This window comes from Nipponia nippon, unplaced genomic scaffold (genome assembly GCF_047370975.1).
Source record: "Nipponia nippon isolate SJK-2023a ecotype South Korea unplaced genomic scaffold, ASM4737097v1 scaffold_1, whole genome shotgun sequence".
NCBI classification, from domain to species: domain Eukaryota; kingdom Metazoa; phylum Chordata; class Aves; order Pelecaniformes; family Threskiornithidae; genus Nipponia; species Nipponia nippon.
Genome location: NW_028262290.1, coordinates 161,346,523 through 161,413,434, shown reverse-complemented (window position 1 = coordinate 161,413,434; position 66,912 = coordinate 161,346,523). Strand labels below are relative to the sequence as shown.

General features: G+C 37.5%; 1 protein-coding gene across 1 annotated transcript; it reads left to right on the top strand.

Moving 5' to 3' along the window:
* Positions 1-8,839: 8,839 nt before the first annotated feature.
* Positions 8,840-64,772, top strand: LOC104014897 (sodium channel protein type 5 subunit alpha-like). Its single transcript, XM_087764049.1, has 28 exons — positions 8,840-8,896; positions 8,991-9,033; positions 10,055-10,194; positions 17,544-17,844; positions 19,284-19,402; positions 21,337-21,426; positions 22,345-22,473; positions 26,672-26,763; positions 28,477-28,719; positions 29,304-29,367; positions 30,002-30,146; positions 31,467-31,661; positions 33,167-33,358; positions 38,115-38,217; positions 39,928-40,166; positions 40,289-40,441; positions 41,605-41,958; positions 42,729-43,181; positions 47,586-47,697; positions 48,805-48,959; positions 51,021-51,228; positions 52,736-52,824; positions 55,841-56,095; positions 57,009-57,062; positions 58,024-58,165; positions 60,639-60,739; positions 61,529-61,793; positions 63,158-64,772. The coding sequence occupies exons 3-28, from the start codon at positions 10,181-10,183 to the stop codon at positions 64,306-64,308; spliced, it is 5,418 nt and encodes a 1,805-aa protein (XP_087620175.1). The 5' UTR covers positions 8,840-8,896; positions 8,991-9,033; positions 10,055-10,180; the 3' UTR covers positions 64,309-64,772.
* The last annotated feature ends 2,140 nt before the right edge of the window (positions 64,773-66,912 follow it).

Genomic DNA, 66,912 nt, shown 5'->3' with positions numbered 1-66,912 from the left:
GCTGAGTGGATAGCAAAGGCTCAACTATCTTCCCCAGAGGACCAGGGAAGATTGTGTTATTTTGTCTAATGAAAAAGGATTCCTGAAAATTATTGTATTGTATTGTATGACATTATATACATTTAATGTATGACATTATGACATTGTATTGTATTGTATTGTATTGTATTGTATTGTATTGTATGACAATACTGTTTTTCAGAGGTGGTCCCCCCACAACTCCCAAATATCTCTTCGGTACTTTAACTACTAATGCAAAAAGCGTTCAGCTCCAGCAGTGACCATGTTCTGGGTGAGGATCTGTGTGAAGTTGTGTACAGGACTGTCTTCTTGGGACAGCTTTTTTTTATACTTGTTACTTCATTATGGTAGAACAGTAAAGATGCTAATAGTTAATTGGTGAAGAAAAATTACTGCGAGATAAATAAATGTGTAAAGATAAGGAAAAGAAGATACATTCAGGTATTCACATTCTTGTTGAATGCTGGTTGCAACCGTAAGTAGAAGACATAATGGCCATTTACTTCTGCTAATTTAAACTTTGCTTATTTCGATACAGATCACATTTTCTAGCATTGCTGAGTGCACAGTGTCCTCATCACAATTGCAAATGGAGGGTATGATTCTTAAAAGAGGTCTGCCTTGACTGAAGTCCTTCCTTAACTGCAATATTTCTACTATTTTATCTTGTTACAGCAGTGGTATGCATATAATTTAAGGCATCTGCTAAGAACTGTGAAATGCATCTGTTGTTTAATAAATGTCATTTTTTTCAAAGATAAAATTAAGGCTTTTTTTCTTCAGAGTTTAGTTGTGTACTGGCCTCAGGCTAATGGTAATTGTCAAAGTGTTTCAGATGCTGTCAAGCATAAAGTATGTAATTTTATTGGATTCTGGACTGGAGAAGAATGAGGCAGCGTGTAGTTTTCTCTGTAAGTAAATACTGAGCAAAGTGCCTTACTACATTTCAGTATGCATTAGTCCATTAAGGGGCTGATGACTTCTTTTCATAACACAGTAATTTTCATGCATACTTTAAAGTCATTTTTTGTTTTCTCTTAAAGATATTGGAATTCTGGTATTATTTTTATGTTATTCTCTCATAAAATGAAATAATAATTTCATTCATAAATCCTAATAATCATTTCATCAACCATAATCACCAATGGATTATTCATTTAGTAAAGTTAATGTTTTGTCTTTAAGGGCAGTCCTCATCTTTTGTACATTTGATTTAAAACAGATTTTTTTTAATAGACAGAGAACCTTTTTTTTTTACATTAATGTGCAATTTAAAAATTGCTTTTCCTCTTTTTTTGTGCATCAAAGAACTTTTTGTGGATAGTTGCTCCTATTAGTGTATATAATACAGTGTTTCTTCAACCTTTCAGATCAACAATTCATTACTTGAAAGAGAAAAAAAGTACAGTGATCCCTTTGTATCACAGAATCATTGCGGTTGCAAGGGATCTCTGGAGATCACCTAGTCCAACAAAGATCATATTTACTGAGGGCTGCTAAAAATCTGAGTATTATAGTAGTGATGATTTTCTGTTTTCTGTGTGTGTGTTTATCAAGCCTGAACTAAAGACAATATTATGCAAAAAATATTGTAGGTAAGATTTTCATTGTTATGCAGTAAATCTTTCAGCCTTTCATCATGTTTGTGTTGTTTTAGGAAAGTGGTAAGATCATCATCTAGTTTATAATGTTAGTTGTTTGGTTTTGGAAGAGAAAGAACATGGTATATGTATGAGTCCAGGGATTATTTTTCAAAATCTGATCATCTTTGGCTAAATTGTGAATTTCTGAGAACACTAGACTGAGCAAACAGCTGTTGAGCCAAAAAGGAAGTGCTGGAGAACCGAACAGGTCTCAGGAGTGAAGCCAGGATGTAGAGATAAGGGGAGAAGTAAGCATGGAAATGCTTGGAATGTAAGTGTTTGTTGGGTGAATAATCATGTAATAAGTAAGAGTGTAAAGGTGGTATTTCCTTAATAGTAGTAAGTTCAAGAATGCTATAGAATTTCCCAGCTTCTTCTGTCTGCTGCTCCATTCCCTCTCTGTGAGGTTTGACAGTCACAGCATTCAAAGTAAATGTTAGAAGGATTTAGAAATAGGCTGTAAGAATGATTTGGAGGCTGAGAAGTACGAGTTACAACGTAAAGTTCAGATGGATTTTGTCTACAGAAGAGAAGATGAAAGGAGACATGATAGCAGTTTTCAAATAATTAAGAAGAAATGTGGAATAAACTCATCTTCCTGTCCGTGATGAGTGAAAGAAGAAGTAACAGGCTGAGAGAATAATGAAGCACTAGAATACGTTGCATATGAAGGTTTTGGAATCTGTTGTAACAAGAGACTAAACAAATATCCCCAGGAGTTACATCAGTAGAGTTGATGCTGTTTTGGGCTAAAGCATGAACTAGTTGGCTTTAGAACATCACTTCCAACCCCATTTTTTAAAATATAATTATACAACTACCAGTAGAAAATGTTTTTCATAAACAAAGGCCTCTCTAATCCTCCAGGAAAAGCTGTAATAGGTTCTGTAGTTGGGATAAGAGCCACATAAATTCAAGATATGAAGAAGACATGCATTTTAAGACCAGCTAATCACTGAAAAATTCCCCAAAGGACATGGTAGAGTCTACATAGCTTGAAACCATAAGTGCTGTAGCCTATATATAGTTTATGGGCATGACTCAGATGCAACTGTTTGAAATGACTGTATTTAGTCTGTATTTTATGGGATGTGAAACTTGGTGATCTTAAATCCTATTTAATTCTGTTGTGCGACTAAATTTTCCTGGGATACCATATTCTATGTGTCTGCATAAGCAAGACGTTCAAGTAATACAACCCACTGTTTTAGACTCCTTCATGTCCAAAATCTGCTGTAAAACCCACAAAAATACGTTCACGGAACAATGGACAATGAGCACAGTCTTTGCTGTGGTTCTCTGGAATTGGTGCGTGTGTAACTGCCTCGTGCTGCTGGATTAAGCCCTGAAAAGTTGCAGAATATCATCTGGAATAAAGTTGTGATTTTAGATGACAGTCAGGCAGATCCCCAGACTTTCTGTATTATTTTTCTTGCACTGTTTACGATGAGGGAATATTTGTAGAAATCTAATGAAAAATACTGTAAATGAGTTTACAGTCGCTCTGTTTTTGACTGCTGGATGAGGAGTTAGTTTCTCCACTGGCACCGAGGAGTGAGAGAGGGTTCCTTGAGTCACTAAGGCAGTTGGCGTGTCTGAGCGTCTGTTGCAGCTGGGCCACATATGAGCAAAGGGCTCTGCAGATACAGCAGATAAACGGTGACTACATACATGTTTTTAATCACTGCCAATTATTGTAAGTAGGAGATATGGAAACGGTATGATGGCAACTGCGAACAAAGAAACTAAAATTTTCAAGCCGTTTTGATAAATTAGGTACCCCAGCTAGCTAGAGAAGAACAGACAGAGCTGAAATCAAGGAGGCTTTGGAGAAAGGAGATAGATAAATTCTTGCTTCAGCATTAACTTTGTTTTAAATTTGCTTTCTCGCATTAATCTCAGAACTAAAGGCCAATGGCATCCTGGCTTGTATCAGGACTAGTGTGGCCAGCAGGACCAGGGAGGTGACAGTGCCCCTGTACTCGGCACTGGTGAGGCCGCACCTCGAGTGCTGTGTTCAGTTTTGGGCCCCTCACTACAAGAAGGACATCGAGGCGCTGGAGCGTGGCCAGAGAAGGGCAACGAAGCTGGTGAAGGGTCTGGAGCACAAGGCTTATGGGGAGCGGCTGAGGGAGCTGGGGTTGTTCAGCCTGGAGAAGAGGAGGCTGAGGGGAGACCTTATTGCTCTCTACAGCTGCCTGAAAGGAGGCTGTAGCGAGGTGGGGGTCGGTCTCTTCTCCCCAGTAACAAGTGATAGGACGAGAGGAAATGGCCTCAAGCTGCGCCAGGGGAGGTTTAGGTTGGATATTAGGAAAAACTTCTTCACCGAAAGGGCAGCCAGGCACTGGCACAGGCTGCCCAGGGAAGTGGTTGAGTCCCCATCCCTGGAGGTATTTAAAAGACGGGCAGACGTGGTGCTTAGGGACATGGTTTAGTGGTGGGCTTGGCAGTGACAGGTTAACGGTTGGACTCAATGATCTTAAGGGTCTTTTCCAACCTTAACGATTCTATGATTCTAAATACTGTATTCTAGTTCACTAGCATATATGGTTGGTTTGTTTTTAATTTGTAAAGCTGTTTGTTTGGTGTTACATAATTTTTACAAGTTGTGTTCTTGACATGGTGAAGTTTAGACTTTAATCTTACAGGGAGCTACAGTAAGAAATAGGTTTGAAACCAAATGGCTCAATCTTGGCTGGTGCTCTCGCATTTGTCATTTCAAGGTTGTGTTTGGAGCCATGTAAAAAAAGGCAAGACCTCAAGAATTAACTGTTAGCAAGATTGCATCAGAAATGCCGGAAATCTTTCCGAGATTGTAGTAGCAATATTTTGCATGCTCTTAGCATCTTACTTTTGAGAAATATAAAATGCTTCAAAAATACTGATACTGTTTTTCAGAATACTAAGAAGAAACAGATGGAATAACTTGAACTTCGGGCACTGAGCGAATTTTCAGACTTATTCAGTGTACATTAGGTCATTAGGCAGAAAGCTACTTTGCGTAACAATGTGTTTAATGTGTACTTACCATAAAAGCTATTTCCTGTTATTCTGTAAAATCAATTAGCTATTTACCAAATACCAAATTTCATGTCCATGTGATTTCCTTCTTTCATCGTGCAGCATGAAAAAAGGGAAATGACAATCATATAAATTGCTGTCTTGATAAATACATCATGTACTTTACACTATTAGCTTCTTTTCTAAGAGGGGTTGGGGCACGCCTTGTTTCTCTCGAGATATTTATTAGCCAGGCCCCTCATTTTTTCTGTGACAGACTCATGCCTTTAGATATTTTGTATAATATAATAGTTTCTCTGTGTGTGGATTGGCTTTATTGTATACATGATATTTAGTTATTCTGCATTCCAAGTAAATTAGGCAAAGAAGATGTATTTCCCCATTACTTTTCTTTTTGCCTGCTGTCCCATATTACTCTTGTTCTGGGGATATAATACTTTGTAAGAGACATTCCTGGAATCTCATCTAGGTCTTCAAATTAAGGAGAATCCTGAAGCTTCTGGCCAGCAGCTGAATTAATTCAGCCCATGATGGATGCATTTGCGTTCGCATCGTAATAAATGTGTGTGCATTATGTAGACGTAGCTCTTAATGTGGTATGCCAGAGGTTATAGTGTTTCGCAGGTGATGGGCATGCCTCTCTCCCTGTCTGCCAGTTTAGGTTACAGACAGGAGGGAGGATCACAAATTCTCTGAAGTTGCAGCTGTAGTAAACAGAAATCTCTGCAAATACACTTGTAATGAAAATTTTCTGATGCAAATGCTTGAGTTACCAGGGAGTATGAAATTCTATTGCTGAGCAGTGAACTGCCTCTATTACATAAACTTGTAAGAAATATCATTTATGAGCTGTAAGCATCAGGGTTAATAACTGTTATATTCCTCCAAATACGTGTTATAAAGAAATACTGTCCTATGAAAATCTGCTGTCAGTTCTCACACTGTGTACGCGTGTATATAGAGCTAGGTGGGGATTAGAAAACCAAGGTCTAATGTCATAGACTCATAGAATCATAGAATTGTTTAGGTTGGAAAGGACCTCTGAGATCATCGAGTCCAACCATTAACCTAGCTGCCTGGTCCACCTCTGAACCATGTCCCTAAGCACCACATCCACGCATTTTTTGAATACTTCCAGGGACTGTGATTGCACCACTGCCCTTGGCAGGCTGTTCCAATGCCTGACCACTCTCTCCATGAAGAAGTTTTTCCTAATATCCAACCTAAACCTCCCCTGGCACAACTTGAGGCCATTTCCTCTCGTCCTATCACTTGTTACTGGGGAGAAGAGACCGACCCCCACCTCGCTACAGCCTCCTTTCAGGCAGTTGCAGAGAGCAATAAGGTCTCCCCTCAGCCTCCTCTTCTCCAGACTAAACAACCCCAGCTCCCTCAGCCGCTCCCCATAAGCCTTGTGCTCCAGACCCTTCACCAGCTTCGTTGCCCTTCTCTGGCCACGCTCCAGCACCTCGATGTCCTTCTTGTAGTGAGGGGCCCAACACTGAACACAGCACTGGAGGTGCGGCCTCACCAGTGCCGAGTACAGGGGCACTGTCACCTCCCTGGTCCTGCTGGCCACACTATTCCTGATACAAGCCAGGATGCCATTGGCCTTCTTGGCCACCTGAGCACACTGCTGGCTCATGTTCAGGCGGCTGTCAACCAACACCCCCAGGTCCTTTTCTGCCAGGCAGCTCTCCAGCCACTCCTCCCCCAGCCTGTAGCGTTGCATGGGGTTGTTGTGACCCAAGTGCAGGACCCAGCACTGAGCCTTGTTGAATCTCATGCAGTTGGCCCCAGCCCATCGGTCCAGCCTGTCCAGGTCCCTCTGTAGGGCCTTCCTACCCTCCAGCAGATCGACACTTCCACCCAACTTGGTGTCATCTGCAAACTTACTGAGGGTGCACTCGATCCCCTCATCCAGATCATCGATAAAGATGTTAAACAGAACCGGCCTCAATACTGAGCCCTGGGGAACGGTATTTGAGAAGGCCACAAGAGTTCACAAGGTGTTTCGGTACTTAATTGTCCATCCTGTTAAATACGTGTGCCCTTTTTTTGGTCCACATTTGACTAGTTTCAGCTTTTGCCGGGTTGAAGAGCCATCCATGATTAAAGCTGTCATTCATCTAAGTCCTTATGATGTGATCAAGTGAGGTCTCTGCTTCTTATTTGAATGATTGAGTACAATGGAAACCATCGCTGAATTTGCTGACTGTTTTATCCTGTATCACGTTTGTTCACACTCTGAAAATTTGTTTATAGCCCTGTTGCTCCAGGGCAGTGTACAAATTTGAGGGCTTAAGAGAAAATCAGATTCTGAATGTAGAAAAAGTAGGATTTTCTATTGAGAATTTCTATCTGTCATGATGTGACTTATGTAGGTTTACCAAATTTCACAAGGTTGCATTAATGAGGAAGAACTGTTTATTTTTAACTCTGAAGTTAATTGGAAAACTTTTTTCATTGCATGTGGTAGGGAGGCAAAAATAACAGCTGATCCCTGTTAATATCAGCTTTTTGCTATGATTATGATTTGTGTTTATTTTTATTATGCCCAAAAGAGACATACTGCATTCCTGTGGTGTCACTGTCTTTAAAGAAACTAAAAATATGCCATACCTGTGCTCCATCTGACATGAGTTCCACTCCCTGTCCCCCAGAGATTAAGATTTTTGTCTTCAGGAGAGTATTTTGATGTCTGTGTTCATACCTATTTGCTGTTATGTGCACAGGTGAATTTTCTGTGTTTTGTGGGGTTTTCTGTGTGCAACAGTGGTTTGCATTTGCTGATGCTAATGGAGGGTGATCAGCATCACTGTATTTGTCTCAGAAGCACTTGTGGTCAGTGTTGACTAATGGGCAATGAACCATAACCAGAAGGTGCAGTAAGCTCCATAATTAGCAGCTGTGATTTGTCTCTGTGAGAATCTTAACCTAAATTAAAACAATCAAAAGGTATTTTATATAAAATTCAATAGAGTTCTTCATCAGTGGATGCCACAATCTAGTTATGTATTGTATGACTTTGTTTTGCAGGATCCATTTCTTGAAAATAAGAATATATAGATTTACAGATACATCAGCTGATGATAGTGATTGATTTGTTTGAAATTTAAGTTTGATTCCCTCTTGTATCCATCTGGTATCTTGTATCCATCTTGTAGTTTTAGCCAATTATAGACATAGTACCTTAAAGATACAGATGTATCTTAAAGGGGGATGTAGTGAGAAGGATCAGGTTTTCAATATGATCTGAATTTCAGACTTCTCACGTATAGTAGGGGGTCCCTGGTCAGTGAGCTATTGGCGGAAGGACCCCATCAGATAGGAGAAGGAGGGAAATTGTGCCAAATTTGTTAGGAACTTAAATAGCAGTCTCATTCCTATAAATGGGAAAAATAGGAAGAGAAGCCTTGTACGAACCCTTCTCCCTCTAAGACAGAGGCACGCACTGTGTGTCTATTATCCCACTGAATATAGGAGACCCAGATTTCTAGGATTATACCTCAGAGTATTTCTCAGTAGATAGAAGCTAGCAGATGCGGCGATTAGATAGAATTTGAGGATAAGAGGGTCACGCAGTGTGCACGAACTGTCAAGAGCCGTGATATCTTTAATGGCCATATTTATCTGATCAGTCACTTAAAGCAGCATCTAGTGTTTAGAGTTACAGCACAGTCATAAGGGGCATTTAATTATGCAAAAATCTGTTTTTTCAGGTCTTGACATCTGCACATTCTTAGTCATTAGACTAATGGTGGTGTACTAATGCTACCAAGGAAAATATATTTTTCTTGTGCTCTGGCAATAAAAAGGAAAAAGAAGAGTGCTAGACTTTGCAGTTAATGGAAGAGACAGATCCATGTCAAGAACATGGTGACTAAATTAACAGAGTGAGTCATTTCTGTAATGAACATTATCTTTTTGTGGTTAAGCTTCAGCTTTTTTTTTTTTCTTATTTTCATTATACTGAGGATAAAGAATGAAACTCGGAAGAAAACAGTGTTCTCACTATGAAGCTAGTTTTCTGCCCCCTCCTCCGGGCTTTAAGACACTGCCTTCCTAATAGGAGAAAGGAAATTTCACATAGTAACACAAGAAAAGTTACTTGTTTAAATGTTTTGCTCTTAGCTGCAAGTCCTAAGGCTTTCTTTTAACAGCTACAGATAAAAATCTTGTTGTTTTCCGTGCCTTCCTCTTTTCCAATTGTAGGTATTACACCGTGCAAAAAGGGCAGAGGGAGTGCAACTCTTTTCGCTCCTTTGAATTCTGTCTTTACTCCCTCTGCCTCATTTTTCACAGGGACAGGTTGGTGAAGAAGATACAGCAGAAAAAATACGTCCAGGTAAGGATCTTTTTTGTGTTTAGTGATACTAGCTGGTACGGCATTACAGATGTGGCTGCTTTGGACTGTAGCAGATGTAGTGCCATTATAGAATGATGCTTTACTGGTCTTTAAAATTCTGCTCTCTTAATTGAACTCGTCTCAAGAACGTACTATTGCTTTCTGGGAGAGTAATTTACACTGGAACTTAAAATGGCTTATTGTTGTTTGCATCACAGAACACTTAGTGTCTTTATTTCTTTAAAACCATCTTTAGTTATTTCCTTTGCTGATGATACCTATCAAGGAAAGTGTTTGATCACAACTGTTTTTCTGTTTGCATGCATTAGGGCTGCCTGGCTTTTAAGGACAGCTTAGTTCCTTCAGTAGAATTCTTCCAGCAAAACCCATAGTGTAACTCTTATCGTCAGGAAATATGATAAGAAAGATTTAGAATCTACCCAATAAAGAGTAAAAAAATTTTTGGACAGTAATGGGCTCTGTTGATGTAACTGTAAGAGAAATAACTGTACGTAGCAATAGGGCTTGCCATTAATTTATACCTGTTACTATCCAATACCTGTTGCTAGGAGGCTTTATACATAACTTTTATTTAAATAGATAAAAGCGATTTCAGATATGAGGATAATTGTTGTGGGTTTTATTTTGTTCAAACAAGGTTTGTATGTTTTAACAGAAGTTATGGCATAACGTAATACTGAATGTATTTTGGGGTCTGATCTTGTATATACGAGATAGTATATTCTAACCAAAGGCTTTTAATGGAGGGCAAAATTTGTGCCAATATTTACTGTATCCTGGAAATTCATCTGGTTAAAACCTCAGAATGAAATGTGTAGCAGGACAGCTTTTACTTTCACAGGTTTTTACATATTATATTTACGATTGAACAAAAAAACCTCTTTGCTTTTAATAAATGTAACTATGATTTCAGCAGAAAGAAAATAATTGATTAATATTTAGGTGATTATTCTTCAGTGGTATCACCCACACACTTTTTCCTTTTTTACTGTGTTTGCAGCGAGGTGACGAAATTTCATTTATTGCTGTCAGAAGAGCAACCACGCTCCTCCCTCCATCCCTCCCCCAGGCATACCAATACAAAAGAAAACTTTCTTCAAGGGAGCTGGCTAGGATGTTCTTTTGAATGGAATGGGGAAGGTGAGAAAATGAAGACTTTCTGTCTCTTTGAAGGTACAAGCTAGCCGAAATTAGCTTAAGGAATCAGCGTGAAGGTTTTTTATTCTGAAAGGGATGTTGTAAGTATTTTGGTTTTGCTAAATATTTGTATACTATGAGAAATTTCAATTGCTAATTTTCTTAATTTAAATCTATGTATGTTTGATCAAAATATTCAGGGATATATGTATACATGTGTGTGTATATATATATGTAAAAATATGTGCACACATGCTTTTGAGTCTTAGATGTGGTTTTATTTTAGGTACAGGTAGCACGTACATAAAAAAATGTCCCTTTAATGTAGAATTACTGTATTGCTGTAAACATGCAGCTCTTTCTTTAGTTTACATGTGGCAGTATAACATTTTGCTAAATATTAATGTATTTCTCATATTAATTACTGACTACTTTTTGTCTTGTTAGTTTGTTATATTGGCTTATGCACAGTAGTCCTCAAATTAGCTTTAGTACTATCTAATCTGAGCTGTTCTTTCCTTGAGATAGTGGAATTTCCTTACGTACACAAATCTGGAATGTTTTTCTCACAAAAATGCTTATGAGTGTTTTTTTCAGGATGTTTAAGTAATGCACAATCTAGCCTGTTGCATACATTTCTGATTTTGGAGGCAGTGAGTAAATAAATTTTATTATATTATATTGATATTGTTAATAGTTTTTTATATTACATCTGATTTAAAAAAAAAAAAAAAAAAAACAAAACACACTGGTAGATATTTATCCAAACACAACGGGTTTTTTTGGCAGGGGTGGCAGGGAGTGGGGAACAAAGTGCTAGGTGGAAGAAATGGCCGTGTATTTTATAAACAGGAGTAGTCCAATAAAATTTCCAAGTTTGATTTTAGAAAGGACTAAAATAATAAATCTGTTAAATCTGTTGGTTATTATTGGTAGTTAAACAGAAGAAAATGGTGATCAGAGAGCAGAATTATTTTCTCTTTATTGAAACTGAGTAGGTGATAGCAATAGCTTTTTACAAGGTATTGTACAACACAGAAAAGAGGGAATTCCTAGCCTATTTCATAAGGTCTTGCTGTGAGCTGCTTTCTCATTTTTTTTCCCAGATGAACATCTTTTTCCAGATGAACAGTGGTTTATCTGTTTCAAAAATATTTAAGCTACACATAAAAGATACTGTTATGATTCCTTTTTTAATCATCTTTTTTGTGGAATATAAGTTATTATTTTTAATAATGGGCATTCATTATATGTCTAGTGCATCCATGGTGCTGATGAACTTGGAGATGCTTATAATAGAGAGTTTTCAGATTGGTGTTTCCTGTTGTATATGGTGAACTGATTGAATGTAAAGTTTGAAATCTGAAATAGCTAATGCAGACCATTGTTTTTGCTGGCACCTGGTTCTGCTCTTGTGGGTCGTATAGGAAGGTGACTCCAGAGTGTTAGAGGTCTGCTTAACAGCAAGGAAAGTTTTGGCAGCTATGGAATGATTGAGTGCAGGATTGATACCTATATTTAGGTGTCTAAATGCAGCTGTTTGTCTGTGATCTAGGTGTTTAATCTCCCATTACAGTCAGTGGAGATGTAGTTAATGTTGTCACTGGAGTTTTAGATGATTTTAAAGTAGCTGTCTCCCTTTGATCATTTAAATATCTCTACAGCCTTGATTGATGACACGTACAACTGGATATCCACTGACTGTAATGGCAGTTAGGATGCCTTGTTCACATGCAGGACCTCAACGAAGATGGCTTTATCTACAGATTGTATCTATCCATAACATCTTTGTGTTTCTGTATATCTGGCCTATGTGTTAATACAAATTTGTATATTTTTAAGGTACTAAAAAGGCTACTGATTTTGTTGATATAGCTGAAAAGGCCATCTTGTTCTGTGAACCAAAATTGAATGTGATGTATGCACTTAAGTGTGGTTAAGTACTCCTTCATGAACTACTAGGAAATATCTGGTTCTGGATGTTTTGTTATTATCATTGTCTGAACTGTGTATAAGATTTATTAAAATTTCATTTTGCAAAGGCCCACTTAAAATGAGTTTTGACAAATACACAGATTGGTCAAAACAAGCTTTTTGGAAATACTGTGGATAAGTACTGAAAAAGGAACAGGGCTCTGACTAGAGCATAGATTTTAATAATTCCAGTCCTATGGTGGTGAATCTCATGGTAAGTATTACTACATGTTTTATTCTTTTATGTATTCATTTAAGATACTTCTTGACCTATGTAAAGCAGATAGTTATTAGATTTTGTGCTTTGAAACAAAATGCTACCACAGGGACACATTTTCATTCTTTATTCCCATGTGAAAGAATCTACTAAATGCATACTAAAAACAAGCTAAACAGATAGTTTACCCTTTATTTTTTCAGATCCAGGTGCTCACAGGAAATATTCAGTGGGTAGCTATTGACAAGGGAGTGAATAGAAATAATTTGAGACTCAGAATTGGTTATAATACATGCTAGAACTAGATTGAAACACAAATAAGGACATTTTTCTATTTGTGTTCCTACTAGTTTTCCTATCTTGTACTTGGGAAACTCCTCCTCAAAAAACTGCCTTACTGACTTTGGTAGTGTTTTACTGGGCAGTTCTATTAGCTTAAATTCCTCTTATGGACTGTTGAATATCTTATGGTCAATAATTTGATTGCTGCTACCTTGCTGCATATAAAAGGAACTCTACACGCTTTTAAGGAGCTGAAAGGAATTCTGAAATTCACATAAATGGAACCAAATTACGGAGTAATAAGTGTATAGGTGTTGAATTTGTATTTTGTTTTTAATTTTAAAAGTCTAACTCTGTTAGTTATCAACTCTAGTGATTAGTCATTACGCCGGAGAGCATTTTGTAATTTCTGTCTGTGAAACATTGTATTAATAGACTCATTTTTTGGCAGTACTTTGCTATTCTAAAGAAAATTATCCTAAAGGACAGCTTTTATCTTAAGAATTTTTTATAGATAATTATACTATAGTAGTGCCCATGTGTCCATTCCATTTAATGACTTGTTGTTCATCTCTTTCTAATACTTTGCAGATCATTTGTTCAGTAAATTGTATCAACATATCTGGAATTCCTTGGGTTTTGACATAAAAAGATTCTGTGTCATTTCCACAGTACCCAAAGTCAGCCTTAAGCCAGTTAGACTAACCTAAAACCGTGGCTAGCTATGTACACTGAATTCAGTTAATCTCAAAATGAGAAAAATAAGTAGTTTCCATTTTAATTTAAAAAAAAGGTGAATTTGAAGACATATTTTTGTATCCCTGATCCTGTAGAGAGCGGTTGTTTAGTAATTAAAGGTCCCACCAGTGCATTTGTATCTGTTACTGATGGACCACTTTCTACTATAGGACCAGAGATATCAAAAGCTATCACAGGATTTGCAATTCTTAATTTAAATGGAAATTTCTTACATATTCTGTACTGGAAATTAACAGATCTGGACTCTAGCCTTGTATTTGCCTTCAGCAGCATACTGAAGTGTATTGATTTCCCCAGGATTTCCCTGGACTTACTTGTGTTTACACACCCAAGTTTGTTCTCCCAGGTTCTAGAAGAAATTCCATTCAGTAGTGCTTTAGCTTACTTCTGAGAACACTTGTTCTGTAGCTTCCCTCCCAGGATCGTTTACTAGGAAGACTTTTCTATCCAACGCAAAGACTGAAATTATTTCTAAGGGTAACACTTTGCCTCAGTGTCTTGACATAAAAATTCATCTAGTTCAGCAGCATATGATGAGGTGGCTGAATTTAGCTGAGCTTCAGGAATTTCGAATAGTCACTCCATCTTTTCAAAATTTTTTAGTCATCTGCATCGCAAGAATTTTTTCAGTCACATCTTCTTAACTTGCTTTTTCCTAACCTAAGTCACAGTCTAAAAATGCTTGGCAGTTGATGAAGGGCCAAAAAGCCCGTTGTTCCATGTGAGCACAAGCACATTCTTCTGAAGAAATCCTCTCACATTGTCCCTGGATGCTTGTCCAGTTATGATTTGTAGTCACTGCTGCTGAAGGGAATGTGTCGGGTTTTTTGCTCTTGATCACTGCTTTGGACAGATTCAGCCTTCATTTTTTTGAAAATTCAGCTCCCAAATCCTTAATACTAAAACAATGTTTGTATTACAGAAAGCAATTTTCTTTGCTTCATTCATTACAGTCAATGTAGTTACCTAAAAGCTCAGTCTCTCTGTTGTCCTTAAAACTGTTTTGAAGATACAATTAATCTTCTTAGAATTATTAAAAATTGAAAAAAAAGAGAGCATGTTGATTTTCACTTTATCTTTTGAGCTTTCGATTGGAAATGGGTCTGTGGGGTGTTGCAAAGTAACAGTTCTTTGATTATATACTTTCAATTTGTTACCATGGTATATTTTGATCTCTGAGTTGTGGTCCCTGATCAGATCTGAATTTGCTTGTGAAGTTCCAGAGGAGGGAAAAAAAAACCAAACCAACCAAAATCCCCTAAACCAAAACAAAATCATTGCACAATCATTCTGGCTCCAGGCAGCTGCGTATTCTTTTTAAAGAAATATATCTATGCATTTAAAGAAGAGAGCTATAATTACCAGAGAATATTGATTCTCTGTCATGGTCCACATGTGAGCTCACAAAACTGAAGTAGCACAGCTGGACTTCAGGCAATCAAAAATGCAGAGTGTTTAAAAGACTTGGTGACCAAAAGTGTTTATTAGATGGGAGAAGCTGGTTTAGACATGAGTCACAAAGGGCAAGTCATCCTGTAATGGGTCAAAATTTTCTTCACCTTCTGTGGATGAGAACTGCAGACATGTAAATTGCTGTCATCTGCAAGTAATGTGGTAAATTTGGGCCAGAAGTCATTAGTAACTGAATACTTAAGGTGATTTGCCTTAAGTCACTGCTGTGCTTCTCATTACCTTGCCATCCTTCCCCTTTGTCAGTAATTTAAACTCAAGCAGAATAACTGAAAATAAATTTTTGAAGGTACTCTGCTAATCCCCAGAAGGATTTCAGTATTTGTGAATATACCAGAAAGTGAAGTTGCTTCACCATATTTACTTTTTCCCAGGCTGGTATGGGAGGCAGAACTGACCCATACCTGTCAGCATGAATAAACAAGTCAATGACTTGAATCAAAATCGAGTGGTTACTAATAATTAAATTTGTTTCCTCTGATGTGTGGCAAAGAGTAGTTATTAAACAAACAGATGTAACCAAGATGTCCAGAAAGAGCAGACACTCTAGTGCAGAGCCACAAAGCATCAAGGCACCTGCAAAATTCTAGGAGAGACTGATCTTCCTATTGACATGCAGTTGTGAGAAGGGCAATACCAGATTTACTTGATTATTTGGTTTGTAGTAGTCCTTTATGGTGTCTTTAGATTGTTTAAATTCTGCATAACAGTCAGTGGGTCTGGAGCTTCATGAGGGTTGATCAGGGGTCAAATCACCTCCTAGTGAAGTTTGTTTTGAGGAAGTGCAGGTCCCTGGCTTTTCTAAGCAGGTAGAACAGGGGTGGTCACGAGCAGAATAAAGCATAGCAGCTATCCCAGTTCTGTCACTGGTGTTACTGTAGTTTTTTGAGAACTGTGTACTAAATGATTCTTAATTACCAAGTCTTGGTGTGACAGTATGCAGGACTCATTGTCAGCAAAGTCAGTGAAACAATATCATGCTTTGTAGTGTGATGCATCATACCTTTTGTATGCTTGTGATAAGTCATGTCAAGGTAAGTTCATTTCAACAGATGTCTTATAAAAACTTCAGGAAATCTGGAGGTATATTTGAAACTCAGGTGTTTCCCAGGCACTGCATCTTGGTTTTGGCCTAGGTTTATAAAAGTTTGTAATACAGTTTATTATTTAATGTAATACAGTTTGTTATTTAATGTCAATGCAAATGTTCTTTCATCAAAACACATATGGTAAAGCCTTAGTTGTGGCCACATTCTCACTTTGCTACTCAACAAAATTAGAAAAAAGCCTCATGAGCCATATGGCCTTTTCAGCCATAACTAAATGGCACGAGGGCAAGAATTAAGAGTCTGAAGAGCAGGAAGAGCAAAGCACAAACACGACTAACAAATGGGCAGAATCAGAGGAGAGCAAAGCTCAAGACCTGTGAGGTAAAACCTGCCGTTCCTTGTGTTGTTTTTACTACAATCTCCTTGGATGTACTCAAAATGCAACTGGACAAAGCCTTGAGCCAAATTCAGTGTTGGCCTTGCCTTGAGCAGGGGATGGATTTGATGAGCCTCAGGGTCCTTTCCAATTAGACCATTTTGTGATCCTATGTAAGCAGCAGGGGTGGTAGATATGGAAGTAACTTCTGTTTGCAGGAAGAACAGGGGAACAGTAACTAAGGTGCAAGGCTGCTGATACTATAAGCTGCTACAGACAGAAACAATTAGGTGATCGTCAGAGTTCTGACAGAGACGTGATTTTGTCGCTTCCTAGCTGGAAAGGCAAAGGAAAAAAATATCTCATCTGCAACGTGAATTATACAGGGCAGATCCAGAATGAACTGTTGATCTCTGTGAGTTTTGTTTTACATTACCCTTTCTTCTAAATGAATGTGCTTCTAGTTGGTTTTGCTTTATATCTTGGGGTGCACCAAACACAGCATAGCCAGCCGTCAAAAGAGGGGATTATCCTGCTGTACTCAGCGCTGGTGCGGCCTCACCTGGCGTGCTGGGTGCAGTTCTGGGCCCCACCGCTTAAGGATGCGAAGGTCCTTGAATGCCTCCAGAGGAGGGCAACAAAGCTGGTGAAAGGGCTGGAAGGAATGTCCCGTGAGGAGCGCCTGAGGGCTGTGGGCTTGTCTGGTTTGGAGAAAAGGAGGCTGAGGGGCGGCCTCATCGCTCCCTGCAGCTTCCTGAGGAGGGGACGTGGAGAGGGAGGTGCTGAGCTCTTCTCCCTGGGATCCAGAGATAGGATGCATGGGAATGGTTCAAAGCTGTGCCGGGGGAGGTTCAGCCTGGACATTAGGAGGCCTTTTTTTACCGAGAGGGTGGTCAAACACTGGAACAGGCTTCCTAGAGAGGTGGTCGATGCCCCAAGCCTGTCAGTGTTTAAGAGGCATTTGGACAGTGCCCTTAACAACGTGCTTTAACTTGGCCAGCCCTGCATTGGTCAGGCAGTGGGACTAGATGATCGTTGTAGGTCCCTTCCAACTGAAATAGTCTATTCTATTCAATTCGATTCGATTCGATTTGATTCTATTTATTTTCATACGGGGTTTCACAGAAGGAAGAAATAGTTTATCTAATGGGTATTAGTTTTAAGTTGTGTATTATTTCTGTTGTTTTCTAATTGTCAATAGCTTTCTCTTTTATCTTACTGCTAGCACTGGAAACAAACATATAGAAGGAAAAATGGATCCCTTGTTTTGGCCATCAGAAACTAATGGCTTTCGACGTTTCACCCCTGAGTCCTTGGCAGCAATCGACGAAAGAATTGCTAAGAAAAAAAAGCAGCAAGCCAAAGTTAACGGGGAGAATAAAGACCAAGGAGTTGAAGAAGATAAACTTACTCCTCAGCTTGATCTGAAAACCTGCAAAAAACTGCCTTCTCTGTATGGGGATCTTCCTGTGGAGCTTATTGGGGAACCCCTGGAAGATTTTGATCCATACTACAGTGATCACAAGGTTAAAACTTTCAAAAGCATTTTTTTTATTTAATTTTTTGTCTGCTGAACCCTTAAGACATATTAAAAGCTCTATCAGGCGATGCTGGTTTTTGATTGTTCTGTAGACAGATCTTCGAACATTACTAGCATTTTTTGGGGCAGGAGTGCTAAGGTATGCTCCACATTATCTAACGAAAAGGCATTTTAAGTTCCAGTCAGCAATCAGAATTAATTATGAAAACATGATACACTTGATAGATACACTTTGATAGGAAATATATTCTGGGATAACTGATGCTTTGTTTTCCAGAGCAGTTTCTGTGATGTCTGTGGGGCTGAACTCACTGCTGTATAAACAGTGCCTGTCAAACAGTAGCTCACGCTGGAATTGCTGACTTACTGCAGATATTTTTGCTGAATTACAAATATTATACAAATTAGGGAAGACGTATTTGAGGTATTTTCAGTACTCTGTGTAGCAAAAACATATGTTTTCATTATAGTCAATTAATTTTCTGTTATTTTATGTCTCATCAGCTTTGTTTATTGTACCGTATTTGTATTGCATATACTCCATGCTATTGCAAAGTGTTTTGTGTTGTTGCCTGTAGAAGCATGTAAAGTAGGTGCTCTAGGAAGCCCTTCTGAATGAAATGTCTCTTGTATGATTGCTTATTGTTGAGGGGGACTTGACCTGTAGAGCAGAAGGTTCCATCCAGTCCTATGTTGCTGTCTTTCATGTATACCAGCGAGTCACTGGAATATAATAATTTAATCAGAGAACATGCAGAAAGCTTTGTTCTTCCAGAGATTTTTTTTTCCTCAAAGTAATCAGTGATACTCTTGATGAAGAGAGACTAAGGTTTATTCAACTGAAGAAAATTAGATAGAAGTTAGTGAACTGTTTTTGATTTGAGATTTCATTTTTTCTTCATGTGGCAAAAGTACTGAGCTGCATGGACCTTAAGGTAGCTTAGAGGGAATTTACAGTATTACGTGATAATTTAGAGATATTTCAAAATTAAAATTTTTGCTTTGAGCAGGCTGGATTCTGGCAGTCCTACACAATAAATATTTTGTAAATAATTTTTTGTAGCCTATAAAACTATCCAAGAGTAAGGTACTTCTGAGTATGATTAACACCATTGTTGCAGTCCCAGAGTAGTATCCTTTAATTACTCTGACCAAGTGAATATGACCACTTGCTCTTCAAATTTATTCCCATTACTACTTTTTCCTCACAGGCAATAATGGACTTTTATATAGCTGGTGTCTTTCTTTCAAAATGTAATATCATCAGGTCACAGCTCCAAGTAAGAATACAGGAAAGCTTTACTTATAATTGCAGTTAGGTGTAGTTCTAGATGCAGATTTGAAAACCTGAACGTTTAATTTTGGGGGAAAATTTTGTTTCATTAAAATATTTCATATACTATGAATCTTTTTTTTTTGTTATAGACTTTTATGGTGATAAATAAAAGGAGGACTATTTTCCGGTTTAGTGCCATGCCTGCCTTGTGTATATTTGGTCCTTTTAATCCAGTCAGAAAAGCAGCAATTAAAATTCTGATCCATTCATATCCTTTTGTTGGTTTCCCTTATTTCAGGTTTAAAATATACTGTACCATTTTCTGTCATTCTCTTCCTCTGTTCATATTAATGTAAGTGTAAGCTCATGTGGCTGTGATAGAGATTTTTAAAAAGTTGTACTGAATCTTGTTTTACAACAGCTGGGATATTTACATGGTGTTGGTGCAAGTAAAAATGTCAAAAAGCTCGTATTTAAACTCAGATTTGCAGATATTGTTATGAAACAACATTTAGAGGCTACTGTATGATATTTTATCCCTTTTCCAGAACTTTTTCTAAATCGCTACTGTGGTGACAAGCTTAAATTAAAAAAAAAACCACAATAAACAAAAGAGTGACTCCCTAGTTATTAAAACATGAAGGGTGTGATTTACGGCAATGCGTTGCTGAAAGAGTCTGATGTTAAGAAATGTATGTCACACTCAAGTTTAGAAAGTTCTGAAGAATGCCCATTTTTTATATTTTTGCAAAAATATAGTTTGAAGAATGTAAAAATGTGAAGGATCGCAGGTGTAAAACCATAGGCTGGGTAGTTTCTGCTCTTTCTGCCACACATCTGTTTTCATTTGGAATTATTAATTCGTAGAAATAGGTCTTTTTATGGGAAATTATGGCTGAGTGCATATTCATGCTATTAGAAATTTCTAAATTTGCTGTTCAGTTTCAAATAAACCCTAAATTTAAGGCCAATGTTTGTTTAAAAAATAAAAAAAGAACACTTTTGTTAGGTGGCAAATGAACTTCCATGAAAGGATGTTTTTTCTTATATATGTTTTCATCGCTGACCACATAAAATAAGGAAGTTTTCTGAACTCGTGGCAGAGCATAGGTGTCTCTTGTGAGAATGTATATATGGACTCAGAGTTTCAAAGAACACTGGTTATTGATAATTATGCTTTTTCATCTGGTTTTCCTAGGCTTAAAAACTGTAGTTATTATGGCGTTGGGACCCATTTCTCTTTATTCCATGCTCCTGCTGGGAAGAAATGGAGGTTTCTAAAGTTTCAAATAACAGTAGACAGCAGAGGACTCAGGTTTTTTTATTTATTTATGTTCCTCATCTCTTCTGTCGAACATATTATGTCCCACTGTCATGGTTTAACCCCAGCCAGCAACCAAGCTCCACACAGCCACTTGCTCACCCTCCGCACCCCCGGTGGGACGGGGGAGAGAATCGGAAGAGCAAAAGTAGGAGAACTTGTGGGTTGAGGTAATAATAGTTTAATAATTGAAATATAATAATGGTAATAATAGTGATAATGATAATAATAACAATAATAATAATAATAATAGGAAAACGACAACAGAGAGAGAGAGAGAAACAAAACCCAGGAAAAACAAGTGATGCAGTCGCTCACCACTGGCTGACCGATGCCCAGCCCATCCCCGAGGAGCAATCGCTGCCCCCCGGCCAACTGTCCCCAGTTTCTATACTGGGCATGACACCATATGGTATGGAATAGCCCTTTGGCCAGTCTGGGTCAGCTGTCCTGGCTGTGCCCCCTCCCAGCTTCTTGTGCACCAGGCAGAGCAGGGGAAGCTGAAAAGTCCTTGCCTAGTGTATGCACTGCTTAGCAACAACTAAAACATCAGTGTGTTATCAACATTATTCTCATCCTAAATCCAAAACAGCATTATGCCAGCTACTAGGAAGAAAACTAACATTATCCCAGCCGAAACAAAGATAAGATACCCACTAATGTCCTAACTTCCAAAACTATCTCCACATGCAGATAATTCATTGTTATTTTTAAACCATAAAGTTTGCTCAGCTGAGCAGAAGTTTGATCTGACATCAGTTTCTTTGGAAAACACATGAAAAGTCCTGAGCGTATTCAAAACCTAAGTAATTACTTATCAGCAACTCTTCTGAACTTCAGTGTTTTATAATATAGCACTTTTTCCTTAACTTATTATTCACATTATTTGTTGGCTTTATTACATGTACTGTGGTACTCAATTGCGCTTCCATGGCTGTAACTAAGCTTCCAGACGCACTCAACTGGACTGAGTAAGTATCTCAGTTGCCATTTGTTCGCTCTTTTTCTAAGGATACTAACATGCTGGACTGAAAAATCTAAATAATGTGGTGATCTAATTCTGGGGCATGAAAATTGTCAGAGAGACCTCTGAGGAACATTTAGGATTATTATTATTATATCACACAGTCTTCTGTGGAGCCTCAGTGCCTTTTCCTAGAGGCTTATACCATATGCCCTTTTCTCTACATTGACTAATTTTGCCATCTGGTGTAACATGCCCCATTTTTCCTTTTAAGGATTAAGCCTTTTAGAGAAACTGTGCAGCAGGATTCTAACTTAGTATCTCTCATTCTAAGGCAATTACCTGAATGTCTGATATGGCCAGCTCATGCAAAACGTATAGAGGGATAAATATTCATTCCGTTCTTTCTTGCTGTTTCCTGGGGATACCCCTAGTTCAGTTTTTCACATTAGGAAGCCATCTATTTATAATGTCTTGTTACCTTTTGTAATTGTGCACTGTATCCAGTGTAACTTGAGTTAATATTCTAGAATTAAATCTTGAAAGTGTGCCTGGAGCCTCAGAGGTTCTATAATTTTAATTCCTCTTATTTTGGGGTAAGCATGGTGATAATGATAGCTTAATTTTATGTGGGATTTCTTTCAGTTATAGAGTATTTGTCAGAATAAATCTATAAAATATGCAAACTTTACAGGCTAAAATAAGTCTTTGCTTACATGGAAATCTTACTAAAATTCAGGAAGTCATCTTCTTATACCCATGAAGTTTCTGAAAGTAATGTAATCTGTCCTTTTTTACTTCACATTTTCTACTTTCTTCTCCATCCAGTGACTAAATCGTAGAAAAGGTAGAAACGTGCCTGAATGTGTCTCAATCTCATTAATATTTTTATTTCTATAACTTTAATATATACTTTCCTTCTCAGACATCTTTTTACTGGCATATATACTGGGGAAATATTGATAAAAATATTAGCAAGAGGATTTGTTTGGGATGAATTTACCTTTCTTCGAGATCCATGGAACTGCTTGGATCTTGTCGTTACTGTCATAACGTAAGTAAAACTCAGTTGTTCTTTTACATTCAAGGGACAAACACGCAGATAAAATGCTATTTGATATTGCTGAATTTCTTTAGAGTGGTTGGCATCCTACCTGCTTAAGAGTTACTGTGGTTGAATCACCCTTTGCATATCTGCAAAGAGAAAAAAAGTCATAGACCTTAAAGCAAGACCTAAATGCAAAGCTCATCTCAGAACTGTTTGATTGTTCTCAATTTAGTACATATTTAAATTTTGTTTAAGAGGCGATTGTGTAGACAGCCGAAATCAAGCATGCCTCTTTACATTGTCTTAGTTGTACTCTGGATCAGATGAAACTCATTTGAGAAGGGTCCAAAGTGGGTCACAAGGTGTCGAACGACATGGTGATAAATAGCAGATGAAATTGCAAGAATGCTCACGGAAAAACAGACCTAGCTTTACATACACAGTTATGGGCTCTGAAATAGCTTTCACTTGTTCGGAAGACGATGTTGGAGTTAAAATAGACAATCTTGTGAAAATGCCACTTCAGTGTGCAATCATGGTCAGAGAAGGAAATAGAAAATAGGGACATTATGGGTAAGAAATAAAGAAACAGAACACATAGTTATTTCACTGTGTGGCCTGTATTTTTCTTCAGGACTACATGTAGTTTTGCTCCTGACACCTCAAAAGATGACAGAGTTAAAAATGATACAGAGAAGTTGTATATCTTGTGTTCCACATAATAAGAAACTAAATAGAATAGAACTGTCATGAAAAAAATACAGAGCAGGAACATGGTTGAAGTCTGTGGCACAGAGCCAAAAAGAGAATAAATAATTTATTTTTTTTTCCTACAACGAGAGCTAAAGACACCAAATGAACTTGTCAGATGGCAGAATAAAAAAGAAGGGAGTAGTTTTTCACACTACGTGTAGGCATATTCCCATAGGAGGTTGTGGATGCAAAAAACTTAGTTGCATTGAGAAGGCTTCTGGACAAAATCCTGGATGAAAACATGTTAAGGGTTATTTTTGACACAAAGATACTATGTCTTGTTCAGGAAGTCCCCGAGCTATAAATTTGCTGGAAGAATTAAGTCTGGGAAGCATCACTGCCTTGATTCTAAATTCCCCTGTAAGCATCTGTTGTGGGTCATTCTTGAAGACAGGGTAATAGGCCAGATGGATCACTGCTGTGGTCAATTTTAAATTCATATCAAAACCAACTAAGTAGGTGGACAAAAAATGAGGAAGAAACCAAGTCAGAATTTGCATCTCAAATACGGAATGTTAATCTCAAAAGCAAAATAGTCTTACTTGCAGCTGTGAACAGATTTCCTCATGCCCAGTCTCAGAGCTTTCAAAGCAAATCTCTGTCATTTAGCATTTCTGAATAGTTTTCAGTTGTCTTGTTCTAATTTATTAGAGGTGTAGAGTAATTTAGATTGGAAGGGACCTCTGGAGATCATGTGGTCCAGCTCCATGCTAAAAACAGGACTAATTTAGATTAGGTTGCTCAGGACCTTGTCCAGTCAAGTTCTGAGTTTCTCTAAGCATGGAGATACAACAGCCTCTCTGAGCAGCCCATTCCAACCACATCTGTTTTTTTTTTCCCTCCCAAATTTCTAATTGAAATGTCTTGTGTAGCAACCTATGTCTGCTGCCTCTCATCCTTTCATGGTGAGCTTCCAAGAACAGCCTGGCTTCATCTTCTCTAAGCCCTTACATTGGGCAGCTGAAGACAGCAATAAGATTCCTGGTCCATCACTCCATTAGCCTGCACTTCTTCAGACTCAACAAATCCAATCCAGCCTAACAATTTAACCATCTAATTGTCTTACTGCCCCTCTTAGAGCCCTGGTTGGACCTGCTCCAGTATGTAAAATGTCTTTCTTGCCCTGGAGAGCCCAAAGCTGGACACAGTACTCCAGATGTAGTCTCAGAAATCACTTCCTTCAACGTATGAGCTAGACTCCTCAACATGTGAGCTAGACTGACGCTAATCTAGCCCAATATGTGATAGCCGTTCCATGTCACAAGGGTGCTCTGCTCATTCCCGTTCAATTTGTCTGCCCTGACCCCAGGTCCTTTTCTGCAAAGCTGCTCGTTATCCAATCTGCCCTCAGCTCCTACTTGTGCTCATGCCGACTCAGGTGCAAGACTTTGCCTTTGCTTTTGCTGAACTTCACGAGGCTTCTACAGCCCATAACTCCAGTCTGTCAAGCTCACTCTGCAGAGCAGCCTTGCCACCCAGTGTATTGACTGCTCCCCCCCAGTTTAGTATTTGTGAACTTCCTGAGGGCAAACTCTATTCCATTCTTCAGGATGTTAATAAAATTGTTAAACAATATTGACCCCAGAACTGACCCATGAGGGATGCCACTAGTAACCAGCTGAACTTTGTCCCTTTGATCACAGCACATAGATGCATGGATAATATTTCACTTCCACAGATTTTGAGAGCAGATCTCACTGGTAAAGACCAAATCAAGGCAGCGTTGCGCAGTTTCAGCTTTTGCATGTCCTTTGTCACTACCTTCCCTGCCTCCTTGAACAACAGGCCCACAGTTTCCTTAGTCATCTTTTCACTGCTGATGTATGTAAAATAGCCCTTCTCGTTGCCCTTCACATCCCTTGCTAGCTTCAACTTCAGCTGAACTTTGTCTTTCCTTTCTTCATCCCTGCATGCTTGGCAATGTCTTAGTGTCCCTTCCCAGAGCTATCTCTGCTTCAACCTTCTGCACACTTCCATTTCGAATATGACATTAGTCAGGAGCTCCCTGTTCAGACAAGCTGGTTTTCTGCCACGTTCACTTGACTTTCTAGAGTAGAGTGTGTCATTCCTGTGCTTTGAAGAAAATAACTTTGAAGATCAACCAGCTGTTCTGGGGGCCACTTTTCCCTTTGGGGTAGTTTCAGATTCCTGAACACGCTGAAATCTGCTGTCCTAAAGTCCAAGATTTTTATTCTGCTGTTCATCTTGCTACTTCTCTCGAGGTCTTAAACTCCACCATCTCATGGGCTCTGTAGCAAAGGCTGCCATCAACTGTCATATCCCTGACTGGTTTTTCCTTATTTGTAGATAATAGGTTATGTACTCAGATGTCATCACACACATATATGTATATGAATAAAGTATTCTTATGGGTAATCTATAAGCCACTAAGGAGCTTACACATTGTTAATCATCAGTAACTATCAAGTAGTCCAACAGCTGTATGAACAATTTCATTTTATGGTCCTACTTTCCTACCCATACTCCTAATTCATTTGTGTTCAAGCAGATATAAGCACTTTGCAATATAGTATCTCCTGGTTTTTTGGGTCCTATCATGCAACAAAGAAAAGTATTTGGAAATTAACACAACAGTTAACTCAAGTGCAGTTATTTCTTAAGGTGCTTGAGAATTATTTAATCTTACAGGCTAGGCAATGCCATAGTGTTCTGATCTATTGCTGACAAAAGTCATGCTTTGAGTGGAAGGTTGCCTAGATGACCTCCAGAGGTCCTTTCCAACCAGTGTTTCTCAGATTCTGTTATCGAGACTTTTTATTTTAAGGAATTCTGTTACCAGTTATGACCTTGGCATAAGATGAGTCACACTTCATGTCCATTCTGACATGAAAGAAGTCTTATGAAATATGGGGTTACCTGTTAAAGATAAAGTGCTGTGTAGAATATGCAACTCTTAAAATCCTCATTTTCTGAAATTTCCAAGTTGTTGAAACGATTAAGTTGAAACTAGTTTCAATACTCAAGTTCTTAGCTGACTGCTAAATAAAAGTTAGGAAGACAGCCATGTGGTACAGAATTAACATGTAGTAAATGTAGTTTTGCTCAGCTCCCTTCTCCTAAAGTATATATTGTGTAGTTTTGAGATAGCTGCAACGTATACTTTCATGTGATCTAAATCAGATTAGCCTCAGTATGAAAGGGTTTTATATTTATTTGACATTTTGATGAATAAACACCTCAAAAGTTAAGCATCCAAATCCACACTAAGTGAAAACTTGCTGGGTTTCTTTTCAGAGGCACTGGTCAAAAGTCTTATTATTTTATATCAATACCTAGAAATGGACTTAGATTGCTAAGTTTAGACATTTACCTTAGGACACATTTGACCTATTTATTTTCTGTAACTTATTCATTACTGTGTGCTCAATATGGATATGCTCCGAAAAGCTAGATCTTTGTCATTCAGTTATATGGTGGTTTAATTTTATAGGTATGTTACTATGTGTAAAAGTATGAGGAAGGTTTCAGCTCTTCGAACTTTCAGAGTACTGAGGACTTTGAAAGCCGTTTCAGTAATACCAGGTAAGGAACAACATGTCTTACTAGTTTTCTCTCCTCTTCAGCAGTATGTTATTGCTAATTCCTCTCCTGTTCTTGTCTTCAGTTTTCTGGTCACTTTTTGTGATGGTTAATGGGATCCCAAGGTGTGACAGCCTGTAGTAACTCGCAGCAGCATCCTAACAGAATATTTTTTATCATCTTTCCTCAAAAAGATTTTGACACAGGCAAATTTTTGTATTTTCTGCTTTTTCTATCCCATCATTAATGTTCAATTTTACTTAGCCCAGTGCCTTTGTCTTTTTACTTATGTCTTTCCTGAGCAGCGCACCCTATTCAATATGTTGTCTTAATATTACCACTATATTTCTGGTTTCATGTTATACTTCATTATCTTAATCTTCTATGGTTTATTTCCCTGAATGGTGACTTCACAATATTTCAGAGTTTTTCATTTGTTTGTTTACTGACCACAGCCACTGTCTGGATTGAGCATAATACTTTCATCAACAGTATTTTGCATATGCTGTCCATATGCTGATCTTTTTGTAAGCTGTGCCACTAATTAGGATACCAAAGTATGGATTTCAGAATCTAACTACAAAAAATCATTTGAAAATCTATAAATGACTATATATCCCATTGTCATAATATATATTAACTTTACAATTTCTATGTAATTACAAATATATTTTTGATTTTGCTCCCTCCCTGGGCAGCCTGTGCCAGTGCTCAGGCACCCTCACAGTAGAAAAGTGTTCCCTGATGTTCAGAGGGAACCTCCTGTGTTTCAGTTTGTGCCCATGGCCTCTGGTCCTGTCACTGGGCACCACTGGTAAGAGCCTGACTCTCTTTCACACCCTCCCTTCAGGTATTTATATACATTGACGAGATCCCCCTGAGCCTTCTCTCCTCCAGGCTGAACAGTCCTGGCTCTCTCAGCCTTTCCTGATGGGAAAGGTGCTCCAGCCCCTTCATCATCTTTTTGGCCCTTATCTGGACTCTCTCCAGTATGTCCATGTCTCTCTTGTACTGGGGAGCCCAGAACCAGACCCAGTACTCCAGATGTGGCCCCACCAGTGCTAAGCAGAGGGGTATAATCACCTCCCTCGACCTGCTGGCCATGCTTTGCCTAATGCAGCCCAGGATACCATTTGCCTTCTTTGCCACAAGGGCAGACTGCTGGCTCATGTTCAACTTGGTGTCCTTCAGAACCCCCAGGTCCTTTTCTGCTAAGCTGCTTTCCAGCATTTCCCTTGGAACTTGGAAGTTCCCTTCCAAGTTTCATAAATGTTCTTTTGCTTTTAAACTGGTGACATCCGTAAGGCATTATCTTCTAAGACACAATTCCTTGAGGTCAGCGGAAGCTATCCTTTATTGTAATGTGTATTTGGCACAATGTGAAGTACTAGGTTAATGTTAGTCAAGCACAGAAATCTGTCCATATTCATTAAAGGTCCTAAGAGTTTGCTTAGATGCCATCTTAATTTAGAATTTTCAAGTTAGCAAAATTAGTGTTAGAAGGAAGTAAAAGCCAAATAAGTTATGATTAGGAAATTTAAGTAAAAATACTTTACTTATTCCTATGCTTTATTTTACCTCTTTTAATACTCTGAAATTACAAAACCATTTACACTGATTGTTTTTAACATACTTGCAACTGTTGTGTATTGTCATATGGGAACGCTACTGCATTCCTCTTCTTATTTTGCACATTATCAAATCTTATTTTTCTAGGTCTGAAAGTCATCGTAAATTCACTTATTGAATCTGTTAAGAAACTTACGGATGTGTTGATCTTGACTGTTTTTTGCTTGAGTATATTTGCTCTAATAGGCCTCCAGCTTTTTATGGGCAACTTAACATCCAAATGTGTCCTCAATAATACTATATACAATGACACATTATGTAAGGATGCCAAGATATACTTATCAGATGATAAAGGTAAATTTTATTCTTTTCTCCCTTTACATAATCTGTGTATCTTCCTATGTATGTCTTGTTTTTTCACAGAGATGTTAAAATATAGTTGCATGTATTTCTCACAAGAAGGTATGTCCTTCCATTTGCATGAGTAGTAAGATGAAGCCTATGGGACAACTGAATGAGAGATTAGTGAATGTGGGATTTGGAGAAAGGTTAGCAGTCTGTGGGATAGAAGGGACGGAGTTTTCTATAAGCATTTGCTTCTTTACCTATGCACATTGCATGGGGATCCTAATTTTAGGGGTACTGCACAGAGAATGATTTTTTCCATCACTTAAACTATATCGTTCAGGAATTTTGCCTGCTTCTTGCAGAGATTCTTATTTTTACCAAAGATCAAATAAAATCTTACATTGTGAGTTAGGCAGTTGTTAATATTTTTTTTTTTTTTGAAATTGCCATAGGGACAGATCTGCTGAGAAACAGCCCTATACACCCTTTGTGGTGAAAGGAGTCTTTCACAGAGACTTAGTTCATCGGGCTGTTTTTTAAAGTGCAGCAATGTATGACTTACTGTCAGAGTGCTGTAGGAACTGATGCCTTCTGATTTTATGATACCTTGATGTTTTTTGTATTAGATATCTGCTACAGAATGAATAAATCTTCTGAAATATTGCTCTGTGGGTTCAGTTCAGATCCTGAGTAAGTGAACAGAACAGTTTTAGTACTTTCTTATTTTTTTCTTCAGATATACTGTGGTTTTATTTTTGGCCTAAAGGAATGGTGGTGATTTTTCAGGAGGGTGGAGTGTGTGTGTGTGTGTGGGGGGGTATTAGATTAAAAACCAGCTATTTCACGTCAGAAAAACAATGAAGTAAAGTACTAGGATGCAAGCAATTATATTTGTGTTTTGTTGCTAACCACTGGTAATATAATGGTAATGTAGAATGATATAAAGGAAGAGGGGAACACATCAGTAAAGAGTTGTGAAGTATTAGTAAACTCTCCTCTCCTCACCTTGGTGAAATATTTAAAAGTAAACATATTTCCATTTTTTCTGCTATGTATTCGTTTGAATGCATCCTACATCAGTGGAGAGTTTCTGTCTAGTCAGAAACTAGACAGAACTAGAGTTTCTGTCTAGTTTCTTCAACTAGACAAATGGCTTTCCAGAATTGTCTGATATAAATCAGTCCTTCTGGCAGAATTATATTGGGGAATAATGAAACAGACTTTCAGATAAACTGAACAAAATATTTGATGTTGTGTACTGGATGCTTTCAGGTACAATCTAATACTGCAAGTAAGTATTGTTTAACATTTCTTTTGTGGTTAGCAAAGAGTGCCCAGAAAACTATAGCTGCAAGAAGGTTGGGAAGAATCCTGACTTTGGTTATACAAGTTTTGATCATTTTGGCTGGGCCTTCCTTTCTTTGTTCCGTCTGATGACACAGGATTACTGGGAGCGTCTCTACAGACAAGTAAGTACTTTTATTACCTGACTTTAGATAGGCAGTTTAGAGCTTTATGTCCACTAGAAAAATCTGCATCTGTTTTAAAATTACTGATACCAAATTTCTTTTAAAATCAACATAAATATTAAGGAAGTAGCCTCAAGTGACTAAGTTGTAACCCCTTCTGCAAGTAACATTGGATGGGAGCAATCCTGCTGTGAATGCTCATAGTTTTGTTGGAGAACACACTTGGGTCAGTGATTAATAGTTAAATGTTAATATGTAACTACCAAAGGATTGGGGTATATAGTAGATCCTGCTAGTGAGCACACTGCAGCTGCAGGGGATATGAAGACTTGTTACATGCTCTGTTTGTCTTCCTTTTGAGTCCTGACTCCTCACCAAAGCTTTTGGCTCAACATACACACTTACATTTCAGATCATTTTTGACAACTGGGACTAAAAAAATTGCAGCCTTTATGTTTTGATTCAGAGAGTTGAATGTAACTTTTAAATTCTGGTTTTTGACAAAACTGATACAAAAATTGCATGTAGAGAACTTTTTGGATCCCTTACATCTATGCAGTGCCTTTGTTAGAAGGGAATTATCCTCTGCCTTGTTCTATAGCTTTCATATTGTCCACTTTAACTTTTTTCAAGCAACCTTTATTAAGGGATTTTTTAAAAATGGATAAATCTTCTTGTGCCATTTAGAGGTCATGTGGTTTATAGTTCTAAATGTCTCAGAGCTTAATTTTGAGCCATCTCCTCTGCTGCCAATTAAAAAAACATAAGAATAAGCAATCAGTCTAAATATTGCCTCTGATTCACTAATTATAGCATCTTTCATGATTGTTTAGATAATCCTAGCTTTCATCCTTATTACTGAGTTTTATTAATTTCTTCTGTAGCCACCTGTATATCTCTTTACAGCTGAAGTTGTCTTCTCATAACTTAAACTCTGATGATCATTTGCCTGATTTGCTGGGAGATATTTAAGTTAATTTTAAGAAAGGATTTTGTTAATTCTTCTTTGCAGTACAGGACATCATTATGAATGTTTGATGGTCTGTTACATAAAGAGAAAACATTGTATGTTTACAGAGAAGTTTTTAAGAGCTGAAATTTATTTACTTGAAGGCCAGGGGAACTCCTGACTAGATGTATTTCTAGACCTTCTCTATAACTTAGACCAGAGGTAGATCCTACTCTTGTTTAAAGAAAACAGTGCAGTATGTTGACCTTTTGTATTGTATAGGAAAATAAATTGTTTAAAGTTAGTTTGAAATTCTAGTGTAAATGTTAGTTTGTTAAGAATTTATTACAACCTTTACCTTTTCTTTACAGACTATCCGTACATCTGGAAAGAACTACATTTTATTTTTTCTGGGGGTCATCTTTTTATGCTCATTTTATCTCTTCAATCTGATCTTGGCTGTAGTAACTATGGCATATGAAGAGCAAAATAGAGCTACTCTTGCTGACACAGAGGCAAAGGAAAAATTACTTCAGGATGCCCAAAAAATTCTAGAGAAAGAACGGGTTTGTAAATTATTATATGTAATACATAATATGTGGTTCCTTTTGTTTTCTTCTGCTGGTGAATTAGAGAAGTAAGGTTTTAATTAACCATGTGCTTCTTACAATACTTTCTCACACCTCATTTCTCTTTGTCTTTTTATAATTACATGTGTATATATATCTATATATATAGATATAAACATTTCTGTGATACAAACAAGTCCAAGTTAAATCATATTAAGTTTTAGGATTTGCAGACCTGGCATTGTATAGGAATGGGTTGCTGGGAAGTATATAGCTTTTATGGTATTGCATAAAGGCCCGTGCTCTGTGGTGTGCCCCATTCTTGTACACTACCACTATTGCTGTGTACAGAAATTCCTTTCTCTGGATATTCCTTCTTGCTATTACTGTGTAGTCTGATGAAGGAAGTATGAGTGGATAAATTTGCATCCATAAGAAAAGTTGTCATTTCTACAGTTCCCTGAGATTGGAGGTTCTGATGCTGATAGGTTTCAGGATTGATTAAAAAGGCAAGCTTTCTGAGAGCCACTGTGCTCAGCTATTTAAGGGGTGTCATGCCTCTTTTTGAGTGATTGCACGCAGAAGGTCTACCAGTTGACAAGAGCAGGAATAGTTTTTGGCCAGGCTAATGCCGTTAGTTCCGTATTAATGTAGAAGGACATCCAGAGACTGCGTTCGTTTCTTTGCTGTTGGAGAGCTAATAGACACACATCAGATTTCTACAGTGGTTCCTCTTGGCGCAGTGTTGCCTAGATTCATTCATTCCTTGGCCTATAGAGGACCAGGGATCACCTTGTTGTTTTTATTTTATTCCTGAGAAGTGAAGCTCTGAGCTGAGGAAACAAGATAGATTGGAAATTATTGTGAGACATACTTTGTCTTCTCACTTTTTATAAAAGATACCTCTGATTTACTGCTAACAGTCAGAAAAGTCAGATTTGTAAGAGGACATGCAAATATTCTCTAGCAATTGTCCAATTTCATTGTTAAATGAAAGGCATCACTGGTTTACCAAATTCCTCCTCTACAGCTGTTGACAGGCCTGTAATGTTTCTCTGTCTGAAATTCCAGCTTGCCAAGCTTTACTTAGGCTTTTCTTCCTTCTATTTTCCTTTCAACGGGATTAGTAGTTAAGAAAGGTTTAACATTTTAGGATTTAGTGTGAGCCCTTAGTCTTCTGTTGTCTTTGGGCTCAAGGTCCTTCCCAAAGCAAGAAAAGGAGAGTAAAAGGATACACCTTAATATTCTGTAATTCAGATACAAAATACAATATCTAAAGTGGCAAGGACAAACTTTAATTGTAGTAGCTGATAAGAAGCCCTGCTTTATCTTTCAGTATTGTGAATAGCATTTTGTACTCCTATCTTTTTATAGTAGTTTAATATTTGAAAGGTAAGAATTATTAGTGCAAAACATTCAGATAGCATAATAATTAAACCGCATATGATCCTAGTCCATTTGCCTTGTATTAATAGACCGACTTTTTGCTGTTTCTTTTACAGATGTTGGCTGCTGGAGAGGGTAATAAGGCCTTACGTGGCGGATCTGAAATGTCAGTTGCTGACTTGAAAAATTCAAAAGAAAAAGAGGTGGAGAAAGAAAAACCCATTTTAAGACAAAGCTTAATATTAGGTGATCATGGCAAAGAGGAGCAGATATTTCATTCACAGCCTGGTCACTGCCACAAGAAGCTTGTAAGTATTCGAAATAGATATATTGATTAGACTTGCATGTGATGTGATAATCTAATGAGCAGAAAAGCTTTCTTTATTTGCAATTTTTTTCCCTCTTTTTTTTTTTCTTTTCCCCTTCTTGCACGCATTGGATTAAAAGCCCTACAGCTGAGTTTTGCCCTGCTTTGAGCAATGGAGTGGGAGGAGTCCAGAGGACCTTCCCAACTTGAGTTTTTCTCTGGCTCTATGTAGACACCCTCATTTAGATGCCTATATTTAAGTATTTTAATCTTGAGCTGAATCTTCTGAAATAATTCTCAGGCAATTATCCATATTACTGAGTTATTTTCAACAATATCTAAAAAAAAAGCCTTTAATGCCCTTATACTGGTTCAGCAGCAGCCATTTTCCAGTACAGGCTTGTGACTTAGATCAAACAGGGTCCACTAGAAAATCAGGTGGTGCAAAAGTAGATATTTGTGTCCAAATAACACCTTGACTGAAACCCTGGTTCCCAGCCATACCTTTGATAATTCAGGCTGGAATTTCAAACCAGTCTTCATTCACCTTCTCAGATATGTTTCTTCCTTCCATTTCTTTGGTGATCATTTACCATGACTGAGAAGGGTCGCTAGATGTGGAGAGCTGAAAATCATCACCAAAACATACACTGTTCATTTTTATATTATCTCTCGCCCCTCTGTCTCCCAACATGTTTTCTATGACCCCCCCATGATAGTCTGTTCCATTTCGTGGCAGATACTCTCTTGCTTCTGGGAGAACATCAGAATTGTTCCCACCCATCTCATAGAAAATGGAAACTTTCCAGTAGCAGAGCTAAAGGAGTAATGGCCCAACTTCCTTCCTCTTGAAAAGTGCCCTTGTAGGGGAGTTTTTATCAGACATGTCATCCTAGCTAAAATGGATTAGTTTTTCATTCTGGCAGTCAGCATGGTCAGAATTTCTTCTAAATTCTGTGATCCTAGCTGTATTAAATTATGTGTCTGAGCTGAAGGAGTCAAAATCATCCACTTGGCAGCAACTGCCATCTGTCATCTCCTTTAGTACAGTATTTTCTTCTTATAGAGCGCCATTAACGTTTCCCCTGCCGTGTTAAGAATATAATGCCATTTTGTGACCTAATTTGGTTCCGCTGTACTTAAAGGGAACACTATCACAGTCCATGGTAGTGTATTATTATACCTACTGAGGAAAAGAAAAAGTCTTTCCATAGCAGGTGCCATATCTTCTATAAGTATAAAAATCACCTCTTATGACTGATTATCCCTATTTAATTTTTTTCGTCTAAGTGTGTGACTGTGTTGCAGGAGATGACTGAGCCAGGAGATAAATTTGGTTTAGTTCCTAGACCTTCTCCAAGGCTGCAAAATCTGCACAGGTTGGATGCCAAAAGCAATCTGTATTTTTACATTTCAGAAATAACATTTTCAGATCCTTCCCAAGGTCCCTTTCCCTCTCTGTGTGCAGAGAATGGCAAAGTTATGAATATCTCTGTATAGGAACTTTTCATAGAATCATAGAATCGTTAAGGTTGGAAAAGACCCTTAAGATCATCGAGTCCAACCGTTAACCTGTCATTGCCAAGTCCACCACTAAACCATGTCCCTAAGCACCACATCTACCCATCTTTTAAATACCTCCAGGGATGGGGACTCAACCACTGCCCTGGGCAGCCTCTTCCAGTGCCTGGCTGCCCTTTCGGTGAAGAAGTTTTTCCTAATATCCAACCTAAACCTCCCCTGGCGCAGCTTGAGCCCATTTCCTCTCATCCTATCACTTGTTACTGGGGAGAAGAGACCGACCCCCACCTCGCTACAGCCTCCTTTCAGGCAGTTGTAGAGAGCAATAAGGTCTCCCGTCAGCCTCCTCTTCTCCAGGCTGAACAACCCCAGCTCCCTCAGCCACTCCTCATAAGCCTTGTGCTCCAGACCCTTCACCAGCTTCACTGCCCTTCTCTGGCCACGCTCCAGCGCCTCGATGTCCTTCTTGGAGTGAGGGGCCCAACACTGAACAGAGTACTCGAGGTGCGGCCTCACCAGTGCCGAGTACAGGGGCACTGTCACCTCCCTGGTCCTGCTGGCCACACTATTCCTGATACAAGCCAGGATGCCATTGGCCTTCTTGTCCACCTGAGCACACTGCTGGCTCATGTTCACGTGGCTGTCAACCAACACCCCCAGGTCCTTTTCTGCCAGGCAGCTCTCCAGCCACTCCTCCCCCAGCCTGTAGCCTCATCGATAAAGATATTGAACAGGACAGGCCCCAATACTGAGCCCTGGGGAACACCACTTGTGACTGGCTGCCAACTGGATTTGACTCCATTCACCACCACATCTCTTTTGGAAAGAGATAATAGATTGCATTAGAACCTGGTACGAGAAATGTGAAGTGGAACCCACTTTTCAGGAGTATATTCTGCAGAGTTTAAACTACATTGATTTGCTTGCTAACGGATGACTCTACACTATCTGCATGAAGAATTCCAAGACCCAGCTCCAGGTAATTGTGATTGTGTGAGATCCTGGTTATAGTCTTATGCTGTCTCACACATACTTACAGACGATCATTTGACAGCAGAAGCAGCTATTTATCAATCACGAGGGTTCTTCAAGATGCATAGTCCACCTGTACACTCCCTCTCACTCCCCTACGTTACAGTTCTCACTTCGTCCTACAAATGTTGATATTTCATATTTTTAAAAAAAAAAAAAGGCCCAGATCATGATCCAAGTAGTGTGAGCTGCTCCGATGTAGAGTTCTACCTTAGTCAAATAAATATAATCTACAACAAACATGGCAGTTTGTTTCATGTTATGGCAACTACTGGTAGTAGTAGCTCTGCTGCAACTGAGGACTCTTCAAACAATGCACTCTCTAATCACAAAAAGAGGCTAAAGATGCTAAGTCAAAGAGAAAAAAGCATATGAGATAGGAACTTTTTGGTAGGACATAATCAGTTCTATAAAAACTTGAATGGACTATTTTGCTAGTGCATATCCCTATTTTAAATCCCAATTTGTCAGAGGACTTTTCATCACCAGTTATTTACTTCAGCTAAAGATAGATGAGAAGCAGTAACCGGTTCAGTGTTGATGAATGTTCTTAACTCTGAATGCTTCTGAACAGACGTGAATTTCAACAAGAAGACTGAGGACTTCAGTCGGGCTGGTGCACAAATTTTTCTAGGTTTCTCTCCTATGAGACACCAAACATTATAGAAAGGAATGAAAGGACAAGTTGCACTGGTAACTTGGATGTGATTAGAATAGTCTAATTGAGTCTTTTAGATTCTGAAAAAATACAGATAGAAAAATGAACATTTTAGCACTGTATTATAAATTCATTTTATATGTCTATTCTGTGACAGTTCTATCAGCTAAGTTTTGCTTAGCATTCAAGTCATTAAAATACCAGAGAGACAAAAAGAAATAATTCTTATTAAACCCCTGAGGCCAAGGATATCAGTTTCATTCCCTGAATAACAGTTTTATAGAATATGTTCATAAAAATTGTATTATTGTAAAAGTTTGAAGTAATGATGCGACATATCGATAGGAAAGAGGTCATGGCTTTAAACTAAAAGAGTGTAGATTCAGACTAGATTTAAGGAAGAAATTTTTTTACCATGAGGGTGGTGAAACACTGGCACAGGTTGCCCAGAGAGGTGGTAGATGCCCCATCCCTGGAAACATTCAAGGTCAGGCTGGATGGGGCTCTGAGCAACCTGATCTAGTGGAAGATGTCCCTGCTCATTGCAGGGGGTTTGGACTAGATGGCCTTTAAAGGTCCCTTCCAACTCAAACCATTCTATGATTCTATGATATCTTTACTTATATACCCTCCCCACAAAAAGAAAATGAAACAAATGAAGTTGTGCTGAAAGGGGATACTAAGGTACTGTGCGTTACGATGTGGTCAGTCAGCAGCTCCCGGTCAGCTGGTAATTCTAATTATGTCCTCCCTGATACTGGAGTTTTCATTCTTTCTGTTTTTCTCTACCTCAGAGTCTCATCTATTCTTTGCAGCCCATGTTTTACAATTGTCTACTTAGTCTTTAAAAGGGGTGGGGAGGGGGGGAGATATTCATGTGTCATGAACTGAATCTTTGATAATAATTCAGTGTGTCCCATAAGATAGAGGTGTTGACTTGTCTGTTCTTCAGTGCACAGCAGGAACACTGAGTTTATCATTCTGTAACTTCTAATGAAAACAAAAGTAGTCCCATTCCTAGTTTTAGCCAGTTCATTAGTATAGATCTTGGTAGGCTTAATAGGGCTGGGAAAACCAATAATTTTGATTCACTAAATAACTATTCTTAATTTTAATAAATATTTATTATTTATCAATAATCAGCAAATTCATGGTTAAATAGCCAATAAATTATTCAAACTTATCGTCAGTCTTCTTTTTGTATATTCTTTTTATCAGTCACCGGAAAGATGGAATGATTTTTTTCCTTTTCTCCCCTGTTAATGATTCTATACTTCTTAAATAATGGCATTATTATTGTTAAATATTATCAGAAGGAAACAACTTCTTGAAAAATATTACTGGTTTTCATTAAATGTTCTTTGCCTTCAAAGGCAAACACATGATATTGTTGTATTGTTCTGTTTTACATTCTTTCAGCAAGGTAAGGCTTCATCACAATGTGTATTTAAAAAGGCTTATTTATCTTATGCTGGACATAATTTTTATATTGCCATTTCTTCATATTCCCTTGTTATATTATCTTCTGTTGTCTTTCTAACCAAAGAGGCAGATACTGCTGTCCTATGAATTGTCAGTGGACTCTATTAATGATCCTTTTCGAAGACAGAGGTTAATGAGTGCAGCCACTGTTATTACAGATAATTTGCGTAAGTCATTCTTTAGTGTTTTTCCTATGGTGATTGTGTAATTTGACCTAAGAGATCAAAATGTCACAAACAGTCAGCATTATTTTAAAAGTCACTAGGGGAAATTATGCTGCAATCAAATGTAAATTTCAGTAAAATAAATATTCTCGTATCTCATTTAACTGCAACTGTAACTTGCAATTACCAAGGGTAAATCATGCCTGAACAACGTGATTGCCTTGTACAATAAAATGACTGGGTTTGTGGAAGAGGGGAGAGCAATGTTTTCATTTACCTCAACTTTAGAAAGGCTTTCAACACCCTCTCCCACAGTATTTTTTCATCCAAGTTAGGGTGTTAGGGTCTGCATGCGTGGACAATCAGCTGCACAAAAAAACGGTTGAATGTTTGGGCTTCAAGTGTCTGGTGAACAGGCTGTGTTCTACCTGGAGGCAGGTAATGAGTACCACAGGGTGTATCCTAGTACACATCTTGTCCTAAGTGACCTAGAGGAGGCAGGAGGGCTTGCTCTTCAGTTTTGCAGATGACACTAAATTGGGGGGGAACCACTTGATACACTGGAGGTAAGGGCTGACATCTAGAAGGACTTAGGCTGGAGGAATGGGCCAACAGGGACGTTATGAAAATTCAACCAGAACAAATGTAAACTGCATATATGCAAGAACCTCTTGCAACAATACAGGCTGGGAGCTGGCTGGCTGGGAAGCAGCTCTGCAGGAAAGGCCCTGTGGGTCCTTGTGAGCAGTGAGCTGAGTATGAGCCAGCAACATGCCTTTGCAACAGCAATGGCTAACAGTATCCTGGACTATATTAAAAAGAGCATAGCCAGGAGAAAAGTGATTATCACCCTTTATTAAGCACTTGCTAGACCACATACTATGCCCAGTTTGCCCCTGACCCCCCCAGTACAAGAAATACATTGAGTTCAGTAGAGGGCCACCAAGTCAAGGGATAGAGCACTTGCCCAGTGCTGGGCTGGTTCAGCCTGGAGAAAAGGTTTTGAGGGGAAGTTAATATCAACCTTCCAGTGTGTAGGAAGACATTATCAAGAAGGTGGAGCCAGGTTCTTCACAGTGGTGCACAGTGGGAAGATGAGGCAACAGACATAAATTGAAAGAAGAGAGCTTCAAACTATGTGTAAGGAGAAGCTTTCACCGTGGGGACAGTCAGACAAAGAAACAGGTTATGCAGTCTCTGACCTCACGGCTGACCCTGCTTTGAGAAGGGTGTTGCACTAGAGATCTCCTGAGGTCCCTTTCAACTTGACTTATCTTATAACCCTATCCTCAACTCTGGACACCAAGATATGGGCGACATCCTTCTTTCATTTTATCCTGGACTTTTTTTCAGCCCACACTGTATCTGTGACTGCGCAGATGCAACTCACAGAAAATTAATTGTCAGTCTTCCCAGAGACAGTTATTTCTCCTTAATGCAGATCCTTTATCATCCTTCAATAGTATAATAAACACATGAAGAGGTGGGTAATATCACCTGTTTCTGTAACTATGAGATTTGTTGATGGTGACCTTTAAATAGCTTGTGATTAGCTTGTGTAGAATGAGTGAAACAATTTTTTTCAGTTATGCCATTCTGCTCACGTGAGATGATTGATTTTTCTTTTCAATCTTTTTCTATGACTGTCTTTTTCTTCATACTATGAACTTCTGTATAAGATTATTTGTATGTCACTTTCCCTCTGTCATTTAGAACTGCAAGAGTCAAAACTGAAATGCCCATCATTATTGAAACGTTTTGCTCAAACATATCTGATTTGGAATTGCTGTCCGTTCTGGAGAGCAGTCAAAGAGAAGGTGAAATTGGTGATTTTGGATCCATTTGTTGATCTCTTAATCATGGTCTGCATTATTGGGAATACCTTATTTATGGCTCTGGAGTACCCTTGCATGCCGGCCCATTATCAACGCATGATTTGTATAAGTGACAAGGTAAGTTAGGTCTATGTTAGAGTGAATATGGAGTGATAACCCCATATTTGTACTGGGGCAGTCCCATAAGGAGACATACTTTTTTAATGACTTTTTGCTGAATTTCTTTTTCTTCTTTCCAGGTCTTCACCCTGATTTTTACAGCAGAAATGATCTTGAAAATCATCGCTCTAGATCCTTACAACTATTTTCAGCAAAAATGGAATATTTTTGATAGCATAGTTGTTATGGTTGGCCTAATAAGCTTTAAAGAAAATCTGTCATCTTTCAGGCTGGTAATTATTTCTTTATTCTTTTCAAAAAGTACATGTGTTGTATAGATTTGTAGAAGATTACAGTGAAACACCCTCAAATTATTTTACTGATGGATCTTTTAAATCAGTTGTCTTTGTATATAATAAGCCAACATGAATGTTTAATTAGAGTGAATATTAAATTAATATTAAAGAATACATTCAATATGTTTCTTTTACTGTGTATATTGGATACTACAATCTCCCTTTGGAGATTTGACCTAGCAAAGAGTTCACTGGTTCCCTGTTAGGTCTGTACAGTGGCACTGCTCAACTACATTTCAGATCTTCAATTAGGAAAAGATATTATCTGAGTGTTTTCATGAGCTTAAGGATAGCAAAGGTTCCTTCACAACTTTTGCTTTTGAGTTGAGATTTGTAAAATAACACAGCCTTCCTCAAGGCTTAGACTTGGCCTTGAGGTCTCCTCAAGGCTTTCTTCCATCTTAGGGAAAAGGAGGAGTAGCTCTCAGATGCCTATGTATAATGTTACATTTTTGCTTACGTCCTTACTGTGTATTTAGAATGCTAAATTTACTAATTACTTCTAACATTCTTCGTAGCTTTTCAGAGTCATCACACCTAGAAATTCAGCTGAATTCTGTTTCATCTTGTGTATCATGACTGAGAGGTTTTAACAGCCCTGAACGCTAATTTGACTAAAAACATCCTTTTTACTCATGAGAATGCATAGAATAGATTCCATCTGGCTTTTCAGATCCTATTTTAAGTCTGTTGGGTGAGGGTAGAAAAAATTCTTTTTTTCAGTTTTTGTCTGATTACATTTGATTTAGTCCAAAATGCAGTCATTTCTTAAGCCTCATCCAAGTACCTATAAGCCACTTGATTACTGTTACTATTGTTGCTATTAATACTAATAGACTTACACGGGCTCATATCTAACTTAGCACAAACAATTTGAAACCTTCTTTTGGCAGTTCTCTGTTCTCAGTAACATTAGCTATCTGAGCTTAAGCACAACGCTTTTGGATCAGAGCAACTAAAAACCTTTCTTTGGGAGAAAAATTATGATGGTCTTACTGAAGCAAAGACAGCATGATAAATGCAGGGTCTGGTTTTTATGTGTGCTGTGCTATCTACGCAGTGTTCACCACTCACATTGTTCTCTTGTGTTTTATTTACAGCTCAGGATCTTCAAATTGGCAAAGTCCTGGCCAGCCTTAAATACTCTTATGAAAATAATCCTAAACTCAGTTGGTGCTCTGGGTAACCTCACTCTGGTTTTGATTATCACTGTATTTATTTTTGCTGTAGTCGGAAAGCAGGTTTTAGGTAATTATTATGAGAGTAATTCCTCTAGAATAAGCACCAGTGACGATTTACGCTGGCATATGAAGGATTTTTGTCATTCATTCCTGATTATATTCAGAATATTATGTGGAGAATGGATTGAAACCATGTGGGAATGTATGGAAGTGGCTGGAAAAGAGCTATGCCTTCCCATTTTCTTGCTAGTCCTGGTGATAGGAAACCTGGTGGTGAGTTTCAAGCTATTTTTCAATCCCTGCTGAATTCATCCACTTATACTGGCATCTATTTTTGCAAGGGAAACTTTATCACTTGAACAGTATTCACACTATTCTTTTTTCTGGATATTACTTAATATATATTTTTCTTCTGTCTTTTTTCCCTTTTCCTGTCTTCCTCTTTCTCACATAAGAGGTAGCAGCTAAGCAAAATAAACAAAATTATTCCTTCTACCCAGAGTATAGAAATGCAGTGCTTTTGATAATTTGATGTCTGATTTCTTCATCTTTTGTGTTGCTAGGATCAAATAACCAAACTGTTCAGTGCTTTTAATGCTTACCAACTTATCCTTATATTATCAAAAGTTTACAGTACCCAGATTTTCTGGTTTGTGTGATATATACCAGATCTAATCTATATATACTGGAAGACGAAATCTTTTTCATCTGCTTGGTTTCTTGGTCTATACCAGATCCTTTTTGATGGTGATGTTATTAAAATTTATCTTTGCCTGCTGTTTTTCAACATAGCTACCTCCTCATACATGATAAACATCAGAGCATGTGAAAATATATTTAATATACCCAAACCCTCTCTTCCTTCCTTTTTATTCTGTCTTTCCTTCCAGAAGGGGCCATATCATACTATATTAATATTCCACTACAATAGTAAATAATTTCATTACAGTGGTTGATGGAGTTTGAGATTTTTTTATCTAAGGAGGGTTTTCTGAAATGTCTTTTCCGTTAGCAATGGTGTCTCCAACTTTAACTATTTCAAGGTGCTCAACCTATTCATCGCCTTGCTGCTGAGCTCGTTCAGTACTGACTCCTCAATGGGACAAGAGGAAACTGGACAAATGACTAAATGTCAGATTGCCATTGCACGGATTCACAAGGGCCTGCAGTCTGTGAAAGACAGAATTTTGGATCATTGTGGCAAAATAATGAAACGAAGCCTCAAAACGACAGCCAAAAATAAGACTTCAGTGAAAATTTCTGCCAAAGACACAGAGGAAAATAACTATGCCATGACAGATGTCAGAAAGGATATAGACAACAGTTGCTTTGATATTTGGTATTACAATACTGAAGGGAGTTCCTCAATAACACAGAAATATGAAGAATTTTTAACCAGTCGTAGTACCTGTGTTCCCATTGCAGTAGCAGAGACTTACACCGATGAAGGTGGTGATGAGCACAGTGTATGCGCAGAAATAGAATATAGAAAACAGGTAAGGAATATTAATATTTGAAAAATTATTGTAACTTGCATCTGTAAATATAATCTCAAAGACTCAACAGTAAATGTTATCCCTTCTGTCATTTCTGCCATTTTACTTTCTTTGTTCTTCTAGTAGCTTCAAAATGCAAGAGCTACCAAATAGTCTTAGCTATTCAATAACTTGTTGAATATCCACTTTTTCATTATTCTCCTTGTTGATAGCCATAATTCTGTTTCTGTCTGGTTTGTTTCCATTTATTGCTGTCAATTGTTAAATGAAGTTTGATCGAGATAGACATTCTTTCTTTTTGTCTCCTTTGCCTTACAGATGGCACCCGGAAATTTTGGAAGGCAGGCCTCTTGTGTTGCTTATGTGTTGCTTCTCAGTTGCATGAAATCCAAAGGGAATGCAAATAAAAAAATAGTTTCTTAATGTTTTTATAATCCCCTATTCACCTCTATGATACTCTGGACTCCCCTTTATATCTCTTGATTTTTTTGTGTTGGGCAGGATTAAACCAAAGTCTTTCTGCATGTGAGTGAGGCATTTATACTACCATGATATTCAATAACGGTGCAATTCATTTGCCTGTACATAGGCATTTAGGGATATTTGAGATACTTCAGGTGTATGTCTTAGGCACCCCTAGGTGTCTTAAAGGACACTAAGCAGTTTAGGGCAAGCAACTGAATTAAACCCTTTGTGTCCTCACTGCATTAATAGTGTCCCTTGCTGCATGTCCATATTACTTGTATGTTGCCCACTTTTGCATTTCATATTTTCTCTCATTTTGCTTTCTTGTTTTTTTTTTTTTCCTTATTTTTGCTTTCTTTTCTTCTCTCTAATGATGTGTTATACTTTTAATAAAATGGATTTTTACCTGATTACTTTCCTTTCAGGAGGGTGATGTTTCTTAATGAAATTCTGTTTGTGACGGCATCGTTACTTTTATTATATGTGATGTGATTGCTTAGAAAGGATATGAATGCTGGTTTGAGTATAATGATCTACCTGCATGAATGCATTCCAGTTCAGAATCATTGGGTCATCCTCTGAGATTCTTATTCCTGTATGTTGTGGTTTAACCCCAGTTGGCAACTAAGCACCATACAACCACTCGCTCACCCTCCTCCCTGCAGTGGGATGGGGGAAAGAATAGGGAAAAAAAAAGGTGAAACACGGGGGTTGAGATAAAGACAGTTTAATAGGACAGCAGAGGAAGAGAAAAAAAAAATAGAATATACAAAACAAGTGATGCACAATACAATTGCTCACCACTGGCTGACCGATGCCCAACCCATCCCCGAACAGCAATCGCTGCCCCCCAGCCAGCTCCCCCCAGTTTCTATACTGGGCATGACGTTATACGGTATGGAATAGCCCTTGGGCCACGCTGGGTCAGCCCCCCTGGCTGTCCCCCTCCCAGCTTCTTGTGCACCAGGCAGAGCAGGGGAAGCTGAAAAGTCCTTGACTGGTGTGAGCCCTACTTAGCAACAACTAAAACATCAGTATGTTATCAACATTATTCTCATCCTAAATCCAGAACACAGCACTATACCAGGAACTAGGAAGAAAAATAACTATCCCAGCCAAAACCAGGACACCATATAAATATTTTTGCCTATAGAAGGTAAGGGTGATACCTTTTAGCCCACTGACAGTACTGCAGCTGTGTATGAAACAGTAGTGGTTTCAGCTCAGCTCAGCTCAGCACACAAGAACCTCAAGTGAATTTCTTTTAGAAGCCTGCCTTATTCACAGGCAGTCGTAATAAGAAGCAGCAGACTCCAATACACCTTCCCTACAATCTTTTCTCAGAAGGTGAACAAAAAAAATATTAACGCTTCTCAGACCTGTACTAAAGGCAGTACCAATAGACGCTGGCTTATACAACAGAAGAATGAGCCATTTTGCAGGTTCTTCACATAAAGCAAGATAGGAAGCCTCTTACAGACAGTAGCTTATGGTTTTCATTTAAGTCTTTTTATTCATTTCTGCTTATTTCTCCAGCTACCACATTCAAGTAGGAATGAGCTTTTCTAAGATGCTGCAACAGTGCTTTTTTTCTTCATAGGTAAAAGTGATGATGTAAGTGTGTGGCAATATGGGGTTTAGCTCATCTAAAAAACACATCCAAATGTGTGAGCGGCAGGCTCAGGTGGAACACCAGGCTTTGATGACTATACTGTACCTAGATTAGCTTGTTAAAGATTGTATTTTATGAGTGTCAGTTGTGTTATGATTGTGATATCACCATATTTTAAATCTGTCAGAACAGGTATTTGGGCTCAAAGTGCAGTTACCTAGTATTATGCCATGGCAGAAATGTCAAAAGCAGGTGCTATTTTTGGATGGACTATCAATCATATGGTCAGTGTCTAGGTGGACTGGTAGAATCCATTTTCTATGTTTTTGGTCATAAGAGGAGGTATCGTCAGTGGAATGTCTTTGGACAAATTCTCAAAGAAGCAGAAGTTGCTGATCACCTTATAATCATCTGTGGCTATTTGAAATATGTTGTCCATAAACATTTGATGACAGAAATTCCTTCTCCACTGCAGTGAAATCTGGTATTGCTTGGAATTTGTAGGGGCAAAAGGACTGAGCTGATTGGGATCACTTATCTCTTCCACCTGTAACTAGAAACATGAGACTGTTGGGGTCCAGCTGCAAAGGTTGCTACTGAGCCAGTTCATCAGAACTTAGTGACTTGGATGTAGGAATTCATCAGTGGGCTAAATGTAGATCTTGAGGAATGATACATTTCCACAGTATGAGCACAGGACCACAGTATTTGAAATTGAGGAAGAAACCATTCTATTCCATGTCTTTCAGGGATATCATTTAATTACCTGTAAAAAGACAAACATGCTAGATTTTGTGGATGCTTTAGAGTCTATCAAAGACTTTTGACTTTTAATAATGACTGTCAGGAAGAAAAATGTGGAAAACCAACTGGTTTGCGTTCTTCCATGCAGGGAGACAGATTAAGACATAGAGAGCAGTGCCGGAGTTCAAGCGTCTTCAGTCAGATTTCTGGGACTTCTGAAACTTTAAGTGATTTTTCAGAAACACACCAAAAGAAAGAGCAAAAAGAGGTAATTATAACTTTTATCATCTTGTGGAATATGCTAGAGATGAAAATGGTCACAGCGGTTCTCTCATTCAGCAATGACAGGACAAGCCGGGGTTTTCCAAAGAGTAGCAAGTATAATCCCTGTGAAGATGGTACACCTCTCTAGAGGTAATAATAGTTTAAAGCATGGAGGTTTGTCTCTCAGCTATGGCTAACAGTGTAAGTTAATACATTATTTTGTACAAAATAAGTAAACAGAACTTAATCAAGAAACACACTTACTTTAAACATATCTGATACATACTATTAATTTTTATAGATAATTCTGTTTGCTGTCATCCTTGGATATAAAAATTTGCTCTCTAGAAATGGTTCCCCAAACAACCGTACTTTTTCTGGTCTAGAAAATTAGCTTATTCTAATACAGTACACTTCCACATCTAAAAAGGTGGAGAATCAGGGCTTGCCTGCAATGATCCAGAAAATTAAATGAAAGTTCAGCAGCTTTCTGGATTACTACCTCCAAAACTCAAACCATTTTAGCATTTTATGGTTTTAGATAAACTTACCAAAAGTTTTGTTTGTTATACATTATTGAATTACATTTATATAAAAAATCAATATTAAAAATATTAAAATGCCCATGAATTTAAATAATTGCATTTTTGTCTATGTTGAAGATTCCCTAGGACCTTAAGTTAGTGTAGAGCAGCATGGCTGTCAACAAACACAGTTCTTCCTCTTCTGGCTTCTCATTCTTATACCTATCCTCATGTCTTCCCTTTCCATGTCATACAGGGCACTTACACTTTACGGCTGATAGATTGCTTTATTCCTTTTTCTTTATACTTGTTTTCCTTATTGTCTTTAGTTTTATAGGTGTGTAGGTTACCTACCAATAACTACATTCTTTAAGCTGAGTAGACCATATGTACATTTCTTTCCTGCTAGGTCATCAAGCCTTTTGAGACATGGTTTATATCTCTGAAAATGAAAAGAGAATTGGATTGGCATGAAGAAATCAGAGTTTTCTCTAAAGTAAAGTTGTAGCATAATCTAATTTCTTCTAAACATTTTCCTTCCTGCAAGTCCAATGTAGGTTACTAGAAGACACCAAGAAACTTATTAAATTAAAGCCATGGAAACAAAGAGTAGGGATTAGCCTTTTCTGTCCTATTATTTGTATTTTCATTTTGGTGGTTCGGGAACATTAAGATAATTTATATGCTGCAGATTTTTTTGGGGGCGGGAGGTGGTGATGTTTCATTTATTTTAAATTTGATAACCTTATTAATGAAAAGCAAATAAATTCTCTTCTTTGCCCTTCTCCTGTGCAGAAATATGATGCTAGTAGCTATTCTGAAGCCAGCACTGTGGATCCAGTTATTCTTCTGGAGATGTTTTCCCAGCCTAAAAAGTCATACCTACCTAAGGACTGTTGTGCAGCAAGTAAGAATCTTTTATGTATTGTGGTGACACCAAATGAACCAGTATTCAAAGATATCTGTTTGGAACATTTCTAAATTGACAGAAACTGTTTGCCTGAGACACTTGTTTGTAAACATAAAAACTCGAATAAATATACCTGAAGCCAGCACAGAACTGGAGCAGGGTTGGGATGCCTGAACACAGGCATTTAGTACCATATGAGATGCCTCAGAGTATGCAAGACAACTGCATGAAGCTGGCAGAACTGTCACAAAAGCTGTAGAATATCTGAAGAGGCCCAAAATGGTTCTGAACACCTGTGTTCAGGTAGCAAAATGCCGTCTTTGGAGTGTGATTCAGTCTTATATTGAGGCATCAGGCTGTAGGTATCTGTAATATGAGCAAAGGCACTCAAAGCCCTTCTGAAAGGGCAGCTGGAGGTGAGTTAGGATATGTATGTCAGTACCTGGTATCTTAAATGGCACTTCAACTGAATTTGTCTGAGCTCCCAGTACAGTGGATGAATATCTGGTCAATACAGCTAATAGAATTCAGAAGACTGTACAGCTCATCCCAATGCGGACACCTACCTTTGATTGCCTGAACGGCTCCTTAGGCTCCGTTGGCTCTCATGGTTCAATCCTGCTGCCTTTACAGATTAACGAAGAAGTGTGTTTCTGGTGCAAAACAGCGAACAGAGAATCTAGTTGTAATGTCTCTGCAGTGCAATCAAGTGAAATAATCAGTAAAAATAATAATTTACTAAACCACTAGTAAGGTAATACCTCTTTTCAAAACGAAAAGAATAAATGCAGAAAATAAAATAAGCAAGTTTTTAGATAGAAGTAATGGCTTTTTTGTGCCCGGAAGCCCTTCTGCAGAAGGGCTGCACAAAAGCTTCTCTGCTTTTTCCATGTATGAGTTGCTCTATTAAAAGAGATTATTTTGGCCTACAAATGCCATCTTTTCTTTAGCTTTAGATCATTTCAGCCACAGCATCACCCCATAGGTAAAACAGCACATTCTTTGTATAGTCTGTAGAGGCTCATTTTAAGATGTCTTACGCTTTTCAGATTCCATGTCTCCACATTATCCATGGAACCAATATGCTGTTCTTTCTCTTTACAGGTTGTGTTGAATGTTTCCCATGTTGTGTAGTGGATATCACTAAGTTTCCAGGCAGCACTTGGTGGAAATTTAGAAAAACCTGCTACAGAATTGTTAAACATAGCTGGTTTGAAAATTTTATAATTTTTATGATTATATTGAGCAGCGCAGCACTGGTAAATTTAATTTAATTTCTCAAATTTTGAATTGGTGGTTGTCAGTAAAAGAAAAGAATCACATTATTATATTTAATTTATTTCTTCTACTCTCACATTACTTTCCCCAGGGAGAGACAAGAGTATAATAGATGTATCCCTTAGAAGTTATAAGGCTCTCTCCCACTTGGATAAGATATTTAAATATATGGAATCATAGTCTTCATAGCTCTTCATGGAACATAGTTCTTTACACACTTGTATGCTTAATTAGGAGGCTAAACCAGGGTCTGAAATTACTTAGGAAAGCTTAAATAAAAAACAACCTACTTCTAAATTTGTAAAGCAGACTAACTGCTCAATAAAATCTTAGATTTAAAATCATTCAAACATTAAGATGATCAGAATCTAAAAGCGAAGATGGCTGTAAACTGGTAGGTGACTTAATGTTTCATTGCTACTCTGATTATATCCATTTCTACTGAAGAATAAGGGAAGTTTTATTTGATTTGAAAACATATTCACTAGGTCTACCAAAAGTAATTTTTTAAATAAAACATTATGTAGTGCAGAAGAAACATAACCAGCTAGTGTGAAAGTGATCTAGTCTCCCATGTAACTCAGCCTACTATTTCCTTAGAGGGTGTTGACTGTTAATTAACTTATTAAACAATGATAGCAGAATAAGAGATTTCACAGTCAGGTAAGGAGCTGTTAAGTGAAGAGCTGATGTAGATTGAAACTGGATATGGATCAAAGTTTTGACACCCTCTGTTTGGTTCCTGACCTTTGTCACAGTCTACAGCCATGTGAGTTTGGGCGAATGAATTGGTCTCTCTATACTGTATTTGTTTTTCTATAAAATGAAGATGTTGTGTTCTGACATCCCAAGGATGTGACATGGTGTAGTCCTCTTGAGAGGACAGACTCTTAAACTTCTCATTTCAGCTTTTTTACTCATCTCATGGCAAGAAATAAGACAGAAAGTTAGCAGCTGCAGAGGCAATGTCGGAGAAGGGGACACAGATTTGAATGAGGATAAGAGAAAGGGAAGTTGTTAAATGCCCTGATGTGCTCTAGAGACACGTTGAGCTCTTGAGACAGTGTGAAAGAGAAGGAGACAAGAGGAGATTGAGTAATTCACATCTAGGAATCGTAGGGTGTGGGAAAGGGTGTGGTACAGGTCTGATGTATCTACATAAGTAAGAAAAATTTTAAGTAAAAGTAATGACAGACATGGATTTGTAAGGGGGAAATAGTGGTGGTGAAAATGGAGGGATAGATCATTAGAAATGTTGGCAGCAAAATAGAAATGAAGTGGAGATGGAGCTATAAGGTAGGGGAGAAATGGATGAAAGGAAGAATAAAGACATTGCCAGCAGCTTGTGAGGAAATAATGCAATGTGTTAAAAGGAATTGGGAATAGATTGGCAATATCAAAAACTTAAAATAAATTAGCAATATCAAAAACTTAAAATAAATTAGCAAGGCAGTAAATATATTAAACACAAGCAAACAATGACGTAAACTACAGCAATCAATAAAATATTTTCCTAAACCCTTACTAACATCAAAGTAATGTCAAGGTTTAGGTGAAAAAATGTGAAACTCCAGGAATGAACAGTTCCAGATAAGGTGTTTGTCATATTTTTTCATATCTGTATTACAACTCTGCAGGCTGACTAAAAATGACCCCTTTGAAAGGTCTAGGTCTGAAAGACAGTGTTAATGTGTTTAATTTAAGTTTTATTATGAAGAAATTTAGACCAATGCCTTCAAAATTTTCTACTAACTTGGGAAGCCAAGATTTTTGTTAGCCACAATTGACCCTCATCAGATATTTTTTGAAGAAGTGTTGAGCGTAAACAACTGAAAGTATTTGCTTTTTCAACCAACCTGAAAATTAGTTTGTACTTATTTTACAATTTAGGTTTTTACTTCAAAGTATAAAACCAAGTGGTTGTTGCCCATAATTTAATATGAAATGGTTATAATAAACCAAACTGTGTATTCTTGTGCAACTTTAAAATAATTTTCCATAAAACTACTGAACTGTTTTAAAACTGAATTCTGGAATTCCAGGTATTTGAAGATATTCACCTACAAGAGAGAAAAAAAGTGAAAATGCTCCTAGAGTATGCTGATAAAATATTTACCTACATCTTTTTTATGGAGATGCTTCTGAAATGGGTAGCTTATGGTTTGCACAGTTATTTCACAAATGCCTGGTGTTGGCTTGACTTCATCATTGTATGTGTAAGTATTATATTCAGCTTGTCTCACATTTTGAATCTTGATATTTTCTATATAGAGAACTACATGTAAAATCTGATTCTGAATAAACACAAGTGTAAAAGACAGTTTCTAAAAGCTGAAAAAAATTGCAATCAAAAGAGACTTTAAGACAAATTTAAATGGAAACTGTAAGTAAAAATCAGAAGTTGCTTAAGAAAATTTTATTAGGTATCACTGTCATTGAGGACCATGTTGCTTAACAAAACCTTTTCCAGTGTGGAGAAAGAGTGCAATTAGCAATCAGAAATAAAAGTAAAATAAATTAATTAAGAAGATAGATAGAAAAATGTGAAGCTGCTGGCAGCTCCAGCATTTAGAAACAGAAAAAAGTAGAATTGCTTCCTTAAAGGAGAAGAAATTTAGATGGTAAAAGGAGTTGAAAATTATTGTTGGAAAAATCATTTACTAGGGAGTTAAAGACATAGGAAAGTATGTTTTGCTTTGCAACTAAAGAAATCCTAGCAATCCTTTATATAGCTATAAAGAGAAATGCTGAAATAATCAATAGTGAGATGGAGGAAGTGCAGTGTTCAATATATACATATCTATTCTGAACTCAAACAAAGTTAAATAATATAATCTTGCCATATAAAAATGAAATATTTTTGCTTGTCAACAATACACTGGGAAGATACTGAAGTTTAATATTTTAAAATAAGGACATCTCAACAGCTGACTTCCGGTAACGTCAAAGTAGCTGTTTGGTAGCCTCTGAATGGTTAGCATTGAAAGTTGTGAAGTACTAGGAAATTTCAATAGAAAAATTTAATATTATGACTATTTACAAAGAGTATATAGAATGACTTTAGCAATTACAGTTCTATAATATTAATAGCAGTGCTGTCAAAAACAGAGGGAAAGCATGAAAATATCCAATGGCTAGACAATGAGACAGCAAATTCAAACAGGAAGGAAGAGGCAAATGATGAACAGTGGGAAAAAAAAAATATTGAAACAATTTTCTAATGTTTTCAGTTCATTTTCTCTCTTATGAAAATTTAAAATGAAGACTGGATATCTTTTTAAAAATAATTTTTATTTCCACATCACCATCTTAAGTTATGATAAGGAGTTACTGTATACGCATCTGAGAATAACTATGCAGAAAATGGAAATATTTTATTTGAATAATCCTTTCTGGTCATGTAGTGTATGAAACTACCATAGTTACCAATTTGGTTGTTATACTAGCATTCCAAAAAAATTATATGAACTGGTTTTGGAGGGGAAAAAAAAAAGTCTTTCAAACTAGAATGGAAGAATTCCATTATTTTTAAAATATTAGGAAAGAATGAAGTAAAATTATATTACGATAACTTTGAATGTGTATTTTCTTCATTTGACTTACTGGTCAAAGGTCCTGTAACATTCAGCCTATGATTGTCTACTGACACAAACAGAATAAACTTTTGTATATCATTTAATAATCTCAGTTTCAATTCAATGAACACAGCTGTCATTTGTTTCCTGGGGACTAAATAATGTTTCCAAAGACACGTCACCTTGTTCCTCTGGGAGTGCCCTGAAATCTCTCAGGACCCTTAGAGCATTGAGGCCTCTACGAGCTTTGTCAAGATTCGAAGGGATAAAAGTAAGGATATTGGGGGGAATGTGCATATTTTGTAACAGCTGCATTTGAAGTTTTTGTGAAAATTACAACTTGAATCTCTACTTTGGGACTTGATGGCATTAAGATGGTTCAGATAGCCTAGTTACATCTTATGGTCTTTATTTTGAAATAATACCTAACACTTTCACAGAAATTTATGAATACAAATGAAATAAGGAAATCGAATTATAATGTGCTACCGCAAGATATTATGACATATAGTAATGTGAACACTGGAACATTTTTCTATGTTTCCAGTGTCAGTGCAATTTGCAGAACAAACTAATCAAGAATTTTTTAGACTTGTACTTTTCTGAAACATATTATTTGGTTTATCTTAGACAAGGAAAAAATTAATCCGGTGTATTTGGCAAATTCTGCTGAAAAAGATGGATATGCTTGAAAAAAATAGGAACTATTTTTAATTACTTGTCATTAGAAAAGAAACAATATATATATAGTTATTACCGAATACAAACTGTAATGTGAGGAAGAAACCTGTACTGTGAAAGCTGTAGTTTATCAATCTTCATGGCAAAAATGGATTCATTAAATCATTGCTTCAGTGGAAACTATTCACTTTTGTAACTCCTTTTTGTAATTCCCCTACTTTAAACTGCTGTGCTTATATCAGCTCATCTTGACAGTTATCTAGAGAGGCTCACGTGCCACATTTCAGATTCTCCAGGTGGATCTGAAAGATAAGAATCCTTTCAAACTTAAATAGGGTGGGATTTTCTGAATAGGAGAGGGGATTTTTCTAACTCAATTTTAAAAGCTGCTCTGAGTGAACTATCTGGAATCTTTAAAGACAATGGGGAGAAGTAAAAAATTGTATAATGCAAATCATCTGACCTGTGTTAGATCACAGAATGTGATGAGATGCAACTTCAGGCCCCAGGATGGATATGGAGCAAATCCTCCTGGGAGCCACGAAGGACAAGAAGAAATCAGTTAGAAACAGCCAACGTGAATTTAGGAAGGGCAATTTTTGTCTCTTAAACTTGATTGTCTTCTATGATGAGATGGCTAAGGGAGGGAAGAGCCATCCGTGGTCTCAGATATTGGTTATATCTGGTCTGGGTAAGTGAACTATAAGCTAGGCAGAAGATTGGCTGAACTGCCAGGTTTAATGTGCAGAGATCACCAGGATGAAGTTCAACTGGCAGCTGGTTCCTACTGGCTCAGAGGTCAGCCTTGGGACCAATACTGCTTAATGACTTAATTAACAACCTGAAGAATAGTGCTTAATGACTTAACAACCTGAAGAATGTGGTAGAAATTGTTCTCAGCAAGTTCACAGATGATACCAAATTGGGGGTGAGCAGTTAATACACTGGGGGCAAGGCTGCTCTGCAATAAGAGCTTGACAGACTGGAAATATGGGCTGCAGAAACCTCAGGAAGTTCAGCAAAAGGAAATGCAAAGTCTTACACCTGAGCCAGAATAACCACACATAACTGTGGCACGCTGAGAAATGAGCAGCTCTGCAGAAAAGGACCTGGGGTGGACAGCATGCTTCACATGAGTCAGCAAAGCAACAAAGATCAACCACATATTGGGCTGTTTTAGCACAAGTCTGGCCAGCACATTGAGGCAATTCACTCTTCTGTTTTTGGTACCTGTGAGGCTGAATCTGGAGTATTGTGTCTAGTTTGGGGCTCCCCAGTTTAAGAAAGATATTAACATACTGGAGAGTGTCCAGCAAAGTGCCACCAAGATGGTCAAGGGACTGGGAGGGAGAGGCTGAGAGAAAGGAGCTTGTTCTGTCTGGAGAAGAGAAGGTTAAAGTGAGGATCTGACTGGGATCTAATTAGATAATTGTTGTCTTTAACTACATAATGGGAGGTTATGCAAGAAATCGAACTAATGTTTCCTGGTAGGCCCACAGTGAGAAAATGAGAGAGAATGAGTTGGCTGTGAGGGATATTCCCATTAGCTACCTTGGAAAAAAGATGATAGTGTGGGTGTATAGCATTGCAATAGATTGTCCAGAGAGGCTGTTGAATCTCCACTCTTGGAAAAATTCAGAACTTGACTGGACAAGATGCCAAGCCACTTGGTCTATGTTGGAACAGCTGATCTTCAGAGGTCCCTTCTGATGTGCTTCATTCTGTGTGTTTCTAGTATACGGATACTAACCAAGGCCAGGACAAAAGGCTCAGAAATTTCTCATAATGACAGCAATGAAACATCTCCAGAGAGATTTTCACTATGCCCCATGACAGAATGGTGAAAAATGGTGAAAAGAAATAGATAATAGTCCTCAAATTCCCACTGGCAACAAGCGTGGTCCTGCCTGTCAGCATCAATGTGCTGGATTTGTGAATATGAGTTCTTATCACTGCTTGTGTCAGGTCCCTTGCTGTCACCAGCAAGGACACCAAAAGCTGGAATACCATTTTCACTGGTACCATAGCTGGGAGAGGCTTATTGCTCATCATGGCTTTGCATTCACCTTGTCCTCAAGCAAGCCTAAATGAAGTATGAGTGCTGACCAAAACAACTCAGTCTTCTGGAAGCCAAACTTCTTTACTTTATGTACTGTGTGCAGTCAGTTGCCAGTGGTTATTGGGTGAGGTTCATTTTGTTATGGAGGGCACGCTGTTGTTCCCTTACAAAACCCCTCCAAGATAAAAGAGAGGGTTATTTATGATTGTAGTAAATGCAGATCATACAACCCATTCCCCTATACCCGATTTTTAGATCCCATAGCTACTACAGATTCATCATCCTATTTTATGTATTTCTTTTACCCAAGGATAATTCTGGTTGCCATCTGTTTTACTTCCTCAAAAAGGCAAGATAGATACCACAGAATTACATGTTAAGACAAGCTTGAAGTTGGGCTGAAGGCTGGCTTTAAATTTTTCAGCTACTAGTTTTTATATGGGTGACAATCTGCAACAGATACAGAAGAAAAAATAAGTGGTTTTCCGGGAAGGTGTTCTATTGAATGTGAATAATTCATTCTTTTCATTCGTTTTGTTTATTTAAGGTTGTTGTGAATGCACTCTTGGGAGCTATCCCCTCAATCCTGAACGTTTTGCTCGTCTGTATTGTCTTCTGGCTCCTATTTAACATTGCAGGAGTAAAATTACTTGGCAAAAAATTTTCAAAATGCACACTCAAGAAAGGAAATATCAATCTAATTGATAACAAAAATAGTTGTATTGCCTCTGGTGGAACATGGACAAATAGTGATGTAAACTTTGATAATGTTGCGATGGGATACTTGGCTCTTCTCCAAGTGGTAAGTTATATAAAAACATGCTCAGTTTTGTTTTCTTCAGGGAAATGTGTTGAGCAGCCCAACCATGGGACATCACTACTCTTCTGTTTATCTCACTGAAATTGGGGATTTTTTTAGCTTCCATAAATATTTTTCTTATCTATAAGCTGCTCAGTTCCTCCTAAAGAACACTTCAGCATATGCAACCTTGTGTTAAAATCAAGCACTGAGTTTCATGGCTTTTCAATTTTGTTTTAATTTTGATTAACTTACTAAGCCTGAAATAGTCTGCATGTTACTGGATTTAAAGTTATTTTCTTTAGTAAAAGTTCGTTCAGAGTGGATGAGAAAGAAAAAGCATGATGCAGTTTATTTATATTTCTATATTTTCTTTTATTATGTAAGTCATGAAGTATTGTGATGGTAATTTATTGATCTCCCTAATACCACAACAAAGGAGAGAATGGCATTTTTAAAAGTGGCTGTTATCCCTGTATCTTTTCTAGATGAAATTCTTTGCCCTGTATCCTCCAAAGCGTTCTATGATTCTGCAGAGTTGCTAAAAAATGCAGGAAGAAATTGCCTGCTGTTTTCTTAGAAATTGTTTTTATCCTTTTAGGATATATTTGCTAGTTAAGCTGAAACTTTTATTGCTTTTTCAAAAACCAGGGAATTTAGAAAAATTTAAATTTAATAAGAGTTAACATTAAAATACATTTTACAGGATTCATGGCAATTTCTTTTTCTTTTCAGGAAATAATATTTTCTTTTTTGCTTTACTAAACTCCAGTGAATCATACTTCCAAGCAGGTCTTTGGAAGTGATGCACATTTTTTATAGCTCACTGCTCACTTTTCCACAACTCTCAACACATTTATATTAGCTCTATGTAATTTTAAAATTTATTTTTATTTTAATTTTTCATTTTTTTCAGGCAACTTTTAAAGGTTGGATGGATATTATGTATGCAGCAGTGGATTCACGTAAGGTACGTCACTAAAATGGAATTTTAGTTCTTTTCCTTTTCCTTCTTTCCTTTTCTATCCATACAATTAATTTTTCAGCTCTGTTTGCAATATCAAGTCAGAAATACAAGCGGATGAATGCTTCACACTACGCAGTGAAACAATAATCCTTGGAGTACCAAATATCTGGAACTTAGACAAAAGAAAACAGGTCAAAATAGAGTGACACCACACAAAAACCTACTATATCAAGAATGCAGAGGGCAAGATGTTGCGAGTTTTGGACAAGTCTGTTTTGGGAACAGAGTTCAGAAGGTCTTGGAGGGACTGTACCTCTGAAGCAAATTTCCTCCTTTTTAAATGTGTACAGTAGCATTAAAATGATACGCATGTTTAGCAATTATTTCTGGAGGTTTTCTTCCCTATGTTTGACACCCTTACTATTTCTTCCCCATTTCCATGTGTTGTTTCTCACTCTCTCACTAGTACAGTGTGTTTTAACTTTTCTATGTGTGATTTCATGTGCATTTTCCTTATTCATTCAAGAGCTGTACTCTTGAATGGTGTGAAATATCTGCTAATTAAAAAGATCATTCCTTGCAGGGCTGATCATAGTGAGATGGCTTTTTAAAACTGCATCTTGTCTGGGATAGCATTCAATGGCAGTTTGCCATTATATTTAATTTGAGCTGTTTTTCTAATCTAGGCATTCACAGTATCACTTCTGATTGGAACTGTTTATTTATTACTTAAGAATTTGCTAGAGCTGGATTTGGCTGTATATCTTTGTAATTTTCTTTACAAACAGTAATAAGACAGAATAAGACAGTTGTTCTACTTGTACATCTAAATAAAGGTTTAAATGTGTAGAAATAATTTATTCCTCCTGACAATAAAAAGATTTGTTATTATAAATTGGAAATGATAAAGCTGTGATTATCTGATTTTACCAATATTATTTTCCTGGTTTGATTTTTTTGACAGATAGATGAACAGCCAAAGTTCGAAGCATTCTCAGCCATGTATATGTATTTTGTGATTTTCATTATTTTTGGATCTTTCTTCATGCTGAACCTTTTCATTGGAGTGGTTATCAGCAATTTTAACCAACAAAGGAAAAAGATAAGTGCTACATGAGCTAATTCAGGCTCTCTTGTAATCCCGATTTGATTAAGTGAATGCTAGTTTGACATCATTGCTGGAGCACATCCAAAGAAGCTGGTGAAGGGTCTGGGGCACAAGTCTTCTGAGGAGCGGCTGAGGGAGCTGGGGTTGTTTAGCCTGGAGAAAAAGAGGATGAGGGGAAGCCTTATCGCTCTCTACAACTGCCTGAAAGGAGGCTGTAGTCAGGTGGGGGTCGGTCTCTTCTCCCAAGTAACAAGTGATAGGACCAGAGGAAACAGCCTCAAGCTGCACCAGGGGAGGTTTAGGTTGGATATTAGGAAAAATTTCTTCACCAAAAGGGTAGTCAAGCACTGGAAGAGGCTGCCCAGGGCAGTGGTTGAGTCCCCATCCCTGGAGGTATTTAAAAGATGTGTAGGTGTGGTGCTGAGGGACATGGTTTCGTGGTGGACTTGGCAGTGCTGGGTTAATGGTTGGACTCGATGATCTTAAGGGTCTTTTCCAACTTAAATGATTCTATGATTCTATGATCGAGATGTCTAACATTTTCAGATAACTACTTGACTGGAGAAATTTTAAAATAATATTTAAATGCCAAGTTTTGAAAATAGGAGTTCCCTTTTCCTCAAAGCTTTTAGTAATTTACCTGTAAATTCTATTTTCATGCCAAGTCCTTAATTTGTTCTAAGTGGGAGGATGAGGAGGAAGGAGTGGGTAGTTTTAGAAAAGAGAAGCCAAAAGAAGTTATATAGACTTTGCTACAGGAGAGTGGAATTCTTTTCTTCTGCTTTGAAGATTTACTTTGGAGAACAGAATAACCCTTTTTGCTGAGAGTAAACACCTAACAAATGTCATAAGGATAATCAAGAAACACTACAGCTCATGGGAGAAGTAACCACTGCTTTCCTGGTAAAGAAACTTGAAAAGATCTTGGTAATCAAACTTGTTCTGAAACTAGCTACATTTAAAAATTCCTGTCATCAATAAAGTAACCCTACAGATTAATTTACTGAGGTTTTTAAAAATTTCTGCATTGACATCCAAGCCGTGGCCTCAGGAAGAGGCTGTCTAGAAATTTCAAGGCTTCTTAAATCCCAGGAAGCACTGACTGCCTCCACTTTTCTCCTCATAGTTGTTAGATTCCCTGTTCTTTTTATTCAGTAAGAAATGGAAGGCAAAACCTTAGAATGGAAAATGCAACAACCAACGAAAAGCAACAGTCAGCCTTCCCTGGTATACTTCAGCTTCTTTGTGCCAAGCTTATTTGTCAACTGAGTTCTCTCCCTGATTCATTAGTGGCTTAAAGTACCCAGAATATCAAGGGAAATGGAGTTAATTAATCCACTTGGAAGTCTTGGAAACAAATGAGCATCTTGCTTATCTTGCACAAAAGCAGACCCCCAGCAGAAGGTTTACAATTTCAGGGTTCGCATTTGGAAGACAGAATCTCTACAGGAGCCATTTATTATTTCCATAGGCTGACTTAATACACCACGTGTCAAAGAATTACTGCCCTTGGTAGAGACAGGTAGCAATAAGGCCCACAGGAAATTCTTCTGCTCTCTGCATTTGAACAGAGAAACGATACGTAGGGGTTAAGGAACAACAGTCCAACTTCCCTATAATTTCCTTTCATAACGAAGTCCCAGTTATAATAATCCCAACAGACAGAAGTAACACTGGTTAAGTAGCTTATGAGCCTGAAAACTGACTAGAAGTTGATGTCGATGGAACACTTTTTTCTTTTCTCAGTACGTGCTGTAAGTGGGCATTTTTTCGTTTTCATTTCTTTGCTGCTTCTTGGGAATTTTCACTGAGATTCCATATAGTGAAGTTAAACTGAATTTTCAGAGGTCATGCCAGAGTGATTCAAACTGCAGATGCCCTACTGAACATTGTTACGTGTTTGTTTTACAAAATGCTAATCATTCAATGCTTTTATGACAAGTGGCTTCTCCTGAATACTCAGTTCAATGTGATTGCTAGGTAATACAGGTGGCATAGATGGCAATAAGATGAGCACCAGAAATTCATTATCAGGAACCCACTGTAGAACTTGGTCCCGAAGCACTTATTCATAATCCTCCATTTACTTGCTAGCCCAGCAATGTACTTCTGTTCCTACCTTTCCCAAAAATATAAAAGGAAAGTATTTTACTTGTTGATGAGTCTTATGTAATTTTTAAAATATGAAATAGATTTGTAAAACTTCAGAAGGACTCTCACAGTTGAGGAAACTGACTTGGGAACACTGCCTAGACTAGGCTATCCCGATCAAACCCTGATCAGCTTTTTGCAGTACATCTTTTCAAAGAACAAAGGGAGAAGGAGAAACGGTGAAGACACATTTTGTCTTTGTGCCTTAGATCACACTCACGACAGCTGTAACTTACTTTTTCTTACATAAACTTGCTGGTGTTTATTTAGTTGACTGCTTAAACTTCAGCTGAACAACAGTATTCTTTCCGTTTACTTAGGTGGAAAAGATCTATTTTTGACTGAGGAACAGAAAAAGTACTATAATGCCCTAAAAAAACTTGGATCCAAGAAACCTCAGAAACCCATCCCAAGACCATTGGTGAGACCATCTTAAGCAGAATATGATAGAAGATATAAAGATGATGACCATATTTAAATTCAGTAGCCAGGCATCTGGAAATAAACTTCACATTAGAGCCCATCATCTTCCTCCTTCAATATAGTATTTACATTTTACTCTCTTTTTCTTAATTCCATCTAATACAGTCTTTCTTTGTGGGTATTAATTACGGAAATTTACAGCCTGTTTATCACCTATTCAAATGTACAACCTATTTATAAAGGTTCATATTAAGTATTTGATATTCATAACATGATCTTAGTTACTTAAGTTGCATGATATTGCTTCTGCAACTAGATTGGATTGTTGCAGGTGAGAATGAATAGTGCGTAGTACATGCCCCATGGCTGTTATTTACTTTTAAGTAATCTTATGCTTTATTTCTTACAGTTTCTTAAATTAAATTCCCGGCCTGGCTTCACATAGTAACTATTCAGAGTTTTTCTTGCTTATGGCATTTTAATTAGAATTGCTTATCCTAAAATGTCTGGTTCAATAAGTATTTCTATTAAAAGAGCAATCACAATGTACTCTGAATGTTTTCCTGCTGTATAATTTTTTTCTAAGGAAATGCGGTTGCATGATACCTGAAAATACTTAGCCAAGTACTGAGTGTTTTCTTTGAAGGTCTAAAAATGCTTCTAGTAGCTTATTGTTAAATTTACATTCTCTTAAATTCTTTTTCTAAGCTCGAAGTACTGATTAATATTTGAATGTAACCTGGATCTTAGAAGTAGCATTAAGCAGTTGTTCTCGTTCTCTCCACAGAATGTGTTCCAAGGATTACTGTTTGATATAGTATCGCACAAAGCATTTGACATTACTGTTGTGACTTTCATCTGTCTAAATATGGTCATTATGATGGCAGAAAATAGCGAGAACGGCATCAAGGATGTTCTTAATAAAATCAACTTTTTTTTTGTGGCAGTATTTACTGGGGAATGTGTCATAAAAATACTAGCCCTAAGACATTACTTCTTCACCAGTGGCTGGAACATATTTGATTTAGCTGTCGTGGTCCTGTCACTAGTTAGTAAGTATCAATCGTTATTAGATCGGATAATGTGTCTTACCAATACTAAACCAAATTTCAGTATGAAGTAATCATTTACAGGTATCTGATGCACAAATTCCAGATCCATTGTACGTTTTCAAACCATATGCTACGTGATTCCTTCTAAAAGGATATATTTTTGTTTTCTCTTACATTTTTACAGACTACTAAAACGTAAATGGATAGTTTTAAATTTTTTTTAAAGTATGAGTTTTATTGAGTAATTAACAGAATAGGAATTTAAGGCAATAACATCTTTTCTAAGTTATTGTACTTAAACTGTTGTCTTAATGTTTTTATGCTTTCAATTTACATGTAATCACATTAACTGTTGTTTTCATAGTTAAAGTAAATTCAGGTTAAAAATAAATTTTTATGAAAAATGGGAAAGATTTATTTCATTTTCCAGGACTTTCTTTTAAGAAGGTGGATCCTGAGGGCTGATTTAGAAAGCTCAGGAAAATTTAATTGCTCAGCACCATTCTAAATCTGGGCCACTATTTGTGACTGTGAAAAGCCTTATTAAAATTGTCTTGGTTTTGTTTTGCTTTTCAAATAAGACTAGATGCTCATAATTTCCTCTACAAAGGGTCATATATAGCTTTAGTTTCTTGTACAGTTTATTTGGTCTGTGCTTCCTACTCAGGCCCAGGTCATATCATAGAACAGAGGACGGGAAAGAAAAACTGATCTGAATTCTCTGCTTCGTCCCTAAGCACAGTACCCCTTTGCTTTGCAACCCGAAAAATGCTAACTTCTTAAGACTTCTATTTGCAATCATTTACATTACTACAGTATTGCTGAAGGTACTCATTACTCTGGTAGCAGGATCATAGAATGAGGTGTGAGGGAGGACAAATACTGAAAGACAGTTTTCCGTTATTTTCGCTCTTCTCTGATCTCATTCAAGTACCAAGCATTAATGAAAATCAAACACTTAGCATGTGGTTTAGACCTGTAGAAGAAGCAGCAATCAGACAGCAGCTAGGAGACAAGCCCCATAGCTTCCAGCACAGGAGCTGAATGGATTAAAAGGGTTTTTTAAGTACTTGAGCAATGCGTAATTTCATCCCCTGAATTAGAGAAATCTGGGAGAATACAGTTTCCAAACTATATGTAATCTTGATACCTCTTTAATATTTAAAGGTATTAAAATTTGTCTTTTTTTCATAAGCTCCTTTGTAAGCAATTGCAGTATTGCTGATAATGTTTTTGTTGAAAGCGATGTCATATGATCAACGTTACTTTCAACACCTGAAGCACAAAATATAAAAAAATGGACATGAATAGGGAATTTCACTGACATGGCTTGAGAACATTTTGTTTTCTTTTTCATTTCAAAGGTATTGGACTTTCTGAAGGATTTCGAACTTTGTTCTCTCCTACACTTTTGAGAATTATTCGTTTGGCACGAATTGGCCGAATCCTGAGATTAATTCGAAAAGCCAGAGGAATTCGAACTCTTCTTTTTGCATTACTGATGTCTCTTCCTGCACTGTTCAACATCGGTCTTTTGCTTTTTCTGGTTATGTTCATTTATGCCATTGTGGGCATGACAAACTTTGCCTGTGTTGGCTGGGAAGGTGGGATTGATAACCTTTTCAACTTTCAAACCTTTGATAGTAGCATTCTCTGTCTCTTCCAAATTACAACATCAGCTGGCTGGGATAGTCTTTTGGTCCCTCTCTTAAAGGGACCTGATTCATGTGCTCCCAACTTAAATTTAACACCTGAACAGAAAAAAAATTGCACAAGTAAGGAGGTTGGTATTTTATTTTTTGTAAGCTATGTCATTATATCATTTCTCATTGTTGTAAATATGTACATAGCTGTCATTTTAGAGAACTTCAGTGTTGCCACTGAAGAAAGCACAGATCCTCTTTGTGAGGATGACTTTGATATGTTTTATGAGACCTGGGGAAAATTTGATCCTCAGGCAACGCAGTTTATTGAATATTCTGCTCTTTCAGACTTTGCAGATGCTCTGGCAGAACCCTTACGCATTCCAAAGCCTAATAAAATTCAGCTCATATCCATGGACCTCCCTATAGTGAGTGGAGATAAGATCCACTGCTTGGATATCTTGCTTGCTTTCACTAAAAGGGTCTTGGGAGAATCTGGGGAATTGGGTGGTCTTGAAGTACACATGGAAGAAAAATTTATGGCCGCTAATCCATCTAAAGTTCCTTACAAGCCAATTACTACTACCCTTAAAAGAAAACAAGAGGAGGTATCGGCTCTTATTATTCAAAGGGCCTTCAGGAGGTATTTGATGCAGCGTTCTTTTAAAAATAAATCTTTCTTATACCGTCATAAACGTTATAACAGTGCTGTCTTTGAAGAAGAAATACATGAGAAGGAAAGTCTTATTGCATCAATGCTTAATGAAAGTAGTGGTAGGAAGCTAGATAAATCACGGACTACATCTTCCATATCTCTCCCTTTATTTTATGATGGTATTGCTGAAACAGATAGTGATAATGTGGACACATAAGGTTGCCCCAGGCTGCAGCATTTTTGATTAAACCGATATCAGTTATTTTCAGATGGAGAAAATATTTTTATCCCAGAGCATAATACTATAAATTTAGAATAATGATGGCAGCCCTCAAGTATTGTGATTGTTCAGTTTTGCAAATGCTCCTTAAAACAATTAAGATTTGAACAACTATGTCATAAATATTAGGAAAATCAAACCATGGAATTTTTTTTCCTCAGCTACTGGAGTAGGTGAGTTAATTTTTACACCTGTCATTTTTTGTATTACTTCATATTTCTGTGTGTATAGAAGAAATCTGTAACAGATCAGTTGTAACTGTAATATGATTTATAAGCGCATAAGGCTATAGAACAATGTATATCTCTTTAGAGAGAAAGCCTGGTTTGAAAAATTGGTTATTGTAGCGAAATTAAATAATTACTGCATTTTCTGTAAAAAAGCTCACTCAAGACACTTGAGTATAATCAACCACTAATTTCTATGTTGTTTGGGACCATCTTCCTCCTAGTGCCTTTGGATGGATTTGCTTATGCTACAGAATTTTTAAGGTGTCTTTACACGTGCGTCTAAATGGATTTAACATATCATCCGCAGGTGTCTGTTCTTGAAAGTTGTTTATAATTTGTTCTTTGTATCATTCAGTGTATGAAAACTGTGATAATAATACTTACCAAAATCAAAGGATGTTATGCAAGAGGTATTGTTTCCAGAGAATCTTAAGAACTGTTGTACATAAAATTTCATGATTATACTTCATCCCAATGTCATAGAAAGTATTACTTATTAATCTGAAAAGGAGTTCATGGTATATCTTACGAGACAACATTTATTAAAGTTAGAGGAAGTATTTACTTCATCAGTTCTGAAAAAAAACATGTATGAACAACGTGTATTAAAATTACTGTTTTATTGCAGTTTAGGTTGGTCAGGTGAAGTGTTGTGGTGGCCTCAGAACTACTAATGAAAGAAGACTATTCTACATTCTTCAATAAAGAGATCAGATGCTTAACACATTTTTGTCTGTTTTGTAAGAGGTATGTTCAATTTCAGTTCATTACAAGGCATAATCTGTTATTAGAGGGGTAGAACCACAGTAATATAATTTTCCAAAAATAGCTACCTATTAGCACAAGAAAACTGAAAACGTTTTGCTTTTTACAGGGAATCAGAAAAGATTTAGCATTTTCAGGCCAGGAATATCAGGAACGATAAGGTAATTAATTTTTACTGTCATTTGCCTTGTTAAATACTATTAAAATATGACAGATATAGTCAAATCTAAGCTATTTGTACGACAAATAAAGGCCCATGAAAGCTGAGAGTTAAAGAGTTCAGATACGGTATGGTTTGAATTAGCTTTATTACTTCTAGAACCAGCTTCTGTTGGGAAAAACGTTGACAAAGAAGGTCTGCAGACCTCTTGGTGTAACTCAGAAGTTTGCACTGAGTGTCAGCAGCACTGGGCAGCGGGATGAGAGAGACTTGGTGGGTCTGCTTGAGACCTGCTCCTGTCCAGCTTGGATTGCTCTTGTGCCTGCGGTGCAGTGATGCTTTTGAGGTGAAACTATTTATTCTGTTTGGTGTAAGCTGGAATGAGCCGACAGCTTTTGTTCAACGATCAGGTACCATTAGATGGCAGCATTTACTACTTTTTAGAATATAACCAGTCAAGTGAAACAAATGTCGAACTCTTACACTTCAACATGGAGGTATTAAATTAGTTGTAAATAACTATAGAAAATAATGTCAGAACTCTCTTTTTTTCTGTCCTGGGCTCTCAAGCTAGCCACAGTTCTCAGTAGGTGCTTGTTTGCTGACTGTTCTGGTTTTTACATATGACAGACTGACGGACCTTAATGATTGTGAAGTACTGCCTCCTGAAAAAAAACCATTCACCTGCGTGCTTGAATCTTCCAGGAGGGTAGTTTCAAGCATAACTCTATAGCACTGTAGCAAGAAATGTTTGTTAGGAAAGAGGCAGGAGTGCTTTGTTCTTGCATATTGGAAAAGAAGGAAAGACTGCAAAAGCCGTATGAAAGAATTTTAACTACTAGTAGTATGTAACAAAATGCCAATATTTTTTTAAATTAGTCTGATCTTTACAATTTAAAATTATGTTGTTTGAGTACAACAGCAGTTGCTGTGCCCTGGTCCATAATTAGATATACTTCAAAGATGAACGCTATTTCCATTGCAGGGGCAGCAATTTTGGACAGAATCACACCTGGCATAAACACGTCCTTAGTGATTACCTCAGAAATATACAAAAGCACCTGAATTCACCACAGTGCAAATTTAAAAGTCTAGCCAATTTTTTAGTATTACTTAAGCATTAAAGTAGCCTTAGCACACTATTGCAGGGTCGAAAAGAGAATGGTGATATCCAGCAGTTGCAGCTTCTTCATGCTAGAATTGCCCAAAAGCCAGTTCAGCTGCTGAGACAACGTAGAGTTTCACTGAAACTGCCTGGACATATGTGAATGTCATGAGAGGTGGCGAGGCACGCTTGGAACACAGTGAAAGAATATTCCTCTCTGTTCATGAAGTTTGATACTTAAATCAGAGAACAGCAAAACCAAAGGAATATTGGATCCCTCC

Bases quoted from the DNA above. Each gene is read 5' to 3' on its own strand.
- LOC104014897 (XM_087764049.1), top strand. The intron at 19,403-21,336 runs ATATCCTTTTGT...CTTATTATTCAC, and splicing joins ATTAAAATTCTGATCCATTC to ATTATTTGTTGGCTTTATTA. The intron at 31,662-33,166 runs GTTTGTAAATTA...TTTCTTTTACAG, and splicing joins AAATTCTAGAGAAAGAACGG to ATGTTGGCTGCTGGAGAGGG.